We start from the raw sequence: 68,518 nt of genomic DNA, 5'->3' as shown, positions 1-68,518 counted from the left end.
TCTCCTTCTTGTCCCTTGCTAGGAAACCAGGCCTGCTCCCATTTTAGGGACCTGGGATGGCAAAACAAGGTACCTGGCTTTGTAGGTTTTGTGACCCAGTATGCAGGTGAAAAAGCTAAAATGAGAGGCAGCTGTCATTTTATAAAAATATTCCACACACACTAACACATGCACACACGCACGCACACACGCACGCACACGGGGGGGGCGAGAGAGAGAGAGGGAGACTCTATAGTTCAGTGATGGTGAACCTTTGAGAGACCGAGTGCCCAAACTGCAACCCGAAACCCACTTATTTATTGCAAAGTGCCAACACGGCAATAAAACCTGAAAACTGAGGTTTTAGTTTAGAAAAAACAACTCACAGCCAGTCCAAGCAAATATATATAAATATATATCCATGGCAGCACACTGACCAGCCATGCGAAAGCTCGGATGAGTCACAGATAATGAGCTGCGGCACATGCTGTCATCATCTGGCGCTGGTACTCCTTCCCGAGCATGTACGTGGCCCCTATATGTGCTGTTATCCGAAGCTCGGCAGCTGGGGCGATGCTGGGGTGACTTGGCTCATGTGCCGACAGAGAGGGCTCTGCATGGCCACTGTGGCACGTGTGCCATAGGTTCACCACCACGGCTCTAACCCTACCCTGGCGCACACCCCTAACCCTAATATAGGGGTAAAGTTCCACTGAAAGGGGGCGATTTTGAAAAAGGCTTCCTTGAGTAGCTTTTTCTGCACAGCTCATCATTTCTGCCCATTCTAAACACATTCCAACCATCAAAGTCATGCCAGGACACCTCGTTTTCCCAACCCTAACCCTACCCTGGTGCTCACCCCTAACCCTAATATGGGGTAAAGCTCCATTGAAAAGAGGGCGATTTTGAAAAAGGCTTCCTTGAGTAGCTTTTTCTGCACAGCTCATCATTTCTGCCCATTCTAAACACATTCCAACCATCAAAGTCACTCCAGGACACCTCGTTTTCCGAACCCTAACCCTACCCTGGTGCACACCCCTAACCCTAATATAGGGGTAAAGTTCCACTGAAAGGGGGCGATTTTGAAAAAGGCTTCCTTGAGTAGATTTTTCTGCACAGCTCATCATTTCTGCCCATTCTAAACACATTCCAACCATCAAAGTCATGCCAGGACACCTCGTTTTCCCAACCCTAACCCTACCCTGGTGCTCACCCCTAACCCTAATATGGGGTAAAGCTCCATTGAAAAGAGGGCGATTTTGAAATAGGCTTCTTGGAGAAGCTGTTTCTGCCCAGCTCGGATGAGTCACAGCTAATGTGTCGTGGCTTGTGACATCATCGCCTGGCTCCACTACTCCTTTCCAAGGATGCGCATGGCCCCTCTGTGCACTGTTATCCAATGCTCAGCTGCTGGGGCTCTGCTGGGGTGGCTTGGCTCGCGGTCCGACAGAGAGGGCTCTGCGTCCCCACTGTGGCCCGTGGGCCATACATTCGCCACCACTGCTATAGCTTCTTCTGCAATCTTTGATTATGGAACACAACAACCAGAAGTGAAGCAAAGCTGCCATGCTAAATCTAGCAATTTGGGTTTCATCAAAATTGCGTCTTTCCGCTGCTCTTAAGCCATTTAATCTACATCAGCCTTCTATGCAAAAGCTTCTGCTGGAAAGAGCATCTGCCTCCAGAAGCTCCGAGAGTCTGCCGGCTTCCAGCGCCACTTGTATGCAGCATTTTGCTGTGAAACAGGAAAACAGCTCTAATACAACAGGGAAATCAATTGCCTTTAGGGGCCTATCGAAGAATCTAACAGAGAAGAACATCCCCTTTGTGGGCTCTCCACCTTCCTTTTCATGTTTCAAACTCTTTTACAAGGAGAGGCTGAAAAAGACAAGATGCTAAGCTTCCGAGGAAACGACAAAGAATATCCCAGGGGAGATCGAGTCAACTGCCAGGAGAAAGCGCAACTCAGACAAACTGGGACGTGTGGTTTCAACTGACTTAGTGAATGCGATGTCGATGCATCTTACCGGCCCTGCCAGAGACCCAGTTCACTGTGGGGAAAGTGGGATGGAGCATTTCAGGGGGGCACTCTGCACATGCATGCAGGAAGTGGCAATTCCACCCTGGGATCTCCTTGCCACTTCAGCACATGGACCATCTCATCTCCAGTGAGCTCAGGAAAACACATTTGACCAGCCTGAAGCCCAGAGAAAGGTTAGACTGGAGAGCGCAAGGGAAAGGGCCTTTTCAGTGGCGGCCCCATTCTTTACGCACCCCCCCACCCCACCCCCTTCAGGTCTGCAAGAGGGCTCCATTTCCCACATATCGTAGTGTGTGAGCTGTGGGTTTCATTGGTGCTGCCTTCTCACAGCCTATATATTGAATGTCTCCATGGAATCTTTTTTTCTTTTTGCATCATTTTATATAGTTTTTTAAAAAAATCTTGTGTGCTACCCTGAGATAGTTTTATCATAAAAGCAGCCAAAAATATTTTAAAACAATCAATAAAAACTTTGTTCTTTTGGCAATACTGACATGTCCCTCTAGGCCTGGTAGAAACCTCCCAGATGCCATCCAGACTCACAAGATGTGGGTCTCACAGGATTATCGGCATCTCCTTTGCTTTAAAAGGTGGCAAGAAATCAGAAAGGGGCATGAAGGCACTGAATACAAAAAGGCAGGCGATTGCTTGGCAATCACTCCCTTTCTCTCCCTCTCCCTCTCCCTCTCCCCTTTATGCATTGTTCACTCTCTAAATGACTGGGACTCAAGCAGAGCAACAAGCAACCAACTCGACTCCACTGATGAGCTGCAGTGCAAATTTGCACCATTCCCACCCCCAGGGGAGCCTTCTGCTCCCGTCCCTCACTTTAACACCGCCAGACTTTTTAAATGCTAAAATAATCCACATCCCCCTCCCTGGATAAACAACGAGGAGAGAACGGGAGTGAGAAGTGATGAGAAGAGCGGGGGGGGGGGGTAATGTGAGCAGCACAGAGAAGGAAGTGACAGAGACAGTGCTGAAGTTAGCCAAACAGCTGCACAGATGCTTTGCCATTATTATAGGAATTCAGATATCCCTGCTAAAGGGAGAATGGATTGACGTGTCTACTCGTTCCTCCAAGACAAAATTTGTGAAAGCGTCAGCATTTTGCAGCTCCAGCTCTTGAAAATATAAGAGCTTTGTTCCAACTCCCTTGCAAAACCATGTAGAAAATAGGGTATTGTCTTCCCTTGCCAAAGACACAGGATGAATCAAAACCTCGGCTTGGAAGTGACGGAAGTGCCAAATACTTGGGTGGATGAAAAGGGAGAAAATGTGGCATTCCTGATCCTGCTTCCTGAATTACTTGGGTGCACTAGCATGTGCTTCCAACAGACCCCAACCTCACGCGGGGGGGGGGGGGGCTTTCTTGGGAATTCATACCGCAGACACCTTTCAGGTTAAGGATGCAAGGACGGGAAGCGGAAGAAAGGAAAGGCTGCTTCTTCCAACTCTGGGTTTGACCAGAGACAGCTTGTTTCGGCAATCGTCGTTACCAAAGACAAGGAGGGTCGCTGTCTGGGATGAGCTCCTTGGACCAGCCTTATTCTGGATCTCCAGGTGGAGGAGGACAGCAACTGCCTTCTGAGGATCCAGACATGCAGCTTTCCTGCTGTACTCGCAAGAAGCATAGCAGGATTGGCCACGGAATCCACCTTCAAGAAGAAGGCCCAGGATCTGGGTGTGTGAACTCACCACAAGGGCACCGTCAGGATGTGGAAGGGCCCTCTCACCATCTCTCCATCTCCAGATTGAGACGGGGGATCTAACATCCAAGGGCTGCTCTTTCACTCATACTTTGGATCTCTGCAAACGGAGCTGAAAAATTACTCAACTTCTTTAAGTCCATCCAAGTGAAAATCCCGTTGTTGAAAGCTGCCAACAGCTGTTCATTTCCTCAGCTTATAAAATTATCAACCTTCAGGGCATTTCTATCAGTCTGCTACTGAGTTGACATTTCCAGACCAGGAATTAAATCCAGGTCTACAGGAGAACAGGTGGGAAGATTTTTTCCCCTTTTAGCAAAACACTTAATGCAGAAACAAGCTTGGACTCGTTCTACAAATATAGCGGCACGGCAGGGGAGAATCCGGAATGCATAAAGCAGACTGCTTCTGATTGCAGAAGGGAGACCTGATTCAGTTGAATTGATTTGTAATCCACCTTTCTACCGGGGAAAAAATGGCCCTCAGGCTAGCCTGCAAGTGTGAATAAAACTCGACACAAACAATAATAAAACAACGCATCAAAACAGAATAAAACGCAGTGCAGCTATTTAGGAACCTTCTTATCTACAGACGTACTCCAAACTCCTGCAAGCAGAGAACAAGCATATCAAGGGGGAAAGGTTCTAATCCATTCTCTTCCTGTTCTGCTATTTTTCTCCTCTCTCAGGGAAATAGTTGTAGGTTCCACACCACAGTGGCCTAGTAACTTATATATGCTTGTTTGCAGGGCTGCTTTAGAGGGAAGGGGAAGATGGGCAATTCAGACCAATTACTTGATCCCGCAAGCCAAGTTCTATTTATTATATTTATGTCTCACCTTTTCTTCCCCCTAGGAACCCAAGAGAGCTCATATAACCCTCTTCCTCTCCATTTACCCTCACAACAACCCTGGAAGGTAGGTTAGGCTTAGCTAAAAGCCACTCACTAAGCTTCATGGCAGAGTGAAGACTAGCACCCAGATTCCCCAAGTCCCAGTCCAGTCCTCTAACTACTACACCACACTGTCTCTCAGTGGTTGCATACTGAAGAACTTCTCTGAAACCACAACTTAGTTCCTGCCTGAGTAGATTTTTGTTGTTGTTTGTTGTCTCTTTCCCACATTGCCCAATGGATGGATCAAATTCAGTTTTTCAATTATCGCATGAGCCAGAGGCGCATCAATGGAGGGTAAGGCTTCATTAAAGTCATAATATTCTACCATTACTCCTGAGAAGTGATTGCTGCACATTTGCCTAATAAATGAAGGAGCATTAATTGCTTTAGTAACAAATCTGTATCAGCTGGCAGAAATGTCCTACCATGTTTCCTTGGGCAGGCTTCTTGGTAAAAAAGCGCTTGGGAGCAATAGCCGGAAGGCTTTCATCAAAGGAAGTTTGAACATCCAAAACAAACAACTGCCTTCCACTTGTGAAGCTTGGAGCTCTTAAAGTCCAGGTTTTAACTACTGCAGAGCAGCCTCTAGAAATATCATTCCAGATTCCAGCACCCGCCAGTGTATGTAAAATGCAAATCTAATGCCCTCGTTTGTGGTGCCCAGCACTGGTGGACTGTAACGGACAAAGAAAAATTATTCCACTGGCGTGACAAACACCCAGCAAAAGAGCTTTAGCAGTGCATCTCAGAATACCCTGCACTCAAGCAGCACCCAAGATGTTTTAATCCCAGAAACAGAAAATCCCAAAGGTACCCCAGATTAAAGAGACTGGTGGCAGAAACTTGTCTGATGTCACCCAATGTTATCATCTTCCAAAGCGGTAAATACGGGCTTCCTTCCACAGGGAAAGTATGAGTGATTCATAGCTCATGGTTAATTAGGGCTCTGTGCTGCATTTGAATGATGTGAATAACACCAGAAGAGGCTGTTTGGTCTTACACCTTCACAGGTTCTCTTCCTCAGCAGCTTAGTTTATTATTAACTTTGGCTTTGGTACCCAATCAGGCTTTGCAGCTTGGATGCTTCATTTCATGATCCATGTATATTCATTTCCATGGGCCCGCTTTTTATTGGTTGAAGCACATGATTTCTCCTGGTCAGGTCACTGGGGAAGTGGAAAGTACTCTGGATACAAAATGGGGGTATGCAGCAACTTCTGCCCACCTGATATGAAGTCCCCTATTAAAAGAAGCAAAAACAAAGCAAAACTCCCCAGACGTGGGGAACAAGTTGGCGTGCAGGAGGCATCCCAGGACCCCTGCTCACTCCCAAACCTTTAAACCTCACTCTTCTTTGGTGGGAGGGGAGCTGCTTCATTCCATAGCTTTTTTGAAGATGCAATCACTGCCTCTCTGACATATAATCGGTATTATCGAGTTGTCCCCAAAGGCCACGTATTAAATATTAGTTTAATACCTGTGATGATGTTTTCAGAGGAAACACCCCCCTCCTTCCTTCCTCCCTCCCCTGCAATGACTACCAGCGGAGGGGACTGGGTGGGGGGGAGAGACAGGGGGGACAGTCAGAAGCATCGATTCCTCATTGGGCCTGGCATCCATCCATGCAATAAAAGTGACAGAGAAGCAGCCAGAACTCCACGTCTAGGGCCAATCTGTCTGGGCCGGCGCGTTGTTAAGAGGTTATTATCTGCCTGGATCGATGGAGTCATTTTTGCAAATGAAACTTTAATACCAGTGCTAACCTGAATGTTAATACTGGCCCAGGAGGATGCCATTGCTTAGGAAAGCGTCTTGATCTGCACCGACCTTCCTTCCTGGGCTCTAAATGCACCATCCTGGGCTTGTTTAGATGGGGAAAAACTTGCCTCAGACATGCCCAGCTCTGTTACCTGGGCCAGGTGCAGGAGGAGGGATTCACACTGGATCCCCCATCCGGGCACAGGCCAGGCCCACGCCTGCCCCACTGGCCTTCCTCCCACGCCGCTGGCCGGTTTGCTCGAAGGGCTTTCCGCTGCAGAAACGGCGCTTTTGAAACCTCGCTTGCATGGTCAGATAATGGGCAAGTTTTAGACATGCCTGCAAAGGAACTAGCAAAGCAACAAGTGCTATTTCCCTTTCAGCACCTCCTCTGACCCTGCGAATACCTGAAAGTAATTTCAAGCTCCAGCTGAGAAAATGGTTAGGAAAACAGGGGAGCATAATTCCAAGGTGCGAACAGAAAAGCAGCTGGGGTGGGTGATAATTGAGGAAGGGGGAGGACTAGGAGAGTGGAGGGGCCTCTTTCTGGTCTTCCAGGGCGGTCAATGCTGCGTCACACCTCGGTCTTTCTCCTCCCTGAAGGCTGTTAAAAATTCAAAGATCCCTTTTACCTCAACCTTCCCCAAGCTGGTGCCCACCTATGGAGTACAACTCCCATATTCTCCAAGGTCCATGCTGTCTGGGGATGATGGGAGCTGCAGTCCAGCACTTTTGATGGAGCACCAAGTTGGAGAAGGTTGTCTTAGCTCTTAAACGTGAGAAGGTAAGCAGCTGACCAATTCCTTTGATCACATACTTTTCCCTTGAAGTGCCAAGGTCTCCACTTGTTTAATGCATTTCCCAAAGACAACCCCTCAAAGCCAATAACTCGGGGAAGTGGGGGGTGATGCGCCTGTTCCTGGATAAGAGCCGCCGGTGTGGTGTGCTGGCTCAAGCTTTGGACTGAGTAGCTGCGAGATCCGGGTCCGAGGCCCCACTCAGCCATGAAACCGAATGGGAGACCTTGGGCCAGTTGCTGACTCTCTGGACAACCTACCTTACAAGGCTGTTGTGAGGATACAAAAGTAGAGGAAACAGACCATACAAGCCACCTTGGCTTCCTTGCAAGAGGAAAAAAATGCAGGTTATATGCAGGTTCTGTAGTTACATGTTAAACCACACGTCAAGTTGCCTGTACTCATGGGCCACACTTGAGATCCAACTATTTGCAGCTGGGCTAAGTCGATTTACATACTTTTCTTTAAAAAAAAAGTCACCACCACATCAGTGGGAGGTAGTTCCACCTGGTCGGCCTCAGGGCCAAAGCCCCTTGGATTATTTATTTATTTCGCTTGCCTTTTCTTTCGCAGCTTGACAAGCAAAGGCAAACCATGTGCAGTCCTTAAAGCAGCGACTCTGCGCTGTTTACTTCCGCAGGCCTCACCTTCAGGCAGATTTGCATCGCACTGTTAAATGTTTAATTTGCAAAAGACAGACAATCGTGTTAGTTTGCTGCTACCTTCATTTCCCCAAAGACACTCTGCTCTTTAAAACTCTCTTTCCAATATCGAAGACCTTTGTTTTCTTCATGTAGAACAAGCTTCCTGTGTGTGACCCAGAGACTTAATCAGATTGGGAGAATTGTCATCCTCTGGGAATGGCTGGGAGGGAGGGAGAAGTCATTTCCAAGTTGGAGCAGCTGCCTGGCCTGCATGCACAGGAATCCTAAGTGGCTGCCCCGTTGGGGTGAGTAAGCATCCCACTGACATGCTTCGGGTTAGGAATTCCAGGGCCCTTTGCTTCTCAAGGTGCCTGGAACAGACAAAAGGCATGCAGGAGGTGGCATGGACAAGCAGAACAGCCGGAGAGCAGCTCCGAGGCCCTCCGTCCAACGAAGGGGGGTGGGATGGAGCAGGGGCCTGCCTGGAGTGGGTATGGGGTCCACAGAGGCAGTGTTTCCTCAGCGAGAGCCTGCCTCGCATGAACCCATAAAGGGACAGAAGAATCACAGGGCTCTGGCCAACGGGGCGGCTTCTACATTTTCCCCTCCTCTGCAATAAGATGGGCCTGAAGGATGTGCAGTGCTCTTCAAACAAGCGGACTCTTCTGGACGCTGTCCAGGGTCCTGCAAGATCCCCACCGGCCCACTGGCTTTCAGCAGCCCTTGTCTTGCCTGAACTTGCTCGCCCCCTTCTTCTGCCCTCAGACCGTCCACTACATTTGCACCTGCTGTGCTGCTCGTAGCAGGAAAGGCGTGAATTGCAGGTTATCTGCGGCCTCCTTCAGAGTTCACAGCAAACGCACGATTGAACGCAGGGATGTCTCTGCTCGGGCTCCCAGCCACTTCTGCCCAGGGAGGGACAAGCAGCGGCTCAGCGGCAGATTCAGCGGAGGTGCATGTCCTCTGCGAAGCATCCCCTGGGTCCCCTTCGGTGGTGCAGCTGGGTAATTTGTGACTCTGGACTTAATGTTCCGACAAGAGGCTCCTGGAAGGGAACCAGCTCTTTCACCTTCTCACTGCATCCAGCACACCATCAGTCCCAAACTGATGTTCAAAGGCAGAAGGACATTTTCAAAGGCCTTCAGGTGTTGTGGAATCAGCTGCTTCTGGCAAATGCCATGCATGTTTGAACAGGAACAAACCCTCAAGTTGCCCGTGGAATGGAATGCCGGAAGTTGTAGGACTTCTTCCTGTCCAAACACGCATGGGATTCTGCCTTTAATCTCTAGCCAAACCACAGTGCATGGCAGCTTTCCCCTGCCTTGCATCTTGGACAGGAAGCCCCATCATTCCCAGCCTGCAGTACCTCTGCGAATCATGGGAGTTGCGCTCCGACCAACCCCATAAGCCAAATGTCTTACATACACCTTAGCAGATCACCCTTGTTTTAACAAGGTGGCACTTTCATTGGCTTCTTGCTTCGAGACCAACTTCCCGGTGCGTGTGTCGGAGCAAGCTGCCCTTGCCACTTTCGGTACGGCGCTTCATCCTTCGGAAGGAAGGAGCTGCTCGCGACCTGCATCAGAATGGCTGCAGCTAGCCGACTAGCTCCTCTGGGAGGAACAGAGGGACTCGCCTCCTGCCACGCACTCTGACTCGGCAGAGGCACTTAGCTGTGCCAATTCGCTCCCCTCTTTGCCTTTGATGCTTTGGCTTATGAGGTCCATGAAAGATAATAAAACTGAGCCTAAGCAACGGCTGCTTCACTTCCCAAGCCTGGGCTTCGCTCCAAGCTATTGTTCTCTAGCTAAGACAGCCACACATTGAGTTTTACTGCCACAATTAATCAACTTCATTGTGCTCATTAAACTCCCTGCTTGTTCGTACAACAACCAGGAGAAGTTCATGACTATCACTCCCACTTTGCAAGGTGGAGCTGAAGCCCAAGCTCAGCCTGGCAGGGGCCGTGCAGTTCCTCTTGACGTGTCTCCCCTCCTCTTTCCCTGGAATGTCTGACTGGGGAGACAGTCAATGAGACACGGCCACATGGGGCATTCACCCGCCACCTGGCGGTAGCTGGGGGAAGACACGGTGCTATTCTGGTATCCCTCCCACAGCAAAATGCCTGTGTCAGTACATTATCCTAGTGCTGACACAACTGCCAGAAAGCCATTCCTACCTCCCTTCTTCCATCATCCCTGCCTTGGATGATCTAAGGGGCTCTTTCTTAAATTATGACAGCAAAATCACCACTTCCATCCGAAACAAAGCCATCTGCACTCTGCACCACCAGGAGAATGGATGCCATCCACTTACATCTGTCAGTAACATCCCTTGCATTATTCAGACCATCAGAATCTCTCCTTTCCCTGCTCAGAGTGTGCTTCATTCATTTTTAGTCTAAGCATTAAAGACGATTAATAAGACATCGAATAAATATTGCAACAGGGAAAGCAACTGAGCCTCAGTTTGTGTTATTGGTGTTTACATTCCTTCTTTCCCAAACGATTGTCAGGAGAGATGTCCTGGCACATTGCCTTTGGCCTTCTTAGCTGCGCTAGGCAAGCACATGAGTAATTGGTCTTACCCGAGCGGGTCATCTGGCTTTATCCAGCCAGGACTAGCTCCAAAAGTTCAGGATGTCGAGAGAAGGTGGTTCAGGTGTTTGTGGTGCGATGAAAGGGCCAAACTTTCCCTCACTGCTTTTCTTTCAATCCATCACTGTGATCTTCCCGTCACAATGCTATTTTCATTTTCCTTGTGAAAATACGTTTCTGAGTGAAGAGTGACAGGTGCTTGACGGAAATCGATCAAAACCCTGACAACCAAATGTTCTCGCCAAATGGCAGGAGCCACTAAGTTCCTGTAAAAAAAGGGGGAAGCAAGGGAAAAGAAGCTTTATTTGTGGAGGAAAGCTGGTGTTGTCGCCCATGCAGATTCAAAGCTGATGAGATCTGCTATTTCCACTGCACTGTGCATTAGCTGCCATTGGCCCTTATCAAAATACAGCGATCTCCATTTATGTTAATCATTTACTTGCCCATCCATTCAGCACAACCTCAAAGCAGCTCAGTGGTCATTGCAACATACAAGAGGACAACCCCCACCCCGAAAGGGCTGTGATCCATATCTCGGGGCTGGAGGGATGATCGAGGAAGAGGAGGGAAGGAGACCCAAAGGGAAGGAGGGAAGGGAGCTACACGTGCCCCATTCTTTGCAGCAAATCTATGTGGCACGGCCCCGAGGATGGTCTGAAGACACACGAAGCATCTGCCATGTTGAAGCTAAGCGGGGCTGGGGGTGGTCTGAGCTTGGAGGGGAGACCACCTGGGAACCACATGTAGCCCCCTTGAGTTCCACAGCATGGGAAAGGTGGGACATCAATATGAGAACTAAATAAATATACAACTAGACAGCTGCAATCATCCATGTGTGAGAAAATATGAAGTCCTACACTAGAGAAAATTTGTTTTCCTCTGTGTTTTATATAAATCTTGCTTATGTAATTTTGTTCCATAACAGAGAATGCTTTGGAAAGATCAATGGGAAAATGTATTGATCAGGCTGTTCAAGCTAAGCCCCCATGGCATCCCTCTTGCCGCTCCATCCAGTTGGTTGCCAAGTGTGGAGCCAGCCAAGGGCACGCTTCTAACCGAATCGCAATTAATGAGGTCTCAAATTACTTCAAGTGGCTAAAAACTGGGTGGGACCTCAGAAAATGTATGTTCGGCAACAGGGCTCATTTGAAATGTGTGCATCTAAGCAAGTTAGAAAATAGCTATTTGTTCTGCTGAATACTTTCCAATCGTAAATGCTGCATTTCTCTGCTTCAGCATATTCTCCGTGCAACTCAAACATTCCCTATACCCTACACTCCAACACCAAGATCCAAATGACCTGCAACCACATTCGCAAACTTGCTTAACAGGAGGAAAGAGCAAACCCAGTAAACTTAAGCTGCAAGAGGGTATGACTAGGGACACCTGTGGTTCATACTGCCGGGTGATGGACAAGGTCCAGTCCCTGCAGTGGGCCACCCCCAAGATCCCCCAAACTACTGCTGATGGCCATGAATCTCTTTGCTCTGCTTTCCATATTAAAATCGAAAGGAGAGGCAAGTAAGGAGCATAAGTGTCGACATGGCAGCAGTGCTCTGTGGGGGAAGCAGGTGGAGGCTTCCCCCTCCTGCCAGAACAGGCTCGAGCCGATCTCCCCGGGAAGCCAGAGCCCCTCAGGTCTCCTGATCTGAGTGACTTTGAGCTCCAGCACCTCTTCCAAGCAGGATTCTACCAGCAGGAGCAGGACAAGATGCACCAAGCCCAAGCAGGGTCCCTTCTAGGAGAACGGGAACTGCAGTACCCCCAGATCCTCATGGGGGGACATGCACACAGTTGCTGCCAAATCGGATGCTGAATTTCGGGGAGGGGGGAGAACTGAGCCAAGTTGCTTGGAAATAAGGTGCACTCAGTGACTGGAGGCTCATTTCCACTTTCAAACAAGGTGCACACGCCCCAAACAACTAATCAGCAGTTGCAGTTGTACATTTGGCCAGAGATGCTAATGGAGCCTCAGAATGACCAGGGAGCTTTTGGCCTTCTCTGGCTGTCTGGCAGAAGCTGTGTAAGGCTGCAGGCATAGGCGGTACTTCACTCTGCTGGTCCCTTCCTCCTTCCGAGATCAGCCCTCCAGGGGGTTTGAGGGAGGGGTTGCTAGCCAGCCAGGGCTGTTTTCCAAATAAGCCCCCTGCATCAGAAGATGAGCTGTCTCACCAGGAACACAAATTTGCACGGCCATTTGCAGAAGAGGCATCCAAGGTTTACTGCTGGATGTGCTTTCCTTTTGTCTCTTAATGAAGTGTCCCCCAGAATCGGTGGATTACGGCTTCCAGATAGCTGGCTGTACTTGGTTCTTTGCTTTTCTAAAATTGGCACAACAGTTCAGAGCTAAAGAGGCTGATCAGTCTTGGAGACCTCTGCTCATTTTAACGTCCATTAAGTGTGTGACTGCAGTCTGCTGGCTTTCTGCCACAGCAGCCTCTGTACATTTAAAGGTTTGCTTTTCCCCTTGTTTTCTGTGTTTCGGCACCTCCGAGTCCTTGGCACCTGGCAGCTCTCGACTCTCAATGATGAAGTTCAACAATCCATAGCAAAGTAGAATTCCCTTTCTACGGAAGCATGGCAGAGCCTTGTAATGGGAGAGGCCAGTGCCAGAGGGTGGTTCTACTGGGTGAGACATGGAATTTCATTTATTTGTCTATTTCATTTCCTTTCTGCACTGCCACATAGTTGAAGCCCTGTGGCCCGTGCACAGCCCCGCTGATGCTGCAGCTGCCACTCGGCACTGTCGCAGCCCCCCAAAATTTGCCGTGCGTCACACAGCAGGCAGCAAAATGCTCACACCAGGGGAGGCCCTGCCCACATCCGGACCAGCTGTGAGGTCAAGACCTTCCCTGCACGTGGCAATTATGGCGTGTTTGTGAGTCTTTCCTCGTGGTAGTTTGCAAGGCTTTGCCAGTTTGTTGTCATCTTCCAGGACCCCCCCCCCCCCCCCCGTGTCTGTGTGTGTGTTTTTAGAGCAAGGATAATCAGCTACTTTTTAGCTACTTACTTCTGCAAAGAAAATGGAAGCAGCAGGCTCAGGGAATCAGCAGGTGGAAGAACCACCATGTAGAGAAGCCTGTGGTATGGGGAGCGGAAAAACCCTCGTTCTTCCTTTTCTAAGTGAGCCCAATAAGTGGGAGCATCTTCCGAGGTTGGAAGAACTACGGGGAGCTGAGCCGATCCATCCAATTTCATTGTGCAATGCTTCATTTCCAGCTTCTGAGCTGGGAAGTGGTTCTGACAAGCTCTTTCCTGCTACGGGCACCTGCTCAAGCCAATTTGTTACAAGTGTGCCATTAATCTGTCCCACAGCAGCCATACAGGAACTCCTGAACAGCTCAGGTGAGACGCCTGGCAATTTGATCAGGGGGGACCGCAATCCGTTCGTAGGATTCCCCATGATGGTTCTGGCTTCTCATGCAATCTGTTGAAAACTCATTTCTCTGCTTTGTGCCCTGGAGAACTGCATTGATCGCAGATTCCACTGCAGTGTCATCGTAAAGACATTCTGTGCTTCGTTTGCTGTTAGCTTGTTTGAAACTAGAACGATGCTACACAGACTCTCTGGTCTCTTGGCCTTGTGTGCAAGTTTTCCACAAACTACTTTGACGCTCAGTCTTCCTATTAACTGCTGATGTGGCACAACCAGCACTAGCTCCAGCTGTTTTGCAGTTACACCATCCCTCTCCCTATCTGTGCGATGCTTTCAGGAAGCGCCTTTCAGGGCAGTTCCTCCTGCATCTGTTTCTTCCCACCCCCGTCATGGAGCAGGTCGTCCTGCAGCAGAGGGGCAGCCATGGCCAGCAGAGGGAGTGGCCCAAATCTTCACCAGGACGTCTGAATCTCTGGAAGGCCACAGTGTGTCTTCGGACATCCATACAGGCCCTTTCCTTCTTCTGGGGACAGGAATTGCCCTGCCTTGCAGTTTCCAGCTCGTCTCCATCCAAATTGCTCCTGTCCTGTGTTCCAGTCATACGGAATGGAGACTCTTCTACCTCTGTGCAGACTTCCTTTAGATTGGATCTACTTGCCCAGCTCACACCTTCACCGTGCTCTTCCCCAGTGGCGGGCTGAGTGCCTTCCAACCAGGGGAAGTCATCTTCTGGCACTGGCACTTTCCTTTTTCTTTTGGATCGTTTCAGCATAGGGTTTTCAAGGTAAGAAATATTGCTTTGTGAGCCGCCCCGAGGCTTCGGCGAATAGGGTGGCATAGAAGTCCCCTAAATAAATAAGTAAGTAAATAAATAAATAAATAAACAAAATATTCAGAGTTGGTTCCCTATTGCTTTTTCTGCCCAGTATAACACCAATGCAACACCAAATGCTTTCTTTCTAGAAATAATTGTATCAATATGTTAATGAAACATTAAAATATCCCTCTAATGAGTCATGAAAGCAAACTTGCTGGTTCAATATGGTCGCCAGTATGTTCCCCGTGTTCACTCAGAACCATTGCTTATTTAGGAAGCCATTCTGTGTTCAAACAGGAAAGGATCCAGACTCCCAAACGTGGTTCTCCATGGCATGCGAGGAATTGCAAGCTTTTCTGCTTCTGCACAAGTCGATGGCACCTCTGGTCTCCTTTCTGTCCACTCCTCCACTGAAATTGGTTAGTTTTATTACTTCCAACTGCAGCCAAAGGTTCCATAAAATTGCTATTTTTGTTGGAGCACTTGGGGTTTTTCCAATCTTCCTGCCATCTCTCTGCTAGTCAGTTATCATACTTAAAAGCAATATATCATCAGTAGTTTTCCCACATCCCAGCAAAAAAGCAAAGGACCCAGAGGGATATTTTATGTCATAATTTTCCTGATTAACTTTACAGCATTCATCCAAAGCAGTTTACCTTCAGAATGCAGCCAAAAGCAATATATACAATTAGGATTTAAGCGACGCATTGTCAATAATACCCAAATCTGAGTTAAGAAATGTGATTCAGCAATCAAGCATATTATTCCTGTGTTACCTGTAAAAGACAGCAGGAAGCTTTTTCCACATCTGACAGTACAAAGTGGGCCATACAATAAAGCCCTTAAAATATAAAATAACATCCATTTTCCTCTAGTGCCCCAGAACCTGGCTTCCATGTCTGCTTAGGCAACAATAGTAGAGATTTTTTTTAAAAAAAATGTTTTTAAAAAAGGATTTAGGACATTTATTTCTCTCAAAGATCCTTACGTTTGGTAATTATGACAAGTTACCTCAAATTTGGGGAGTTTGCCCCCAGATACTACCTTGTCTGCCTACCTGTACATTGGCAAATATTTCCAGAAAATCAATTCATTGTTTCACAAATTTATGGAAGGTTTTATAAATTTATGGGAGGTTAGCTCTGCCAAGACAATTGCCCAAAATGATGCAGCTTACAACTAAAGAAGATGGATTTGGTTTTCTGGATCTTGCTTTATGTCCAGACCCACATGCCAAGTCTACAGCCCCTGTTGCAGCAGAGAGCACTTTGTGGGTTTTCGGATGAGGGAGCCCATTGCTCCTGTTGGAAGCCCCTTTTCCACATGACAGATGCTTCCTGGTGGCAGGGCCTTGTTCCTGTAGCAGGCTTCCCCCCACAAAATGAACCCCACACTCTGCTGCCTGAGGCGAAGTACAAAATGACACCCTACTCATTTTTCTGTACAAAACCTGGCAGCCAAATCTTTCTTTGACATTGGAGCTTCCAGGGAAGGGAGGGAGGCAGGCAGGCAGGCAGGCAGGCAGGCAGGTGGACAGAAGTCCCGGCTTCTCCCACCACTGCCTTCCCTTTGGCTACAGGATCCTGACTCCTTGGTCCTCCAGGCTAAGAGAACAGGTGGGGAATTTGGTAATGCAAAGACATCACAAAGCTTCAGCCTCCCCAGGAGCACATTTCAGGAAGATCAGACCGCCATGACAACCCAGACCACATCACTGAGCATTATCCAGCGTTAGTACAGTCATGGGGATGGGGGCTGATGGCTGTTTAAATATCCCCCCTGGTAGGAAATAAACAAAATAGTAAATACATTGACAAATAAAGCTGGCACGATACTCTGCTAGACCACATTCCAAAGCCTTAGAAGCCGAAGGATGGAATTACTTGGCGTGACAGCATGCCGTGATTTCGCTATTAACTACTTAATCGATCGATTTCTATACTGCCCAACAGCCAAACCTCTCTGTTTTGTGAGACAGAGGGAAAGTTGCAAACCTGTAAGTCTAAATGAGTCTGAGGTGTTGCCTCTTTGCAAAACAATAGTATTCATTAAATAGGCATTTCCTTTTGTAGACAATGAAAGTGTGCAAGGACAGCATTTAATTCCCGCCTTTAATGGCCTCTGAAGCCCTTCAAAGAGCAGGAGAGCCTTCTTCTGCCCCCGCCCAGGCACCCAGCATTGCCCCGGAAGGCCATTTCATGGGTTGGTGATCAATTCCATGCCCACAAAAGGCTTAGGAATAGAGCAACAAGAAAGGATTCTTGGGAAGAAAGCATTTGCAAAAGCAAAAGAGTCTATTTTCCAAAGTGAAAGAGCCTTGCACTTTAATCTAGAGGGTTTGGCGACCTTCATAAGAAATGCAGTACATTTTCTCTTGCAATGGTACCAATGGCTGCCCAGACCCATAATGCTCCCAGGTCCTCTTAACAGCTGCAGACTTCAGCTGCTCCCACAGTTCCGTGAGCCTCCTGATGCCTTGTTATCGCAAGGCCCCACTTTTAATTTTCCCATCCCATGATTTTCCCAATATCATCAAACGTCCATTTACTTCAATGCAGATCATAAAAAATAATTCTATATCTGCCAGTAATTACCCAGAACCACCCAACTGCAAATCCAATTGCCCCAAAGGCAAGTCCAGAATCAGTTTCAACTGATTTGTGTTTGCTTAGCCATGTTGCTTATCCAGTCCCCAGACCTCCTCAGTTCAACAGCACTATAAATGGAAATACTGAAGGAGGAGGTTTAATATTTTTAAATATCCCATGCATGCATTCAAATTCTGAAAATACTGCCTTGCTCACAAGTGCGACCAAGCACATCCATGATACAACAGGTATTCAGGTTCAGGTCGAGGGATCCATTTCCAGTGGATTGGGCCCCTGCGGCCCTGCACTCACTTTGGCTTTCAAGCCACCGAGACTCAGAAAGACTGGGCAGGACGCCATCCTGCGTCCCTGTTTCCACATCCATTTTTGCAGGGGAGCCATCAAACTTGTGCGAAAATCATCCTCACAAGGGAATTCTCTGGGGATGAAACAACAGCAGCTGAGAGACTATGAGCTCCTCACCTTCCGCAAAGGTCACTGACCCTTTTAATAAGATCGACTCAAAACAACACCTCCGCCATGGCCCCTGCTGCTCCCCATGATCTGCTCAAATGCTTTGCCGCTGCGTTAGGAACTGCTCAACCTGCCATGGAGAAGCGACCCGGCTGAGCTGCATAGTTTCATCCTCCGGGTGCCCTTCAGGATAAACATGAAAGGATGCATGGTATCCTACAACTCATAGCGATGACTGGACTAGGACTCCGAGAGGAGCCATTTCCTGAGCGTTTCCATCCCATAATCAAGCGGAGAAGATCTAAGGAGCCAGGAAGGAGCTGGCAAAGTCCAGCCCTGCGGCCTGGCGCAGCCAGTGGCAAATCCACCTCCATTGAGGACCTCAACAGGCCCTTAAGGCTGGGAATGACATTTTTATTTATTATTTTATTTTTCGATTTATATCCTGCCTTTTCTCTACAAAGGGCTCAAGGCAGCTTACACCATTCTCCTCCTCCACCTTATCCCCATTTTGCCAGTAAATTCGTTCTCTCGGCCAAGGCAAGCCCCTGGGAGCTCTGCTCCTCTTCCTCGCCTTTCTCCAACTGTCTCATTCGCTCGTGAGAAATAGGCTATTGCAGGAGGAATGGGGGAGACGGGGGGGGGCAGTAGTGCAAGGAGGGCAGGGACAGAAACTATTCTGGGATCTGAGGGCAGGTGTCCTTGTTCAGGCAGGGCGACAGCGCATCCCTCGGGGGGTTGCTTTTCGCTGCAGGGGCTGATTCAAGCTCGGCTCGCTTCTAACTTGGGCTGCTGCTTCAACCACGGAGAGCAGGTGCCAACTTGCTGGGCCAAAGCTTGGCCTGGGAAGGCTATTTCTTCCTTTATGCTGTGGTTGGCCTTGTTGTTTGCATTTATTGTGCTGTTGGAGAGAGGAGATCTGAGGAAAAACCATTGCATTGCAAGTACTTAAGCATGTACAAGCAAATGCAAATTGATTGAAAGAATGCTGTAGGGAATATTAGGCATAATATTCTCAATATTGTGTAACATAACTTTAAATAGAGAACACCCTTAAAAAAAACCCCCACTAGCTCCTTACCCTGGGCTTTATCTTATTTATTTATTTATATTCCCATTTATATGCCACCTACTATGGAAAGTCTAGAGGCGACGTACTCTTACGCCATATGGGAGGGAAATATTTATCAGCCAGGATTTAATCCTGCCCTAGGGGTGACTGCCACACCTGGAGTGGGAGCTGATGCCACTGGACTGGTCCTCCCCACATGGGGCACCCCCCCCCATGCCTTAGGCATCGTCCTCTGCGTCAAAGATTTCCAGGCCACCCAACCCTGGCAGAGGAATTTTACTGTTGGTTGTCAAGGTCAGCAGCAGAAAACAAGTGGGAGGAAACGGGCGCGTCGGTTTCGACCACTCCTTTACTGCAGGAGTGCAAATCGCCCCTCCATTTCTTTCCTAGGCCTGAAATTGGCAAATTTTCTCCTCCATTTACCTCAAAGCCATTCCATTTGCATCTATTTCCGCTGTACCTGCAACACCACCGTAACTCATTAGCTGCAAGTGCTCCGAAAGTGGGCAGTGGAGGGTTCATAAGTCTTCTCTTCCTGGAGTGGCTGAAGAGTCGGGGAAGTGTTGGAAAGGCGCAGGACACCGAGAGTTGCCAGTTGCACAATGAGGACTGGGGTGATGCCATGGCTAAGGGGGAGGCACCCCCTCTCTGGAACTCTTCCTGTGGCTGCTTTCCCCACTTTTGCTGCAACATCACCTCCACTGGCCACCCGCACCCTGTAAGAGCAGGGGGGCCACTCCCACTCCAGGAAAGACAGAGGGCCAGACCTGTGCCAAACCTCCTTCTTCCAACTTTCTGAAAGCTTTCCTCCCCAGAGAAAGAAACTTCCAGCATTTTTCGGCTTTATTCTCAGAGTATTTCATAGCTTACTTGGAATTTATTTTCACGGAGTTTTTGAGCTTACCTAATCACAAAGAGATGGCTGACAGCTCTCTCTCTCTCTCTCTCTCTCTCTCCCCGTCTCTCCTTCTGTGATTTATATTCCATATTCTTCCATGGCAATCCAACCCTGGAGCCCATCTTCATTTCTGGATCTGAAACAGTCCTGTGGAAGCAATTACTTTGTGATGTTTTTCCAGGACCCTGAAAGGAGTGGAGGCAGGTGAGCAGAGGTGGGGGAGGTGATTAAACCATGCAAAATTGGACCCCTGCGCATGTTTTTAGCCTCCTCATAAGAAAGACACACACAAGAAACACAAAGCCAATTTTCATGAAGATTTCTCATGATTGTTCTATTCACAGGGTGCATCTTTTTACCACAAGACCAGTGTGGCGGTTCGAGGTTTGGACTGGAACCCTGGAGACCTGGGTCCTAGTCTTTGCAGAGCCATCCAGTTCACCTTTGCCAAGTCATCAACTCTGCCTAGCCTACCTTGCAAGGTTTCTGTGAGGAGAACTGGAAGGAAAGACTATTTACAGCACCTTGAGATCCTTTCAGGAGGAAAAATGGCAGGGGTGGCGGGGGGGGGGTCGGAGAGAGAGAGATGCAAACGATAGATAGATAGATAGATAGATAGATAGATAGATAGATAGATAGTCTTTTTTTTCCTGCCATTGATGCACAAATGTTCTGGCCCTCTTCAGCCTAACACCCAAATTCACACGCAATGTTCAGCCTGCCCAAGGCCACTTTCTCACTGCATGACATTAATGTGATTCTAACTTCAGAGATCGTCGCCTGATAGTAATGCGCTAACTGGCCCTAGGCTCGGGAATGCCCGGCGCAGGAGGCGAGTGGGCCGGATTAAGGGGATGCTCAGGTGTCATGTCACTTTCAGGGAACCCTGCACGCATGCACAGAGCGCAGCCTTCCAGGGCGTGAGGGTGTGTGAGCACAGGCAGGAGCGCAGCTCGTGTTCCTCTGCAGCCTTCTGCTTGAACCCGTCCTTTTGCGCGTGCATGGGGGAACTTCAGTGCCGGCTCCTGGGGACGCCCCATGCTTTCCTCCGCAAGCACTGCAGAAATGCGGCCGAACGAAGCAGCTTTGCGCTTCTGCAGCTGACTATGAATAGCAGTTTTCTGCCAGATTAGACAGTGACAGGAAGAACAAGCACTTTGTCGTTCTGAATGAGCAGCCCAGAAAGGAGGCATCAGCTGAGGAAGCTGAACTCGCCCGGCGCGCACACAGAAATGCCCTTGGGGAAGCGCAGCCGGTGGGCTGTGCTCTCTCAACGTCCTGCAACGCAATGGAAGATGATGCAAGTTGGAAGCCAATTTTGCAAAATCCACCAGATGCCGTCCTTTGAAGAGATGCCCTCCAGAGAGAGTAGATTGCTAGAATTCAATGTGGCTCCTATTCTGCGTTACTCCAAAAGCTTGGAAGGAATAATGAGCGCAGGAAAATTACAGCGTGAGGGCCAGGAGACCCTAACATGGACACAGGCTGAACTTTTGAAAGACTGCGGACCAGTGTTCTGCAACAGCTTCCCTGGGTCCTTTCGAACCTGGGTCGCACTGAATTACAGTAACATCAACGAAGGGTCCCATTTCTTTTGCATATTTTGTTGGGAATACACCCCAGGCCTCCAGTAAGCTCCAGCCAGGTCTTCTTCTGCCTAAACACTTTCAAAAGGTTCTGTCATAAAGAACATTTTGAGTCGAACCCAAGAGCAAGAACAGTTAGGACCAGGAAAAGACAAACACTTTCCCTCACTTTCATTCTCTCATTTTTCCTGAAGTCCAGCTTATCTCAAACTTTTGAAATTTGCATAAAAATCCATAACCATTTTCTGTCCATTGCATACATTTTGCAAGCAGTTTTCCTTACACTGCATTTTGGAAAACTATTTTCAGTAGCTGTGTGCCCATATCCCTCTAGTGCACATTTTTATATGTGGTGGTGGCGGTGGTGGTTGTATCAGAGAATTCTCTTGTACAATTCAAAGAACCACAAATTAATTGAAGTAGCTGAGTTGCTACAAACACACACATGCTTTCCTTGCACATTTTTAAATGTAACAAAACCAAAAGCAAAACCAATAAAGAAAACATTTTAAAAGTTATGTTGGGTAAAGATTGACTGTACTGGTTGAAGCGGCCTTGCATTTACTGGTTTTAATTTACACTGTTGTAGTTATCCCTCAGCTGTGCAGTTTTGTTTTACTGCTTTTTCCTTGCTTATCGTTGTGTGTTGTTAATTGATTGTTTTTATTGTTTTAGTGTGTTTCTATTCCGTTGTAATTTGTGTTTTTATTCCATTGTAATCTTCTTAGAGATCCCTTGGGCCAAGATAGCAGAATATAAGTTTAATAATAAATGAATAATCCATGTTGTAGGCTGGTATATCTGATCCGCCTTAGCAAGTGATTGTGAAAGCAGCTGGCCAGGATAGGCTCTGCCACAGGCAGGAAGCGTTAAGCGTCTGGCCTGGCCGGGACTGGTACCCGTCCTGGAAGCCACCCTGGCCTGCAGCAGAATGGGACCTGCCCTTCGCCCCCAGCAATGGGGGATCTGAGCTTGACCCCGGCTTTGGCCTGACACGTTGGAGAGCCACATGTGCCAGCAAGAATACTAGCCAAAATTGCAAGGGTCACTTCAAATGCTGGTCCAGGGCTCCGCCAGGTACTGGCTGAGGCCCAATGAGATACCCACAACATTAGTTCTCCCATGGACTGGAATTCCTTGCGTTGGCATTCAACTTCCAAGCCAGTCCGCCGAATAGCCAGCTTAGAAGATCCTGAGATGCCAGGGACACTGTGCCAAGATTACTAACGAGTGTCTAAGTTGCTATCAAGTCTGGAGCCCAATTCGCACTGAAGCTGGTTGGGTTTTTCCTTCCATTGTGAGCAGAGCTTCAGAGCTACTGAACTGTTTCTTCTGCGGCCCAGCTCACTGCAGGAAAATCCGGAGCAGCTCAAAGCGAGCAGGAAAGAAATCACAGTGGAGAAGCCGCTTCAGTGGACGTCTGACAGCACAGCAGGCCGGAGAGGTTCTTCCTGATGCACCAGACAGACTTAATTCAGTCTTAGTTTTCATATTTGTCTTTAAGGCTTGCAGCTGTTTTATTCTTCCAGTTCTTTGCCAGAAACAAACACACACTTCATTTATTGATGGCTTCATCAATTGTGTTAAATTTCAGCAATTTGCTCCTAGAGCAGAGCTGAATTCCTACTGTTAAGAAACAGAAGCACAACAATTTGTGTGGACGGATTACGGTCTCTGTGGTGCAGTAAGTTGACGCTCCATGAAACGAGTCCTCATATTGAAAAGAGCAATACTTGACCGCATCTGGGAATACAACAGAATGCCTCCATAAACTCAGTCAAACAATTTCCAGTTTCTAGAAGCTCAGCCATGTTTGTCGGTTGCAGCAAAGCAACCCCAGGGCTTTTCTACGGGGGGCTTTTAACCCGACGCTTTACCAAGCTTTCTGTTTCCCGATTCTGTGTAGGACTGAGAAAAGCTCTTCAACACATTCATTTTCGAGGCTTGTTTCCCTTCCGCCGCAGCACAGAGGAGCTGTGCCCATGCATGTGGGTTTCATGCTGCCCTTCACTGGTAATAACAGACATCCCTCGCTCCAAAGGCAGTCACGAGGTGGATTCAGCTAAGCCACCGTGTGCTGCTTCTCCTGGCTTCACTGGCGCATTCCTTGTTGGTAGTGGGACAGATTGTTCACCCCCCTCCATTCCCTTAATGCAGTAGAGGCTATTTAGTCCATTTCACTAAAGGCACGCGGCGTCACCTTTGCCTCTCTAGCGCGGTGCTTATCCTACAGGTCTAAAACCTTCTGTGAGCATGATCCTGAAGCACCGGGGCGACCTCACCTCCACGTCTATGAGCCCCGTGGGCCTGCCCCTTCTAAGCGACAAGCCCCTTGCTTGTCATGGGTTCTGGCATACAAGATATTACCTTTGGCAGCAGCGCATTTCCTCCTGGACAGCTCCCAACCCTCCCTTGTCTAACGCAGCGGCTGCAACTCAGCTGGCGCATCTGGAACGTTCACTGGGCAAAACAGGACTCGGGAGTCCAGACGCTCTGACATTCCTGGACTCCTGAGGCCGTCCAAGGAAGGACCGTCGAGGGTGGAATGCGAGCTGCTTGCCCAGTGCTCTCCCCAATTCCACCCTGCCAGGAGGCCCTTCCGCTGCTCCACACGCCCTCTGGAAAGCCTCGCCTGCCACCTGCCTTCTGGTGCTTCCGTCGCAGGTGGGTGAGAGAGGGGCGTCCTGGGCTGGGCCAGTCCAGCCAGGCGCCGCTCCCCTCCCTCTTGGAAGGACACTGTGCCTCCTCTCCCTCCCAGCCTGCTTTTCCAAATTCTCCCTGAGGGAGTAATGCAGCCCTCTGGCCCTCTGGGAGCCCTGAGTGTGGGACGAGTACTCCCCGCTCAGACGACGACCCAGCGGAGTATATTCAAGGCACGCCACTTGCAGGGATACAACTCTTGCGAAATCAGCAAAACTCAGGCCTGCAAAACCCAGGCTTTGCCCTTCCGTTCATTTAACACTAGTCTCTCTTAAGTCTGCAAAGGTGGATCATTTTGCTAGCGCACATATTATTCTCAGAAAGCTCGTCTAGGTTTTATTGGTCCATCCCTTGGATTAGAGGAGACAGAGACTGCTTGCTCTCACCAAGTGCATCATTCCAGTCTTAGTCATTTTTTACGTGAAAAAACTGTTTCACATCAGAGCTTTGGGAAGTGCTAAAATCAGGGCCTTTGCAACCCTACTGGGCCCAATTTTCCAGCTTCTAGCTCAGCTCCAGGTCAGGTTGGAGAGATGACACAGACTGCCTGGTTTGCATGCAGGCGCGCCCTGAACCGACCTCTCCGGATCTGAGCATACTCATCAGATAAAATCAGTGGCTTGCATTGCTGGTAGCCATTTTTCTGCACTTTCCTCTCCAAAGAATTGGTAACTAGAGCTCAGAAAAAAATCAAGCCTCTGTTCATTCCAGCAGGTGCATGAAGTAATTCCTTTGGGGAAACTAGTAACTAGCTTCATCTGGAGCCAGAAGCAACCAGGAAAGAGAAGGGAGAAATAAAATTTGTCTAGCACTTCTTCATCACTTCAGTTTAAAACCCCCAAAAGCAAGGACTCTTCACCTTACTATTTGTGATGACACAGAGGTCCCTTATCTCACTTTTGCAGAACACAACAGTAAACAGGCTGGCCAAGATTACCTCTTTATGTTGACTCTGGATACCGTCTGATTAACCTTACAAGGAAGCACAACCATCGCATTAGCTTTGCCTCTGAGACTGGGCCCATAAACATTTGGGAAAGAAATTGGTATTTTGCAACAGAGGTCCATGGAAGATGTAGCAAGGTTGCTTCTCCAGATGGACTGACAGGGCCCACAAAAGATCTTCAGGCTGAAAGTGATCCACACGAATTGGACCAGGAAGGTTGCCTGGGTGCTCACGGGGGGATGCAGGATCCCACAGGTGCTGGTCCTTTGAACTGTGCTTGCTTGGAGAGGAGCTGGCCAGGTGTGGGCTGCTTCACAGAGGATCGGGAAAGGAAGAGCACAAGGGACGTGTCCTCCAAGGACGATTCCTAGGCGTGGAAGGAGGTGGCCATGGTGAGGTGTTTCTCCTTAGGGACCTTCTGCAGGCCAAGGCGCTCACTTCTGGGCACCCTCCATGGTCCCCGTGCTCCGGGAGCTTCCCTCCTCACCCGCCTCCTCCTCACGGCTTCCCCTTGCTTGCTGGACAGGGAGGGAGACCAGGAGTCGGGGCCACGGCGCCCTGCCTTCCTTCAGCGCCACCTTGCTGGGGCCGGGGAGGGAGGCAGGCAGGCAGGGGGCGGGGGGACAAGCCTGGAGACCGCTGTTAATGGGCCCTTCACAGTGAGAATGAGCAGTACTCGGGGTGTGTGCCCCCCCACCCCCCCTGCTGCATGTGGAGTTCTGCTGCCTGCACTCCCCCCAAAGTCAGGGTGCCACCGCTGAAAAGGCCCTTCTCCAAGTGGCCACCCTCCCGATTTCCTTCAAGGAGGGTCCCGGAGAAGGGCCTCTGCCTCAGGTCTCAAGGGGCACACAGGGAAGGGGCGCTCCTTCAGGTACCCAGGACCCAGGCCATTTTGGGCCTTATCAGTCATTACCAGCACCTTAAAATGGGCCCGGACTTAATTAGCAGCCATATAGGACTGGCGTGATATGGGAGTATCTGCCAGCCCCCGTTAATAACCTGGCATCCGCCACCACAGCCCAGCCCAGCCCAGCCCAGCCCAGCCCCCAGGGAGGCACGCAGGCAAAGCGCTCGCCAGGAGGTCTGGGAACTGTGGCAGGTTCGGCCGCAGCGTCGCCCCCGGCCGGACCCCGGTTGCTCCGCAGGCGCCAGCTGCAGCTCCCAGCCTCCCTCTGCCGGCCAGTTGAGCAAGAGCAAAGGAGAAATGCCTCCTCGGAGCGGGGAGCAGGTTTTGGGGATGCACCTCACCCACAGCTGAGACGTGCTTTCGTGCAGGATCGTGCATCCATCAGGGTCCCATCTTGCAAGGTGCCCCCGGCCGCTCACGACTGGGCCGCGTGGAGCCGTCCCAAGCAAGGGAACGCCTTCGATGGCGTTCGAGCACAGGCCCTTCATACCCACACGGATTGCAGAGCGTAACAGTTTGGGCTGCCCCTGCCAGGGGCTGTTTGCTTCTAGAGCATTTTGCCTTTCCCGCCAATGTATTGCTTAGTCCCAGCACTACGGTTTGTGCTTCAAAACGGCCTGCATCTCTCGTACTCCCAGAGTCTCACTCCCGGAAAAAATGGACTTGTCGTGGCACGGAGGAGGGGGAATGTTGCCTGTGGGTTCCTCTCTCTTCCATGGAAACACTGAAGTTGCTCGGCCCCTTTCAGAGAGCGGGGAGCAGAAGCCGCAGCAGGTCCACCAGCTCCCCCCGGGAAAGGGGTCCGGTCAGGCCTCGGGGGCCCCTTAGCCGTGCTCTTTCACGTGGCTGCTTCTTGTGTCAAAAGGTGGGGCTTCCAGGCCAAAAGAGCCTTGCCTTGGGGGGAGGAATACGGTCCTTTTGCTGACATTTGGCATGACCTTTGGGGGGGAAAGTGGAATGGGGGATAATTACCCCCCATTCAACGGCTTCAGGATCCCCTCTTCGCGCTTTCTGAGTCGAGCTAGAGAGAGAGACGCACACACATTTGCGCTGCTCGTTTCAACATTTCATCAACCGCAAATGTCACTTGACCTTCCTGATCAAACAAGCCCCAGAAAAGCTGCACCGCGATGTGCGGGGCCCACTTTTGGGTCGAGAGGGAGGGAGGCGGTGTTGCTAAGCAACCACATCCCTGCCCCTCTCTCCAGGTAGCCCACCAGCAGGCCAGGCACAGAGGCAGGGGGGCACACACATCCCACCTGGGCAGGACCTCTACCACCGAGACAAGGGCTGCATTCATGGCCGGGGGCCGGGATGGGTGCTCAGGGGGCTGTGCAGGAGCCAGGAACAAAGCCGAGCCAGAAACCTATTTAACGATGGGGCGCCCACCTTTGTGAGTCTGCTGGAACGAGGCCGTGGAGCACCGGCTGTCCTCCAGCGGGTTGGCAGTCCCTGCGATGGTAAGGCCCTGCTGATTTTCCCTCTCGCTTTTGCACAAGCTGGATGCCTGGGCGGACTCAGGAGTGCCCCGTGCGGTGGGGCACCTTGCCTGTGGCCACCCACAGGGGGCAGGCCCAGAAGAACGGAGAACCTGGAGACAAAGCTTACCCGCTTACCCCAACAGCTCCATCTCCCTCTTCCCCAACCTGACGGCCTCCAGATATGTTGACCTATTTTTAATGTTGCTTTTTTTTCTCCAGAGTGAGCCACAGAAGAAAATGCAAAATGAAAAACTCTAATCAAAAATAGGCAAATCAGCCCACTGAGCAGAGCATGAAAATATGCATCGATAGAGATTATGCAGAGTTTTGGCCAAGTTGAGCATTTTGGGGGGTGCGCACTCGAGCTAATAAATGTGGACAGGGTTGCACAAATTCCACAGGTGCAAACAGCAGAGAGCAGAGCAAACGTGGCTCCCCAAACTGCCATGCCGCGGCTTGCTCAGTGGGCAGCAAGCGTCTGCAGAGGAAATGGCGCGCATGGCCTAGAACTGGAGATGGTTTGGGGGGGCAGTGAAGGGGGCAGAGCAGGAGCAGAGTCGCACTGGATGCACTGGGCTGGAGCTTGGAGACACGGATTGGGACTGCTGATCACAGACACGTGTGTGTGGAAGGACAGACAGGCAGTCCCCAAGTGCAGACAACTCTGAGCAAAGCAGGATCTCGCTGGAAAAACTTTTGCTGTAATCTATTTTCGGGCTGCAAGGATGCTGCTTCCCCCATGTTCGTGACTGTGAATCCATGCCAAATGCACTTTGACCCTTAGGTTCAAAGAGCCAAGCCTGGCCCCACGGAGTCAAGGGGGGAAAGGAGAGCACTGGAGCCCCCAGGGCATGGTGAGCTGCTTGATCCGGGCATGGCCTGGGTCTGCAAATGCTGGGTGGGGGGAAGAAATGGACCCTTCGCCTTTTGGGACCTGTGGCACATTTCTCTGGTTCTCTTTTCCTGGTTCTGGCTTTCCTCCTTTGGCAGATGCTTCCTGAATAAAGCCCAGCATGCAAGGAGCTGTATAGGAACACAGGGTCCATCTGGCATTTGCTCAGCAGCTCTCAGCAGGTCCCGTCCTGGGGCTGAACCCGGTCCTCCTTGCAGAACCCTGCAGGAGCTTGACCATGGAGACGCTGCAGCGCTTCCCCTGTACGTCAGCCCCTGTAATCCTGTTGCTTTTTCCTCTGGCCTCGACCACCATCAGAAACGGCTCTTGCGCCCAGTGCCTACGCCTTCCAGAGACGCCTGGCCCTGCTGGCGATCTTCGGCTTGCTGGCTGGAGCAGCTGCTGGTGCTTGGCTCCTGGGTGAGTACAGACTGCCTGGGTGGAGAGCCAAGACTTTCCGGCAGCAGCTCCTGCTGCCTCCCTTGCTTTTTGCAGGCCGACTCCATCCACCTTCCTGCTGTCTTCTCTCCCCCAGTGAAACTGTTGCTGAAGCCCTTCCACCTTCAAGAACCAGGAATCCCCCTGCACACAGAAGCTGCTGCGGCAAAGTGCACCAGCACTATGAGAGGAGAGGAGAAGAGCCCCGGACCGCCCTTGGGAAGTGCCAGTGGCGAGAGAGGTAGTGTCTGCCCCTCCACACCACGTCCCCCTCAGATGACCTCCCCTCTCTCCACGGGAGCTCTCTGAACAGCTCACAAAGCAAACCACACAGTGTGGCAATGTAGGGGAACACCCTTGGAACATCTTGAGTTGGAAATAGAATAAAGCCAGAGCAAAACCAGGGTAAAAGCCAGCCAGTGTGCCAAGATCTAAAAGCATGCCATTTTGAAAGCTCGGTTGGTCCCTGGTCTGGAAAGGCCAGAGACTGCCGCATCCAAGCTTATGTGAACCAAGGATGACTAATGTGCCGAGAAGCTGCTTATCAGAGCAAATGAGCTTTTCTGAGGTTCACGAAGATGCTTCCCAGCCTTTTGACAGTTCGCCCTGCGCCCTTGCTCAAACTCAAACAGAGGGAGGGGGAGAGGCAAGCATTTTGCAAGCCTCTGCCAGAATTCATTTCTTCGGTCTTTCTCAGAAACTGCCCCCTGAAATTGCCCAAGATTCTACAGAGTTCTGTTCAACTCCTTCAACAGGATTTTTTAAAAGGAATTTTTAAATTTACTTTAAGGAATTGTACCACCCCTCCTCCTTATAGGAGGAATAAGGATAATAGGAGGAAGTATTACTGCATCTCTATCTATAATCATAGCGAAGATGCAGGAATAAAAAGAAAGCAGTCAAACTCACTAAAATTGTGCAAGGTTAATGCAAAAATGTGTTCTTGCCTGAAACAAGAAATTATTCACAGAATCATAGAAGAGTGGAGTTGGGTGGGGCCAGAGGGTCCAGCCACGTGCCCATTGCAGACCTCCTAGTTAAACCATCACTCCATCTTACAGTTATTGGATGCCTCGTAAATTAAATGTCTCTCTGCATTGATAGCAGGTAAGAGTGGATGTGGCAAAGTTGGTGCGCGGCTGCAGAAAAAATTCACTCTCTTGATGCTGACGACTGTCCCCGGCATCATGCAGGCCCGGGCTTGGAAAGGCCCCGGGACATGAGCAAGCTGCTTCTCCAATCCTTTCAGTGTTTTTCAGAGTAAACAGAAGCAACTTCTTGTTAGAGGTTCAGGTGGAAGGTCGCTCCAGCTGGCTTCTGTTGTGCCATGAGAACTGGGACGTCTCCCTGGGGACAAAGTTCTGCAGGCAGATGGGTCACAGCGGGTAAGTGGCGCAACAGCCATTCTTCGCCAATGAAGAGTCCTTGCGCTGACCGGGGATCCTGCTCCCTGGGAATTTGCCAAGCTCATCCTGATGCTCCACCTCTTCTGGGTCACTGGAATATCAGCTTCAGGGTACCTTTGTAGTTCTGCCCTGGTGGGCTGTCGTGACACCCGGTGCTTTCTCCTGCCTTCACGAAAGGTTAGCAACACGGCCCTTCCTGTAAATGGGAGTGTGTTGCAAAATAGAAAAGGGGGAGGGGGGTCCTAAGGAGACAGAGAAAAGGAGGGAAAATTGTTCGTGACCCCCTCTGCCAAACCCCACCACCAAATTCCTGTTTGCTCTCCCTGATCGTCCACAGCCTGGGAGCCTGGCAGCTTGTATCCAGGGGCCCTGGGGCAGCTTCCCCCGCTGCTCAGCTGGGAGCCAGGGCCAGAAAAGCAGCGAGCTCAAGCACAGTCGCCTTCCCTTGTCATTCCTGCAGACTCGCCCATCACAAAGGGGTGAACCTCACGGACGTGAAGGTGAGCAGCTCCCAAGAGTTTCTTCAGATTGTGCCCAACTGGAAGAAGAGCGCCAAAGATGGGTGGCAGATCAGGTGGGTACCCATGCGGGCAGGCTCCCGTTGCATCCACTCCGCCAGACGCAAGACCAGGCATCCTGCACTGGGCACCCCTACAGGTATTTTCTTACAGAAAGTCCGTCTTTCTTTAAGGCTTTCTCCCCTGCTCAGGTATTCTCTAGGTATTTGGCACCTCGGCTCCGGCCAGTCAAGTTGGATAGTTTTACCTTATTCTTTGAGAAATTTTCAGTGAAAAGTAGCATGCAAATATCCAAGCTCTAAGGAGACAGAGAAAAGGAGGGAAAATTGTTCGTGACCCCCTCTGCCAAACCCCACCACCAAATTCCTGTTTGCTCTCCCTGATCGTCCACAGCCTGGGAGCCTGGCAGCTTGTATCCAGGGGCCCTGGGGCAGCTTCCCCCGCTGCTCAGCTGGGAGCCAGGGCCAGAAAAGCAGCGAGCTCAAGCACAGTCGCCTTCCCTTGTCATTCCTGCAGACTCGCCCATCACAAAGGGGTGAACCTCACGGACGTGAAGGTGAGCAGCTCCCAAGAGTTTCTTCAGATTGTGCCCAACTGGAAGAAGAGCGCCAAAGATGGGTGGCAGATCAGGTGGGTACCCATGCGGGCAGGCTCCCGTTGCATCCACTCCGCCAGACGCAAGACCAGGCATCCTGCACTGGGCACCCCTACAGGTATTTTCTTACAGAAAGTCCGTCTTTCTTTAAGGCTTTCTCCCCTGCTCAGGTATTCTCTAGGTATTTGGCACCTCGGCTCCGGCCAGTCAAGTTGGATAGTTTTACCTTATTCTTTGAGAAATTTTCAGTGAAAAGTAGCATGCAAATATCCAAGCTCTACCTCAGTTCATGTGAAGCAAAGCTCTGTTAGGTTAGTGCACACAGGAGGAGTGTTCTCAGTTCTGGGGCCCCAGTCCAAATTGTTGGGGTGTGTCCCAGAGGACGCCACCCTCTTTCTCCAAAGCACCGATATTTTGGCTTTCCTGGCTTTTCCCTATTTCACGCCGAGTGGCTGGATTGCCCCTTCCTAAGCTTAGTTAATGGCCGTGAGAGATTTAGGCTGAAATGTTTTGGGTTCCCCGAGGGCTTTTCCAAATGGAATCTGGCCCACGGGCGGAAAAAGATTCGGCACTCGCTTCCAGAGGCGGCCCTGGCCATGGGAAGGCCGTGGGAATTGTGGTATGTGCTGCAAGAGGATTCTGTGGAAAGAGGCTTTCTCCAGGTCTCTGGAAGGAAATCTGGCGGGCTTCACCGCTTAGACTAAGCTGCCGATTCATTCCCTGCAGGAGCAGATGCCCTTCGGGTCGAATTGTGGCTCTGAAGTGTTCTGGTAGGTGCTCGGGGCAGCTTGGATTCTCCAGGAATTGCCTTTCTGCTAACTTGACTTGTCCTCAAGAAGTGAATTCCTCCCCTCCGTCTTGCCTGACATTGCCAGCTTTCCCCATTTCAAAGAGAATGGAAGGCAAGCTTTGCATACAAAACGAAACTCGTGCTTCCTTGCCGATATTCAGCTTCTCGTCCTACTTCCGCTGTGGCTGAGCTTGGGCAGAGCTTTCCAGGCAAGGCATCCGACTGGGACGGAAAGCGGCAGCAGGCACGGAGGGAAGGAAACCGGGTGCGGGAAGGGGGTCGATGTCCCAAGCACAGGGCGGGCACCGGGTGAAGGCACGATGCCGCCGGCCAGCAAGGGCTGCTCTGCTCTCGGGGCCCTTGAGAACTGAGGCTCCCTTTATCCCCCTGACAGAGCATGGCACCCACTCCATGGCATCCCGGAGACGCTGGCCCTGGCAGGTCAGCCTTCGTCTTGACGCCACCCGGGTCTGCGGAGGCGCCGTGGTGTCAGCCAGATGGATAGTCACAGCTGCTCACTGCGTTGACCGGTGAGGAAATCTGCAGGAAGGCGGGTGTCGGCCAAGCTCTCATCCGGGGCCCTCACTTACCTTGCTGGACAACCAGCCGGCATTGCCTGGCATGCGTCGATCCCAGCCCAGAATAAAAGCGTTAACTGGGGGTTCGAGGATGGGGGAGAGGACCGCAAGTCAGAATCTACCGGAAGGTCTCAAGATGGTTCGCAGGTCGAGGGCTTCTGATCTCCCAGAGTTTAGAGGAGAGTTCAGAAAAGCGCTACCGGCCACGGTCAGCTTAGCCCCCCAGCTCCCCACCTGTAAATCAAGAGCATTGCTGCTTTCGAGCAGCCGGGCTGCCCACTGCTGTGCTTGAACCCGCGCCAGATGGAGACGTGGACCTGCATGCAGTGCACACAGGGGGCAAAACATCTGGAAAGCACCGGGCTGGCGAGGCTGGCGGAGTGGCGGATACCTCCCCCTCAGGAACGCCTGGCCTCTCCACCCTCCCGGGCCGGCCCCAATTTGATTTACTAGCGGAGCAGCCTGGCAAGGCGGAATGGAGCAGCCGGGAAGGCTGAGCGTTTTCTCCCACTGCAGGCCCCTCCTGCTTTCCAGCTGGTCGGCCCTGGTCGGGCTGGATGCCCACTCCGGTGGGGAAGTGGAGATGGTGGTGCCCCATCCCGGTTACGACAGCAGGCGCCACGACGACGACATTGCTCTGCTGAAGCTGAAGGAGCCGCTGCGTTTCTCCGGTGAGTTCGCTCCGACGTTGAGGCCGTTCTGGCTGGAGGCTGCCATGGGGGTCAGCCTGAGGGAGGGTAGGAGGGAGGTCAGGTGGGTGACTGACAGAGCGGGAGGGAAGGCTGCGAATCCAAGGGCCTGTGCTGGAGAAAAGGCGGGGCTGGACCAGAGGAGCAGCCTGCGCTGCAACCTTCTGTTGCAGTTCCTCCACTAAGCAGGAAGGCCTTCCAAGCTAGTCCGGTGGCTCGCCCCGCAAGGCGACTGCACACAGGGGCTCCTCCTCCTGGCCGCCGTGTTGCCCAGTCTGTCATACTGGCAGCACAGGAAAGGCATATGTCTGAGAATCTCTGGGAAGGACAAGTTGCTTCCAGTGCAGCTTTAGGAACATGGGAAGAGGCCGCCTTCTGCAGAACCCGGCCCTCGATCCACGCGTGGTGAGGTGCGCTGGCCGGGCCCCACCAGCGCTCCCGCCAGGAATTTTTCCAGGCCTCCCTGGAAGTGCCAGGCGGAGCCCAGTGCCTTGGGCACGCAGAGCAGGGGCCCCGCCGTGAGCTACAGATTCGCTGCCAGCGGCCAAGGGTGGGAGGCACGTGGGACTCGGGGCGTTCGGCCCACCCGCGTGGGGCCCAGCAGTACCCAGGGTCACCAGACCACGTCTCTTCCCCTCTGATGCCATCCAACCCAGAGACTGTCCGGGCTGCTTGCTTGCCTCAGCGCCCTTTCGACCACCTCGACAACGGCTCCTGCTGGATCTTGGCGCAAGACAACTCATGGCTGGAAAACGGTAAACATCCACCAGGAGGCTGGCCAGCCCTGTCCTTCACCCGTGAGGAGGAGCTGCCGCCCGGTGAGCGAGGAATTCCACACCAAAACCGTTGCCCGGATGCACATTCAGCCAGGGAGATGTGAAAAGGCCACTGTTCTTTACCATTTTGAAAGTACGGCTCAGCTTTTCCCCAGAAAATACCTTTATCCAAGCCTGAAACCATGGCGGCCCAGGTTTGGTTTGGTTTGGTTTGGTAGACCTCTCCCCACCCCCAGACGTGGCTTTGCTGATCGTTTCTTCAGAATACCAAAGCCAGAGCAGAATCCCTGCTTACAAACACCAATCTTTCTGAACGCAAGCCTTTTGGGTTCTCAATGTATTATCATACCATGCATGAGAGCCAGTGTGGCGTAGTGGTTAAGAGCACGGGACTGGGACTCGGACGACCTGGGTTCGAGTCCCTGCTGAGCCACGGAGCCAACTGGGCCAGTCACAGACGCTCAGCCCAGCCTACCTCACAGGGTTGTTGTTGTGGGGATAAGATGGAGGCAGCGAATGATGTAAGCCGCCTTGAGCCCTTTGTAGGAAAAAGGCAGGACATAAATTGAAAAATAAATAAATAAATAAATAAATAAAATTTGCGTCACATTTATCTCCCCTCGCAAGGAATCCAAGGGGGCTCGTACCATGCCCCTCTTCGCCACGTTATCTTTTGCCCTGCAAGGGAGGTGGGGCTGACCCAGTGAGCCTGCTGCCCAGGGGGGATTTGAACCCAGGCCTCGGAGTCCCGAGCCAGCACTCTCACTGCTGGGCCACACTCTCCCCAGTCCTCCCCATAAAGGGACACGTTGCAGAGAAAGCCCGGGAGACCCTCGCTCCCCGGCAGTCGGGCCCTTGTGGGGCGGGGAAGGACGGCTCTGCTTGTCTCGCAGCCACGGTGCCCGCAGCCGAGATGCCGAGGGAAGCGTGGGTGGCAGCGGTGAACCCCCGGGATGGCAGCAGCTCGTGTGGCAAGCTCTCCCCACGGATGCTGTGCGTCCACTGCTGCGTGGACGGAAACATCACCGCCTGCAAGGTAACGGCTGGGAACAGGGGGTCTTGTGTTTTCAGGGGGGCCGATACGTGGCTGGGCCCCACCCTCAGTCTGTTTCTGAAATCCAGGGCTCTCCTCCGCCCTGGGCATACGCAGCTTTTTGCAAATAGGGGTGTCCTAAGGGGGAGGGTCCTCAGTGGACTTCAGAACTGATGTGAATCTGCATGTGCACATCTGAGCTTCGTTTTTGTCCGGGGGCTTGAGGCTCTCCCATCTTTTCAGTACCTAGCACTGCCCTGTGCCAGCTGCAGTGACATTAATTCATGGTATTACGAAATTTTAACAACAGGCATCATCTCTGGTCAGAGGTGAGGGGCCCCCCAAAATGCCAGAAGGCAGGGGCGCTTTGAGCAGCAGGCCAAAATAGCACCAGCACGTCTTTCTTTAGATCTGCACAAGTAGAAGTGCCAACCGCTTCTCGAAATAAAACGCATGCCAGAAATCCAGCTGGCCAAGCTCCCGAAGGCCCCCTTGTGGCAACAGTTTGTGCGTCAGTTCAATGCCTGAGGACTAGCGCCTTGCCGAACTGTCCCTCTTGCCTAGCACTCCGGCAGCAGCATTTCACAAGGAGATGGTGTCTGGCTCTCTCCAGTCCTCTGATGGGGAACTCTTCCCCCCTCCTGGATGCCGTGTTTGTACAGCAACTTTGCAGGAGGAAGGCAGGGCAAGAGGGGAGTTCCTCTGACCGAACAAGGCCGGGGTGCTGACCCTAACCCTGCAACTGTCTCGTCTCGACAGGGCGAGAGTGGGGGCCCCCTGGTCTGCGAGTCTGAACACGTGCCGCGCTTGATGGGCATTGGGGGCCGGGGTGCTGGGTGCGGGAAGCCTGAGGCCCCCTGCATCTACACCAAGGTGGTGGCCTTCCTGGACTGGATCCACCACGTGATTAAGGTGAGCAAAGAGCAGCCGGAGGCCGGCTGGCACCACCCCGGGCCGCTTGAGCCAGGGGCGCAGCCGTGCCACAGGCATCCTGGAGACGGAGCGGCCGCGAGAAAGGGGAGCCGTCCTCCCCCAGCAGCCGCAGGGAGGCTGCGCCAAGAGCCCCAAGCTCGCCGTGTGCCGAGGAGTCCTCTGCACCGTGTCCACGTGGAACACCGGCCTGAAGAAACATCAAAGGGGAGAGCGCGACCCTTCTGTTCCCAGATGCGGGTCGAACCAGCAGGCCTTGCAACAGAAGTATTTTCTCGGACCTCTCTCAAGGGGCCAGACTACGGCAGCGCGAAGCCCCTTTCACGGCAGATCGAGAGGGGGAGCAGGATCCTCTCCTCTCCGGCCCTCCAGGCCAAGAAGGGGCCAGAGGGCCACTGGGGGCAGCCCCCAAGGCCTCCCAGGCTCAACCGTCCCACTGAGGGCTGTCCAGCTGCACAGCTCAATTAGCACGCCTCCTTCCCCACACTCGGCAAAGACACTCCACCCAAGGGGAGCAAACACAGCCAGGCCTCCCCAAGGGTCCGTCCGAATCCCTAAGCCCGATCAGCCCTCGCAGCCCCCCGGCTGCTTTGTGGGGACTGCCTCCTCGCTTCCCGACGTGCCAGCTCTGCCAGGAGGCGGAACGGGGCCTCAGGCAGCGGCCGGGCGCTGGGGAAATGAAGCCGAGGGCTCCCCACACCCTTCCAACAAACCACTGCCCTCGGATGCAGCGGGAGACGCAGACCCTGTGCCACCGCTGAAGTGAAATCCAGCTCCCTGCAGGTGGCGGCATCTTTCCCTTGGGCACCAACAGTGTACCCGCTGCTTCGAGGGCACTGGGCAGGCCTGCTTGTCCTCACAAGCTGGAAATCCTAGCGTTTCCTTTCTCTACAGAGCAGTTATGAGTTGCTTCCAACACTTTGTCACGGACTCTGCCCTGTTGCCTTGCAGAACTACTGATCACCAAAGCGCATCCCTGGAAGCAGAGCATGTCTCACGCACCAAGGGCCCACTCCCGAGAAGCACCTACGGCTGCGACCGGCGAGTCTTCTCCTGAGCACTGCAGGAATGCCCTTCTTCAAGGCTGCTTCAGCAGACCAACTCCAGAACCCATGGAGATGAGCCCATCTTTGCCCACGTCTTGGCCACAACCCCACCTCCCTGTGAAATACACAAGCTTTCTGGCAAATCCAGAGAAGGGGAATGGCCTTGCAAAATCTAAGTCATCGGGCTGGTGGCGTCACCAGCAACTTTTAGCTGGAGGGGGAAGCAACACATTGGCCGTTGGTGGAATTGGCAGTTCAATGGCAAGTGAAGTTTTATGACAGTTAATATAAAGGGTTGAATGGGGGGGGGGCACATCCTCCCTGGCAGGGCAGAATTCTTTGCATTATCATGGGGAGAGCAATAGAAATATTAAACAGCGACCACCAAAAGATGCATTTCTTGCGGGGAATCATTAGCAAAAAATAGAAAACGTCACTGCCAATGCATAAAGCGTCTATACTTATTCATGGCTCAACCCACCTTAGCATAGTTGTGAGCAGAGCCAACTGGGGCCGGGGGTCAGACTAGATGGCCCGGGAGGCCCCTTCTGACTCATTCTGTTTCTATGTTTTTATGTTTCTGTATGGTTGGCACTTCTAATCATTCCATCTTAAAAAGAATACAATAGAACAGGAAGATGAACAGAGGAGGAAAGAGAATGCCAAAGTACACACCTCTCACGCAGAAAACTTACACGGCTCAGAACTTTTTAGAGAAAAGGTGGCACAGGACAAGGAAAAACACTCTGTTTTCTGACATCAAGTAGCAGGCGCTTATTTACCCCAACTCTGTGCAGTAGAAACACTGGCTTTAAACATGAGGCGTTCTTAGCTCCCGACTTGTGAACAAGCCAAATTCCCCGCACCCAGAAACACAGGACTCTGCCTTGCAGCCGGTCAGACTCTGGGTCCGTCCAGTCTTGTCGGCACTGACCGGCAGCAGTGGCTTGCCAGGTTTCGAGCGGATTTCCTTCCTGCCCCACCTGGACATGCTCCTGGGGACTGAACCTGCCCCTTCCTGCCTGCAAAGTAGGGTGCTACTGGCAAGCCACGGCCCTCTTGCCCCTAGCCAATCACCAGGCCCTGACTCCAGCCCTAGCCAAGCCCCGCCCTGCCCCACGCAACAAAATAAGGGACACGGTGTCACTGGGTAGAGCTTTGTATGCATATTTCCTTACTTCCACAGCAGAACTCCAAAAAGACAACTGTTTCTGGAAGGAACAGAAGAGCTCATCGCAACAGAATTCAAAATAGGTTCTAAGAGGTGCCCCGTCCAGCAGCTTCCCCACCCACCTTTCTCTTCATGCTTTTCACCAGTGACGTCTCTACTAAGCAGGGCTGTGGTTGATTTTGGGCCTCTGGGAGGGGAGGAGTGAGAAAATGAGGAAGGTGCAAGGTGGGGTGGACTGTGCTGCCAGAGCACAATGCATCTGCCAGTTGTCAAAAGATCAGAGTCGTCTGTACGGCCGACTTCTAGGTCAGTACATAAAGAACGGGAGAGAGGAGCGCGCGTGCCTGGCCCACCTGAGAGGAGAGCCGGTTCCGGGGCAGCCAGTCTCGATCCATTATGCAGACGCTAAGCGAAGCAGAAAGCTAGAACTGAGAAAAGCCTTGCAAGAGATATTCCAAGGGCAGCTTTTGCACTTGGAAACCGAGCAGCAGAACTAAACTGCTCACCCCAACCAACAGCTTGCGCATCCCAGAGTATCCGTGCGCTCAGCCTGGCTTCTGCCCTGGGAGCTGGACGTGACTGGCACAAAAGCTTGCCTGGTTTCCAGGACCCTGGAAAAGCGCAGGCTTTCCTGCAGATGCACAGATATTCCAAGATACCGGGGTGCACTCAACGCTGAAGGCTGCACTGGTAGTGTGATCCCTATCTCCGTTTCCACATGTTGTTTCTGTGCGTGGCGGACACAGAGAGGGGCTGGACACCTGACTCTGCCCATCCTCTCTCCGAGTCCTGCTCCTGAAGTCCCCAAAGGGGAGCAGCAGGCAAATCTGTAATGCTTTGGCACTTCGAGGGCCGTGGAGCAGTTTTTCAAGTCTAGTGTGCTTCAGAGGCCGTTTGCAAGAGAGACGAGGTAAGACGCGCAAAGTGAGCCTCCCGTGAGAAGCTGCATAGATGCTGTTCCGCAAGGATCCCCAGACCAGCCTGTCGGCGGAATGCCTGCGTCCCGGGAGGAGGCTGCGCCGTGGCTCATTGCTCCTCCGGGCTCCCACAGGCCTCGCCAAGCACCCAGCACGGGAAAGGACAGGACTGGAAAGATCGGTACGCAGGCCCTGGGCGTTCAAGGGCCACTCGCGAGGTTTCCGTCTGGGGCCCGAGTGCACTGGGGCCACATCCTGTTGGGAAGCTAGCTTTGCGGGGTGAGGATCACACCGTTCCTGTGCTGGCCTGGGCACGGGGTCAGGTGATGCTCTTCCCAACAGGTAGGCCAGGTCTTTGGGAAACACCTGCACACAGATGCCAAAAAGTACTTTAGACGCGGAGAAGGTCAAGTTGGACAAGCGATGGCCACAGCGACGCGGTTGCAGCACATCCAGGAAGAGTTCGGACGAGATGCTGGCGCAGCTACTTGATTTTTCCCAGGGCGGCTGCCCTCCGCTCGGTGTTCTGGAACAAGGCTCGGATCAGGTTTCTTACCTCACTTGGGGAGAACTGAGCTGCAAGAGGACCTTTGCCGTCTGCCCACCTGGGAAGGGAAGGAGGAAAAGGGCAGGAGCTGTTACCGAAGCAGCTGTGAGCAGGGGAAGGGTTGAGAGGGAGCTCATGGCCCAGGGGGCTTCCTGTTCCCGTCGCCCAGGGCCTCCCGCTGGTTCATGCACCGGAGCTTAAAACCCCGCACTGCCTCTTCGCCGCTGCCCCTTGTTGACCTCTGCCCGTTCCCTGAACTTCTGCTTCCTCCCACCTCCTCTTTTTGTTTTTAAAGCCAAGTGGCAAAACAACCCAGCAATTTGGTCTATGTAGAATAAATGAGAGTGAGCAAAGGGCTTGCACTATTATGGGGAACAAAACTTGGGTTTCCGGGGTAAAAACATCCTACTGGAAGCAGGCATAAATGACGCGTGAGCAGAAGTATCCCAGCGCTGCTCTTCAGCTGCCTGCTCAGTTCTTCCTCCTCATCCTCCCTGCTCCCACTTCCCACCCAGACGAGCGGGGGCGGGGGGGCGTGCAGCACCCACCGGTCCACGATGTCTTGCAGGCTGGCCTGCAGCACCAGCATGAGCTCCCTGAACATCATCCACTTCGGCACGTAGACGGGGACCTCCTCCCGGAAGCGCTTGTTCTGCTCTTCCTCCAGCAGGGGCGCGAACACGGAGGGGCCCTCGTCCACCACCGTCTGGCACAGCGCGTGCAGCCGGTCCGCGTTCTCCGCAGAGATGTCCTGCAGCGTGAAAGAGAGGGGGAGCCAGTGGGACAGAAGGGCCAGGTGAGGCCGCTGCACGGGTCCCCCACGCAGTGTGGTGCGTCCTCCCTGGCCAGAAGGACTGGACGCCACCTCTGCTTGCCCACCCCAACCCCTCCTATGGAAATCCCCGAGGCTCTCTCTTCGACCCACCAAGGAATTTGCACCCGACTCTTCTGAGCAGCACGCTTAGGACCCCTGCAAGGGACAAGCGGAACCCGAGCAGTCGACGTCCGCGTGGCCCTCAGCGCCTCGGGACGACAGCAGCCCCGGAACCCGCGGCCCAGCCTTCAGCGTGCCCCCAGTGCGCATCTTACACTGGGAGAAGGCACTTGCCCAGGGCAGCCCGAAGCTCCTCTTGCAGGGATGGCGCTCAATGCACCTGCGCAGGACCGGCTTCCCAGCGCAAGGAGACAAAGCCCATCGGGAGACTCGGTCGAGAAGCCGAGCGGGCACGGCCTAACCTCTGATGCCCGTGAAGGGTTTTTCTCTTAAGTGACCACATGTTCAAGAGCAGAGCTCCCTGATCCCCCTAATGTGAACTTCTACCATGGGCAGGAGTCCGCCTGGGCTCAGATCACTTTCCGGGAACCACGGCAACACCGATCCACTCGAGCAGGTCTAAATTTGGACAAGATCTGTGGAGAGCGGGCTGCTCTCACAAGGAGGAACGGCTGGACGTGCAGAACACCTGCCACCCGCGTGACCCTCACCTCCAGGGCGATGATTCGGTGGGCGATCTCACCGACGGCTGTGCTGAGCAGCGTCCCCATGGCCTTGCAATAGACGTTCACCGGGAGCACGTCCTGCCAGACCTTGCCAAGCCGCCTCAGCTGGTGCAGGACCTAGGAGGGAGAGGGCAGTGACTTCTGGTCTCGGGACACACGCACCAGGACAGTGGCTTCCAGGCTGGCAGACAAAGGGGCACATGGCTTGGGGGCGGGGCGAAGGTAGAAATCGGCGCATGATGCAGAACCGGAGGGGCTGTGGCTGCCGCTCGCGCTGGGCAGTGGTGCAGGGACAGCCGCAAGCCCTGCTTCACGCACTGCGCGATGGCGTTGTGGGGCTGCTGCCGCCACCCGGTGCGGTTCCCTCAAGGGCGGGGGGGCTGTGCAACAGGGCCGTGGGCGCTGCGTGGAGGGGAGAGCCAGCCCATGGCTCGCGGCCGCCCCGACGGCCAGAGCGGCACGGCGTCACCTACTGTGCTGGAGCGGGGTGGCGCCTCCCAAGCTGCAGCCTGGGGGCTCCTCGCCCACAGGCCCCACCCGGCCCCACCAACCTGCCGGACGGCTTTGCTGGCTGCGGAGGAGTTGTCCTCGTCGTCCATGTTGGAGAGGTTCCTGGCACCCGAGAGTCTCTCCAGCAGCTCCCCCTTCTGGACGCGCATCTGGGCCAGGAAGCACTCTGTCGCTGGGGAAGGGCAAGGAGGGTCACGCTAGGGCAACGTCATCCCGGGGGCCGCCTCGGGCCTCGGGCTCGGAGGCTGCCGCCGAAGCCGCCCGGCTGGAGGCACGGACGCAGCCCGGGGGCGTGCCGCAGGCTCACCAAGCCTCCTGAAGGCAGGCACCAGGTCGACGAAGGTGGCCGTCTCGCCCCCCGGCCGGCCCCGGAAGCGGTGGCCCAGGGTCAGGAGGTGGTGCGCGACATACATGCAGTTGTTGTGGTGCACGGCGGCCAGCTGGGGAAGCGTCCGCAGGTTCTCCCTGTGGAGGGCGAGAGAAGCGGGGCAGCCGCGGTGCTGAGGCTTCGGAGGCGGCCAGACCACACGCGGCTCGGCACGCCCCTCCAGCTGCGGCCACCGAAAGGAGACCCGGCCCCCGGGTTCACGGAGCAGCATGCCTGCGCCACCTTTCCCGAGAGCCCTCGGCGCAGGAGCAGCAGCAGGCAGCCCGGCCCCCACGGGAAGCGCCATCTCCGGACGGTGACGGTACCAAGGCAGCACGGGCCCCTGTGGCGGGGGGGGGGGCACATTCTCCGCCCAGCCTTGCATGCGCAGTCAAGCTGCGGCCAGCCAAAGGCTCCCAGGGGCGGCTCAGGAGCCGGTCCTGCCTCCCCAGAGGGGAAGGGGCAGGGGAGGTCGCAGAGTGAAGGCAGCCCAGGACCGCCTTCCCCGACCTGGTGCCCTCCAGGTGTGTTGCGCTAGCCTCCCACCACTCCCACCATGCGCAGGCGATGGCCGTCCGACACACCTGGAGAGCACCCGGCCCGGGAAGGCTGGTCCGGGAAGACGCGTGCCTTTAAAGCTCCACGGGGAACTCACACAACAAAACTGAGAAACTATAAAAGCAATAGCACAGCAGGATAAAAACAAGGCCGAACAGAACAAGAGTAAAGCAAAAGCCAGCCGGACCCGAAGCGACACCAACGCCGTGAGACTGAACGACCGACAAGTCCGGGAAGGCGGACAGGCCGTCGGCTGATGGGCACCGGGTGAGCCTCCCTGGGGATACAGCAGAGCCGCACCGGCCCCCTCCGCAGCCCTAGCTGTCCATCAGCCAAGCCCCCGCTCACTTGTGGTATGTCGGCACCACGTCGCAGAAGAGCTGGAACATGTTGCGCACTGCGTAGAAGAGCTGGATGCAGCTGCAAGGGGGAGAGGAGAGGCAGAAACGGAGTTTCAGGTCCTGGCCAGCTAGAAGCAGCACAGCTGCGGCAGAATTACAACACCACGCTTGCCCGGGCCATGCCCTTGTGAAGTCTCGAGGGACCGGCCACAGGCAGGGTCCCTCAAAGCTACCTGCCCCTTTGTGCAGGAGAGCCTGGTTCATAAACCTGGAGTGGGCACTGAGCAATGGACTGAGGCCCAGGTTTTCTGCTCAAAAGCAAAAAGCGCTCTTCGAACTCCAGGTGAAGGAGGGCGGCACTTTGCTGTGCAGACCTGCTAAAAGAAGTTTCCCAGCTGCAGTTTCTCAGCTCAAAGAAGTCTCTGGGAATAAAGGGAAAACCTGTGATAGCGGCGTGCCTGGCAGGTGCAAGCGAGGCTGCTCCTGGGACAGATGGCACAGCCCCAGATCAACAGGGATGGAGAGGAAACTGGAGTACGTGACGCAAATGAAATACGTCTGAATATCTGCCTCCTGCTTTCTAGTCCGAAGGTGTTCAAAATGGTTTCGTTAACCCAAGAAACATCACAAATAACATCACGAATGAGCAGCTGCGCCCACTGCTGGGATGGAGGGGCCAGAAGTGAGGCTCAAATGGTGGCAGATTCTGGACCCGCCCTGAAAGCGTATCTGCTCACACAAGCCTTCCCTAACCTCTAAACAATTGTCAGTTTCTGGTAACGCTCTTAAAATATTTATTATCTTGCCTGGCGTTTACACTGCTCCTTTGCGTATTTAACAGAACCAACTTCAGGAGTTCAGCGTACCAAGTGGCACAAAATTATAAATAAATAAATCAGCATCAACTCCAAAAAAGAGTGAGAACTCTATTATTGAATGTCACTTTTTTGGGAGGGGGTGAGGTGGGAGCAGAGTTCTGGCCAAACGTGAGACTTCTTTGCAAACCATTCCTGGGCACACAAGCCCCCAGTAACCCCCTTTCCCTTTCTGCTTCTACTGCCCTTTCTAAAGTAGTTCCCAGGATCTCAAGGGTCCTCGCTGGGTATTCAGCAACTTGCAAGCGTTTCAGGGGGACTGCAAGGCAAGGGACCCCTGGCACCAACTGACCAGAAATGACTCAACGAAGACATTCGAACGTCCATAAACTCCGGTGACTGTGCCTACACTCTTCTCCTAAGCAGTCACAGCTGAAAAATAAATGCTTCGACCAATTTCACTCCCTTAGAAGTGCAGCCCAGAGAATTTGACGCAGCTCACCACTGATCCGTGCTGTCTGAGGCCTCCTGCAGCGTCTGATACGCCAATGCCATCAATTTCTGGACGGAGTCGCTGATGCGGCAGGCGGGAAACGAAAAGGTATGTCGGCTTAGTTTTGTTTCATTCTCCAGATTCATCACCTGTTTGGGAAGAGCCTTGGGTGCTTCTAGCGCCTTTACCTGGTCACCTGCTCCAGGGTCAGGCAGTTTAGGCAGAATTACAGAGGAGTCTGGGCTAACCTAGAAAATGCACAGCAGAAAAGGGAGAAGACAGCTCAACTGGAGCTGGGGCACAGACACACTTGAATCCCAGAGAAGCACCTCTGTGAGTCTTTCATCTCTGCCACAAAAGGTAGTATGGCAGTTAAAAGACGACAAATGCCACATTACAGGTGTCAGCCATTGACGGGATCGCCAGTTTGAAGTCCACGGGGATCCTCAAGCAACTCTGCAGAGAGTACTGGCATTCGCATACTCTGCACTGCTACTGGGCCAAGCGAATGGTCTGGGGATTCCCCGCACTGCACCTCATTCACATCCTGCCCTTCCGACAACCCGCTGAGGGTCTTCACAGCCGACTTGCACGAGAGGCAGGCTGTGCTGACAGAGCAAGCGACTTTGAATCGCCCAAGTCAGCTGCGTGCTACGTTCGCCTCAGGCCTCCTTCTCCACCACGATGCCAGGGTACTGGAGCTGAAACTGCATGGCCCTCGCTGCTTTGGGGGAGGACCAGAAGAGGAAGCAAAGGCAAGGGGCTCTGAACTTCTGGAAGGGCCAAATACACGCGCAACTTAAAAATGAGATTGTCATGGACCAGGGAAGCCACCCTCGTGGACCCAGGCTAGGTTTCTAATGGAGTCAGCCAAGCCTCAGGCTTATTAAGCTGTTGCAGGCAACCTGCGTGATGGGCTTTGTTCGCGCCTCTGCATTTCCAAGTCTTAGAACAGCCCTTTTAATGACACCCAGCGCATGGCTGCATTTGCACACACTGGAATAAACGCAAGTAGGATACAGGTGTTTCACTTTTGTTTTCAAGTGTACCCGTTATTTATCTCAGCGATTTGCATATCACTTAATAGCATAAGGTTGATGCAAAGGAGATGACACAATGGATCTGAGAAAACCCCAGGTAAGTAAATGGCCGGAAGCTTCCTTGGTCGGGTACCTTGACCGTGTTGTGTATTTCCGATGTCATCAGCATTCTTGCTGCCACTATTACATCCTGGCATTTTTTGTTCGCAAAATGGCAGTTCACGTTGCGGGCGTACGTCAACAAGTCGGTGGACTCCTCCTTCAAGAACTGCATGTCCTTCAAGGCCTTTTCGAATTCTTCGGTCGCTTTAATCACCTGCGGAAGGGGGCAGGGAGGCAAGTGAGAGTCAAGCCCGTGCATCCCTCGAGCCGCTGTTCTAGGAATCCGTACTGCGTGAGAGAGTTATTAATCGCTCTGCTCTGCAGTGCATCCACGCCCATCCGCCCCTGCAGCAGCGTCCTAACACAAGTCCAGCATCGTGCAGCCAAGAGAGAGCAGGTCTGCTCTCTACTAAGAGAGGTACACTCAGGAAAACTGCAGCCTGTGAGCACAATCCCTCCGTTCATTTTAATCGACTAGGTAAACTTTTACATCAGCACTTTAAGAAGGAAAAAGAGGGAAAGGGAAGAAGATCTGACTAAGGTCCCGGCAGTCTCTCCCTGTCCCGCCCTTCCTACCCCACCCCGGCCCTCAAGTACGCGGCACCCACCTCGATGTACTGCCCCAGTTTGCTGCTGCTGTTTGGGATCGAGTGCACCAGGCAGTCGTGAATGAGGCAGTCCGACAGCTCCTTCCAGATCAGGTCCCCCAACACCTCTGCCAAGGCAGGCACTGAGTTGCTCCCCTCCTCAATGCAGGGCTCCAGGGAAACACCTGGGGAACGCAAGAAGGGCCCTGAATGCCGCCATTCTGTCCACTCAGCGGCCAACCAGCTGCATGTGGTCGGCCCGCGAGCCAGAGGCCCCGGCTGCGAAAGCGTCCCCTGGCTTGGCTTTTCCCGCAGTGGGCATGCCGCCATACTGCCAGCAGCCCTAGCCCTCACGACTGGCAGCCAGGGACGGCCTTCTCTGCCAGGACTTCCCGTTACCAGAATGCAGAAACACCCAGCGGCTCCCCGATGCGCTAGAGAAAGCACTCGCGTGCTTGACGTGCTGAGAAACCGCCCCCCGTTCATCGCCCATGTCACCTTCCCTCCAGGGAAACCGCTGAGGAGTTCCTCACCCAGGTGGTATTTGTGCAGGGCCTCAAACACCAGCTTGACCTTTGCGAACACCTCCACAGGCGGTGCATGGCCACGATCCGAGCCCGCTGTCTCCAACCGCAGAATGACCACATTGGGCTGCTCTTCCAGCAAGGGCCGCAGGGAGGCGTGGCAGACCAGCGGCCTGAGTATGTGCTTCAGCAGTGACTGGCCTGGGAACGGGAATGGGAGGCTGTCAAAAGGACTTGAAGGTCCAAGCACAAGAGGCCAGTAAGAGGCATTTCCCCTGGGCTGCTGCTGCGACATTCCCCAAATTGTCCACTCAGCTCACAGGGGAAGATCCTGCCAGAACCGTGGGTGTGCGGCTACCTCTGGGGTGGGAAGAGCAGTCCCTTTTGGAGCGAGCGACAGGAACTCTAAAATGTGGCCACCAAGGCAGACAAGAAATGGTGCCAAACTCCATCCCTTTTCAGTCCAGTTACGCATTTGTCTACACATACCAGAATAACCCTTTGTACCACCCTATTCTATGCATGAAAAATTAGGACACACTGCCTTCTATCAGAGCAATGCTGCACTTGCTTTGATTCCCCCATTGCGGGAGCTGACGAAGACAACACTGCTTTGAGCATGGTGTGGAAGGGCCTCTGATTCTCATCACGCAAAAGGACCCTGAGGTCCAGATACCAGAGGTTTTGACCTCTGGATCTAGGGAATGATGGTCCAGCCCAAAAGGGCAAACGCCCTCCGCCATCAGGTTTGAAACGAAGGACAGGGATCTGCTGCTGCGACTCAGAAGGACTTACTGAAGTGCTTGAACCTCAAGCGCAGCTCGCCCAGGATAGCAAAGGCCTGAAGCACAGACGCCACCGCCACGCCGGCCACCAGCTCCGCTTCAGGCAGCACTGTGCGCAGGTGCAGTTCTGTCCCCACGGCTGCCTCCAGGCTCCCAGTTTCTACACAAAAAGGTGCAGGACAAATTACGGCAAACACCCTTCATCAAGAGCTGCAACACTGCCACATGGAGAAGCCCAGCTGGTGCCTGGCCTCTTGCCCAGGCCGTTCCACAAAGGAGGTGGCCAGGCTCAGTTCAACAGGAGTCCAACTGAATGGAACCCCACTGTCTATTGCAGGGAGGGACCCCAAAATCAAAGCTAGCAGTGCTGAAGTGTAGATCTTACAAAAACGAGTGAAGAGCGGCATGCGAACAGTATCGGAAGGCTTCGGACCATTATTCCTGCTTGCAGGCCAGGCCACCACAATGCGACAACTTGTCCATATAACTCAGTACTGGGTACTTCCTCCCTCCCTCCCTCCCCTGGCATCCTCCAGAGGTTTGGCCTACAAGTCCTGCCACAGGGGCTGGGGCCCAGCAGGGCTGCACTCCTAAGCATCTAAAAGGGACCAGGCTGAGGATGGCTGGCCTGCCCTCGCTGGCTGTGGCTCCCAGGCTCTCCAGCAGAAAAAGGTCGTGCTCGCCATTTTTAACACTGGAGGAGTCCAGGGCTGGACCCACGGCCTTCTGCACGCAGGACAGTGTGCTCCACCACCGAGTTACGGGCTCTCCCAACCGCCAGCCTGTGCTGAAGCTTCCCCACCATGACCCTCCCACAGAAGGGCACGCCACGAACAAGCTGCTCAACCTTGGGCTTGAGGAAGCTTCCAGACGGCCATCTGCTGCCACTCCTGCCCCAAGAGGTACAGGACATTCTGGGTCTGCAGGGTGACCTCCCTGCTGAGAGCCTTCAGAATCTTCAGCTCAAAGCCTCGCCGCGATTCCATCGTCTTCAGAGCCCTCCGGGCCTGGCAGAGAGCAAAGGGAGAGTTCCGTGCGGGAACATGAGGCCTGCTGGAAGCCGAGCCATCCATCCTGAGGCAGGCATCAGCGCCCAGGAGGAACAGTGGCCACCTGTGTGCGCCCCCCAGTCCCCGAGGAATCTAGAAATACCTGGTTCAGGTGGCAGGCTGCTGGGACATATTTCTTCTGTGGCAACAGGGCATTAACCTGCTTCAGAGCTGCATCGAACTAAAAGACATGGAAGAGGAAACCCTGGTGGTTGACAACGAGCTCTGAACGCGGACAAAGGGAAAGAGGCATGATGAGAAGGCCGCTGGTCGCTCTCTCACCTCCTGCAGCTGTTTCAGCACACACAGGACCAGAGTGTCTCTCTCCAGCTGTTGTTTCAGCTCAGCAAACTCTGCAATGGCCACGTTAAGGTCCTGCTGGACCTAGAAAGGGGCCACAAAAGCCGGAAATATGGATAGTCATGAGACACAAATAGAATTTAGCGGGCTTCATACACATCATATTGCTTTTTCTATTCTGTTTGCCAGAAAAGACATTTTCCCCGGGCTCTAATTATTCTCTAAGCGTCTAAATGTTTCTGGGTTTTATTGTTGATTGCATTTGCAAAGAGCTACCTTAACTTGAAGTCAGGATGTTGGGTGGATGGAGACACTTTCTAATTTTATAACTATTTAAAAATGCAAACAATGAAATGAGAGTCTTCAAGATGAAGTCATCTAATAGTTCTGTGTATTAGGTTATTTAGTACTACTAATAAATAGTACTAGCAAATACATACTGGGGTAAAAAAATCCCCAGTCCAAGCACAGGCAGATGGGACCTGAAGTAGAAGTGACTGAGCAAGAAAGAGATATTGGGATGGTGGTGGCCAAGCTGGATTAAAATGCTGGCCCAGTGCACAGCCGCTGTGAAAAAGGCAAACTCTCTCTCCCATAACACGTGAACCCGGGGTCATCCCATGAAGTTGACTGGTGGGAGAGTGTAGGGCAGATAAAAAGAAGCACTTCTGGAATTCACTGCTACAGGAAGCGGTGATGTCCACCAATTTGGATGGCTTTACAAAGGGACTGGACAGATTCACAGAAGAGGCAGCTATCGAGGGCTACTAGCCTTGCTGGGCATGTGCTTCCTCACTGACCAGAGGCCTGCCTACCCCAATTGCTGAGGAGCTTGGGCAGGGGGAGGTCTTGCACCTATCCTGCCCAAGGGACCCTGTGGGCAGCTGGTTTGCCACTGCAAATGGAGTGCTGCTCCGGGTGGGCCCTGGGTATGGGTTAGGGTTAGGCAGGGCTTTGCTTGGGTCCTTGTGCTCTAAGATCCTTATTCAAACGAGCTGAACTCACACCAACAAAGGCCCATTAATTCAGTGCTGCTTTGTCACCTCATTCTCAATCCTGGACTTCAGCTGGTCAATGTTGCCAGACAACTCCTCTACTTGGGATTCCAGTTCCTTGGCATTCTGCATACTGGGCAGGAACTCAACATACCTCTGGCTAATCATGCTGCAGACCTCACCCTGGAAGGACATGAGGGAGCGTCACCACAAACCCACATCAAAGCAATAACATGGAAAGGAGCACACGGGCAAGCCCCCGAGTGGCTGGCTGAAAGCAAGCTTCCTCCGCTTGTCAGTCTCCTAGGAAAAGCGCATGCGATGAAGCGGACTTCATGAAGATGGAAGTTACATCCCGGTGAGTTGCAGACAGAACAAAGAACTCCAGTGGCCTTGAGGCTTGCTGGCTGGGGAATGCTAAGACGTGTAGTATAACATAGCCAAACACACCAGGTTCGTTAACTACAAGCATGGTCCAGCCAGTGGATTTATTGATCTGAGAGAGATCCACTACTGCTGACCTCCAGCTAGACGCCCCTTCCTGGTGCCCTCCCTGAAAGAGCACATTCTGCACACATCAAGAGTCACCACCATCACCCACTTCTCCGGCCCCAACTTCTCAGCTGTCTCCAATCCAAACTGAAATCAAAGCACAACTCCGCACATGAATAGAGGCACTGCCTTTCCCACTGCCTCTGCACCCAAAAGGGCACCCAATCTTTTCAGGCAGATTCCTGTTTAGGCAGGAAAAAGGCCTGGCTCGTAGTTAGAAACATACTCTCTATGCATGCACCGGTTGCGCCTTTTCGCACCTGAAGTTGCTATTACTTTGGTATTCTACTTTTCTCCAGCAAGGAATCGGGCGGGGGCGCTGCATAGTCCTGCTCTCCTTCCGTCTGTCCTCACAGCCACCCCACACCTCGCAGGCTCTCCAGGGCCTGAACGGGCAGCCACGTGGCCGAGAGCCGCTCTGCACGTGCTCAGGAACGCTCAGCTCGGAGAAGGCGCCAAGAGCCGCGAAAGAGCCCGGGGCAGGCCCCGCCCCCGAGCGGCCCCGCCCCCATACCTTCAGCTCCTCCACCCGGCAGGAGAGGCGGGAGATGCGGTGGCCCAGGCCTTCCCTCTCCAGGCGGCCCGAGCAAGCCAGCACGTCCTCCACCAGCGACAGGCCCTTCGCCGCCGGCGGGGGCAGCGGCACCGCCTCGGCCTCGGCCACCTCCATGAGCAACTCCTTCGTCAGCGGCCGCCCCGTCGCCTTTGCCGCGCGCAGTGCATCACGGGAGGGGCGCGCGCGTGCGCGTCGAGCCCGACTACTGGTCCCGGCGTGCGCTGCGGCCACGAGGCACTTCCGGTCTCTGTGTGCGTGCGGCTGCGCCGGCGGACAGAGAAAGGGGAACCGCCATAGAGATATTACGGGTAGAGCAGCCCCGCGGACACCGGCGTAGCCAATGGGGAAAGGCCGTTGAATTAACAGACGTAGGAATGTGCGGAGGGCTTCCGGGTTGCTTCCGCCGAATTCGTTTTCGCGCCTCCGGGGAGGGGAAAGACGGTTGAATTTCGAACCAGGCGCGGGGCGGGGCGTCACTGCAGATGCGCAGCTTTCCTCACCCGACCGCTCTCCAATGCGGCTCTGCTGGCTGGGGATTCTGGGAGTGGTAGTCCCAGCACATCTGGCGGGCGCCCCGTTGGGGAAGTCTGCCGCAAAGGGCGCCGGCTTGGGCTTCAGGGGGTTTTTGAGCTTTGACGGCCCCCTGACTCAGGCTGAGTTGGACGTCCGGGGTGGTGGCAGCCTACCTTGCAGGGCTGGTGCTCGGGAAGAGCAGCGTGCCCTGCCTCCCTTGCAGGGACCTAGAGACCCCCCCCCCATCATGTTTTCGTACATACATAGATAGGCACCTGCTGCGATAGGCACCTGCGGTCTTTCTGCACTGGGCTTGCTCTGTTCTCCATCGCCCTTCGAAACAGGAGCTCCGTGGAAGCTGCTTCTCCACGTGGCGCCCTTAACGTGGGCTTCCTACTTCCCCTGCCGGGAGACGATGCGGCTTTCTGGCTGCAAAGCGCTGAGGGGGCGACGCGAGGTGCGCCCCAGCCTCGCCCCGGGTCTCATGCGGGATTCCCGGGTTCCAACCTTGGACTTCAAGGAAACCGTGGGTGGCATGGCAGGCTCCCCTCACACTCCTCGAGAGGATAAGAGAGTGTTCCTATTTGCGGCATCGCGCTATAAATGGTTCAAAACTATATATCAAAACCCATTTTCATGCAAAGGAAGATCTGAGCTGAAAAGAGTATTGCTACTGGGCAGTTTCAGGGAGCGATGGCAAAATTCTGGAATTTTCCCTAATGTGAGAAGTCATGTGCTTTGGAAAAACTACAGCTCTTCAGCAGCCTAGTTTGAAAAAAGAGGCCGGGGCAGCTGGCGCCAGAAAGAACAAACAGTTTAAAAGGAGTGCCTTGAATTTCTCCTTTGCAAGGATTCAGGCTAATCCAGAGTGGCAAGACAACAGAAAACAACCCCGAATGCTCAGCAGACTGTGTGTCTCCGAATCTAGTTTTACCCTCGGCCATGACTAAATGGATCTCCTCTCCCTACCTGCACACCCTGTTCTGCTGAGATGAAGGAAGGGGCAGAAGGGGAAGGGGATGTTTTGGGCGGGAGGACTGTCTGGGCACTCTGCAAAGCTCTCGGCTTCACTAAGATCAGTGGCATTTGCTTCCTAGTAAATGGAATTAGGATTTTGGATTTAGTCTAGGGGGCCAACCTAAACTCCCATGGCAATGCACAGTCATCCAAGGTGTACTATCGGCACTGTTAGCTGAATATACTACCGTTCCTATTCCTTACAGGATGGGCTTGGCTGCTTTCACTGCCTGTTTCCTTCTCTGGAGTCAGTGCAGCTGCCCATTAGTTTCCATTTGGATCACATTGGTAATCCTAAAACTTGGATTTAAAAGGGTCTCATTGTTGGAAGCGAATGAGGTCACCAACTCTCCATTGCATTCCCTGCCTCAAATTTTTGAGACCACTTGGTTCCCGTAGTAATTTTCGTGTTTGGTGTTAAAGATTGCTAATTTTTTTTAAGCCTGCAAATGAAACGTGCAAACAGGTGAAGGATAGGGAAGAGCTTGCTTCGAATTCCAGGTTGGAGTCTTGGCTGACTGGAGCAATGCTGGGAGATTAAGAGCCTTTAATCGCTTTCTGTAGCCAGTCACAGGCTTAGGGGAAGATGATGCATTGTCTGAGTCTGGCCTGACCTACTAAAGAAATAAGGTAACTATTAATTACTTTTTCACTGGTCTTTCTCTCTTCCTGCACACTGAGGCTCAACTTGCATATGTTCTTCAAACAGTAAATAATTTCATAAAAAAGTGACTATTTTTAGAGATCTACTTTCTTAGAAATTGAATGTTTTGCACCATACCTTACTGTTTTTCATCCCAGCAGATCTTTTCTGGGGTTTTCACGGTTCTTTCCTCCTGTTTTCTAAACCTCTGCTGTGAATTCTCGACTTTGACACCACTTTTCTGCGTGTGCTTACTCACACTTCTGTATCAGAAGAGGTGGGCTGCTTAGCTGCCATCCAGGCCAAGAAATGTAATGATAATAAAACCATTACATTCAGGATAAGAGAGGGCTAAGCTCCGATTCTCTGGGGTTAGAGAGAGGCATCAGTTCAGCTGTAGACTCTGCATGCCAAAGGTCCCAGTCTGAGTCTCCAGCAGCATCTCCAGGTGTGGGAAAACTGCCTGCCTGCATTTGCTGCCAGGCGGTGTCAACCAGAACGGGCCAGGAAGACCAACGTCCCACTGGTGTAAGGCAACCTACAATGCTCCGGTGGAAAACAGCAGTGGCTTGACCTGAGCCTTAGAATCAGAGAATCATGGCGTTGGAAGGGACCAGAAGGCCACCAGCTCCAGCCTCCTGCTGTTGCCAGTCAAGTCACACCATCCCACTCGGGTGGCTGTCCAGACGCTTTTTGACCGTCTCCGGCAAGGGAGAGCCCACAGCCTCCCGCGGCCACTGGTTCCATGGTTGTGCTGCTCCGACAGTGAGGAAATTCTTCCTGGTGTCTAGTCTAAATCTGGTTTCTTTGCACTAACTGTGATTCCATACCCTGCACTTGGGAATGAGTGAGAAGAGTATGGAGTCATTGTGCCAAATTGCACACGAGTCTGTGCATGGTTAAACACAAAGAGGTCCAGCAACTTCCAGCATTTCCTAGCCTGCAGGGAATTTTGGGAAACACTGGAAAATGCCGCAGGGGTGGGGGTTGTGTCTGAGCTTGCCCAGGACCGCACTCTTAGCGTCCCCTCAGAGCTTAGAACAAGCAGCACAGGAAGGGGGAGGGCAACTTTCACAGGACAGAACCCTGCTGCAGAACTGGCCCTTTTCAGAGAGGCGTTTGCATGCGCAGGGGGTGTTTTAGTGGTGGGGAGCAAAGGCAAGAGGGGCAGGGACCAAAAACAGTGAAATGCCATTTCTGAATTTTGCTTCAAGCTCCTTTTGCCAGTCGGTAAGCCCGAGGAGAGCATCTCAGCCCTTTAGACTGGGGAAGGAGGCACAAAAGCCAGGAAATGCCGAAACAACCCATGCTTGGGGGGTGGGGAGCAGAATGGGGCCATTCAAAAGTCTGTGGTTGCCCATGGAACCCGGGGGGCTGCCTGCGGCCCTTGGGCACGAGATCCTGCACCACAAACAGCGCAGCAGCGATCTGAGCTGCACCCGGCCGAGCCCTAGGCGAGCTGCCTCGGGTGAAGTCACTGAGTGGCGGAGTAGCACGGGCACAGAGTGGGGCTGCTTCTCAAGCAGAAGGGGCAGAGCCGCCGATGCCTGGGCGTTCACCTGATGCCCGGAGGTCCCTGGCTGGCTTGTGGAGGCTCGGGCTCCCCTTAGAATTGAAGGGTGGCATGTCCCCGCCCCCCCCCCCCTTGGCTGCTTCTGCTGCAGATACTTCAGCCTCTCCCCAAATAACCAGGTTGTCTTTCCTTCTCCCCCCACATCCCGGTACCCAGGGGAAAACAACTCCGAGCGCCTTCAAAACTTTCAGGACATTCCTCTAGTTCATATCACCCAACATGCCTGACGGCACACGCAAGATTGCTCCACGGGGCTGTTCCGAAGGCTTTTATTTGCCCATCCACTGCCCACCCGTTCCCCAGGTCCTTTTTGCAAAAGCGTGTGGCTTCTTGTAAAAATGATTTCACTTGGCAGCAGCCACAGTGAAGGGACTGTGGGGTTCCCTTAGGCAAAGAGGAGGAGGACGGTCCACCGACACACACGGGGAGAGGAAGGGGGACGACATCCACCAAGAGTCTGTATGGCACTGTAAAAGGTGAGACACCTCTGTATTGGGGGTACCGCAGCGCCGGGCACCTACCATATGTGGCATAGTGAGGGAGGCAGCCCGAGAACTGGGCACGTACCCCCCTCCATTTTTCTCACGGTTTATCTCAAAGCAAAAAATGAAAAACGAAACCCGACGGTGTAAGCGCCCCAGCTTTGACAGCAACAGGCGTGCCGGCAAACATGGTTCCAGTGTGTTTTCTTCCCCCAAGAGTGTTGGGTTTGCGGTCTGGCTTAGGCTCATAGAAACGAGGAGCCCTAAGCAGACATGGGTTCAGGAATGCATTGCTCGAGGTTCCAGCCCCGAAGCTCGTATATAGTGCAATTCAGTGGTGAGCAATGTCTTAGCCGTCCGGGGGAGCGGAGATAGGGAGAGAAACCCGAAGCCCGGCCTCGCTCCAAAGTCCTGCTCGAGCCAGACAACCCCCAGAACGCCCCAGGTTCCATGCAGCTCCGCCAGGAAGCTCCACACGGCACGAGGAAGCGAGAAGATCGAATGTGGCACGTGCCTTTCCACCAGCCTCCAGGATCTCCTCCATAGTTCTTTTGGATTGAACAGAAGCCTCCGGCGACGGCCCAGGCAGCTCAGACATCACCCCCCTGATTCTGGTACTCGCTGCTTCTCTCCTCTGTGATGTTGGAGAATCCCAGCCTGGAGAGGCCTTCCTCGCTGGGCCCGTCGCCCTGCCGAGCGTCATTACTGAGGTCCGTCGAAAGGCAAGGGTGCACCAGATGGTCCCAATACAGGCTCAGCGTCGACTGGTCCTGGTTCTCCATCTCTCGCAGCTCGTACATCTCCCGGGCGCTGGTCAGCGGGGTCTGAACTTCAAACGTCTTCTCAAACCGGGTGTAATCTACACGGAAGGCTCCTTTCTCCAGGGTCATGCAGGGCTCAAAACGGTGCCCCCAAAGGATCTCGTCCTCCACGTAGGATGTCCGGGCTTGGCACGTCATTCCTGAAAGAAGAGGAGGCCAGTGGGCTGCAGAAAAGGCGGTGGGCACCATATGGGCCTCGGCCCACCCAGGATGCAACACTTCTGACATGAACCCGGGAGTGTCCAGTCTTACCGGCTCCCTTGCCAGCGCTTTGGAGCGATCTGCTGCTCTTTCCCTGGAATCATGACCTGCATTGCACCAAGTTAGAGGCTGGCTGCTACTGGCACGGTGACACATCCCAGCCGAGAGGGGTCTGTTCTTGCCAGGCTCTGAGGACGGATTCGGCCTCGTACCAGCTCATCCGCTCTGTTTCTCTGGGCAGAACCATCTGCCTGATCTAGCAGGGCCCCCCCCCGCCCAGTCCTTCGCATTGCCAAACAGCTGCACCACCCAGAAAGGGGCATTGTTTGGACCATGAGGAAGAACTCACAGAATTGCTTGAATGCAGCAGAAATTGGGAAGGTGCCCAAGTTCCAACGCTGCCTCTGAGTGACAGTATTTTAGGGTTCTGAGTGGGGATGGAGCAAAAGCAAAGCAATTTGGAGCTCAGATGCAGTGCTGGAAAAGGGGCGCCCCCCTCCCCAATCTGGACCAGAGCCCAAATTAGAAAAGGGGTGAAGGCACTCGGGCAAGCGCTTGGCGCCAGCTTCAGGATATGAACAGCACAGCGTGCCGTTTGAGAAGCTGGCTTGCGGTGAACACAGATAATACTGCTTGCTTTCCAGTAGCTTCTTTGAGTACTTTGTGTTAACTAAATAACAGGGACACAAATAGATTATCTGATCTACTGCCTCTTCTCCCATCAGTTTTGTGGATTTTTTTTAAGGCTGCAAAACCGAGGGCCACCAGATGGCACCAAAGGCAACCCTTTTGTGTGGCTGGTTCTGGCTGGTTTGGCGTCTCCTGTAATATGCTTGGATACTGAGTGTCCTGAACTTTCTTAAATTGCGCTCTCTTTCTCTTAGTATGCAATGTTGCCACCAGGAATTCAATTCCCATCTTATTTATTAACTTCTCCCACAGCGCCCAAGCGGTTAGGCTCCTTTGACGGGCTGTTTGGTCCTGAGTAAGATCAGAGTTTCGCAAGATCCTTTCTGTCCAAAGGCATCTCAGGATGGCTTTGAGAGTGGCAAGGCTGCCACTTGTGGCCCTCCAAATAGTCTGACCTGTTAGTCCCAGCCTTCATAGCCAATCAGGAGGGCTGAGGGAGGCGGTAGGCTAAAACCTCTGGTGGCCCATGGGCTACCCGCCCCAACCAACTAGTCCCCAGAGTGAGGCCTCGGCCTGCCTGAGTTCCCCCCGTGGCCTCCCCTCCCCACCCACCTGTGGCTTCCACAATGCCCTCGAGGATGATGATGATCTCGAACTGCTCCCTCTTCAGGGCTTCCGCAGACATCTCCCAGAAGGGGCTGAGCTCGTTGATGACGTGGCAAATGATCTGTGGCTCCACCAGGAAGAGGCGGTCCTCACCCGTGTCGTAGCCCAGGTTCAGCTCTGACTGCTCCAGCGGGATGAACTCCCCTTCCTTCGTCTGCCTGGACTTGATCAGCTTGGCCCGTATCTTGGCATCCACCATGTGGCTGTCCCGGAGGTCTCCGATGCGGAACATGAGGCAGAGCTTCTCGTCCCGGTGGGAGATCACACACTTCTTGCTGAATATCAAGGTCTGGGCACGCTTCTTGGGCCTGGAGATCTTGACAAACATGCATCCCACCATGAGGGCGTCAATCATGGAGCCGATGATGGACTGGGCCATAAGCAAGATCACCCCCTCGGAGCAGTGGGCCGTCACGATGCGGGAGCCGTAGCCAATGGTCCGCTGGCTCTCCACGGAGAACAGTAAGGCAGAGATGAAGTTGTCGATGTTCTCGATGCAGGCCTTCCACTCGGGGTCCCCGATGTGGCTGACGTCGTCTCGTATCCAGGCGTCCAGGTAGTACATGATGCCGAAGACCACCCACGTGATGACGTAGCACATGCTGAAGACGAAGAGGAACCAGCGGTACTTGAGATCCACGATGGTGGTGAAGATGTCGGAGAGGAACCGCTTCTTCTCCTGGATGTTCCCCAGGTTCACCTGGCACTTGCCCACCTTGGTCACGTAGCGCTGCCGCTGCCCCTTGTTCCCGCCACCGAACTGCCGGTCGTCGTCAATGAGCTTGCAGCGCCTGCTCGGCCCTTTGTCCGAGGAGGGCGCCGAGATCACGCTCCGGGTCGGCGTCTTGTTCCGCGCGGAGTTGATGATGCTGGGGGCGCTGAAAGCGTGCTGGGGATAGAGCCGGGCGTTGAAGTCCCGCAGCAGGGCGGGCGGAGGCGGGTCGGTCCTGGACGACCGGTGGTACCGGGGCAGCTCCTCCGTATTGATGGAGACGCTGGGCCGGTGCTTGGGAGGCACCCCCGCACTGTAGCTGGCCTGCTCCACCGTGCTGAGCCTCCTCTGGAGAAGGACCGATCTGTCGTTGGGGATATTCGAGCTGCAGGACACAGAAACATAGTTGCACGTCAGGGCACTTCTCTTTGTGGCCGCAGGGTCCGCTTGCTGGTGGCTCTCCACTAACGGGCCCATCGGAACCGCTATCATCTCAGGCTGCAAGAGAAAACGAACAGAGACACGCTCGAAACCCGGCGTTTTATCCCTCCTCCAAACAATCCCAGCTTCCGTGCGGGCTGCCTGCCTGCAGAAGCTCCCAGGAGAAGAGAGAAGATGCCCATCTTTCAAGCGAGAGGATGAAGGCCCAAAGCGGCCGGCAAGAGTGCGTTACGGAAACACACCCAGAGGCCCTGAGCAGGTCGATTGAGGTTGCCCGTTGGCCACCTAAGGACCACGCTCTGGTCACCAGAGAAACGTGAGCTGGCGCCCAGCTGCCTCATCACATTTTCCTGAATGTGAAGCCATTTGCCCAGTCTTCTCTATTTATTGTCAAAAAAAAGAAGCAGTCAAGTTAAGTGTGTATTTCTTAACTGTTTTGGTCATTACAAGACACAAAGAGCAGATTCACAATACTGACAACCCGTTGGTGATTTAAAGTGTGGGTGTCAAGGCTGGATGGCAGCAAGTGCATCAAGAAACTGCACTTAACCCCTGAACAACCCAGAATTAACCCATGGTTTGTTGTTGGGTTAACTCTTCATTGTTTAGACCTTAAACAACAGAGTTTCCAGGTCCAGACATCACATAACAACCCAGTAACATTCCTGGGTTGTTAACTGAAAGCTGAAGCAACAATTTCATGTGAGGTTTGTTTGCTCTAGCTAGATATCAGCAACGCTTGGGTTAACACAGGAGTTGTGTGAACCAGTTCAATGTGTCTGGACAGTTATTTCATGGTCAGTCTGCCTTTGAGGGGATCTTGCAGAAGTGCATGTCTTCTTCACCATCACCCTAGCAGTCGGAACCCAGGCCCTGCAAACTGCAGAGTCGTCCACTCCTCCTCTAGTCAGGTGCCATCGGTTTCTCTCCCGCCCTTCCTTCAAAGAGGCGAGGGCAGTCAACGGCCCAGATGAAACTCAATCACAGCATGGACCACCTCACAGCAACGACCTCTGATTTGCATAACGACCCAGGCCGGCAACACACAACCTGCAAGGGTGATCCCCCAGGGTGTGTTCTCATTTCAGGGTGGCCTATTTTCCAGGAAGAAGCTACCCACGGCTTGCTCTGGGTTGTGCAGGGTGGCTTGAGGTGATGTCTGAACCCAGCAAGATGGCTTCTTTGTGGATTGTCAGTTGCTAGGCAAGAGCGGTGAGAAGGCCTGTTTCTTATCGCAAAGGCTTGCGTGACCGCATCCGCCCTGCACCCAAGTCCCTAAACATAGCAAAGGAAGGACAGCGGAGAGCACTGCAAATACACTCATGATCCTTCTCTCTCCGGCCTTGTGCAGGTGCACAGGTGCAGAAACCTCCCACTGAAAGGTTCCCGGTTTCCCCCTGACCATGGCTCTGCCTTAAAGCCCACATTGGTTTCCTGAGCCAGCCTTGCTCTCCAGAGCAAACCCCTGGCAAAGAATGCTGACTGCACGCCCATCACGATTCATAAGGGCTGCAAAAATCCACCCTGTCTGGCACTCTGAGCGGGCCCTTCTCAGGTGCCAGCAACGCTTGGACATAAGGGGTAAGGAAACTGGGTGCGGGAGCCATCAGGAGGCCTCTGGGGGAGCAGGCTGGGCGCCCGGCTGCCCAGTGGCCTGGCACGATGTGCAACCACACCCAGAAGTCTGAGCGGATGGAGCGGGAAGGTGACCCCATCCTCGCTTGAAGAGGAGAGCCGTGCGGAGGCCGCCTGCGCCTACCTTCTGAGGAAAGGTCCCGTATCTGCCACTTTCCGTGGGAGGCCGAGGCAGGTAAGCCAGCAGGTGTTTGGCAGTGGGTGTCTTCGTGGGGGGGATGGAGTTTCTGCGGCTCCGGGACTCCTCGTACTGCAGCCGCCAGTTGCCGGCGCTCTTGCGGCCGGAGGGCCTGACCTCCAGTTGAGGTTCCATGTTGCTGCTGGCGTCAGGCCGAGGCAGCCTTGGGCCTCCTCCAGGGAGCAGTTCTGCAGGCAAGAAAGCAGCAGAGCCAGGCTTAGTTTGCCAGTGAGCCAGAGGAGTGGCATGTGGGGCTGGGACCCAGGTTCAAGTCCCCGTTCAGCCGGCCACACAGATGACACAACGGGCGGCTCGCTGTAGGCACGTGTGGGCAGAAACCTCAGCACGCTGGTGCTTTTCAGTGCTTTCGCTCATTAACACGCGTGGTTCTAGTGGCGGGGAGAGAGAAGGATCTAGCAGAACTCAGAACAAAGTAGCATTTTTATGGTGTGGTTGGTATACATTACGGAGGGCCAGGAGATGGCTTTTAGGTGGCCGAGATTTCATTTTGCTTCATCTTTTTCACTGGAATCGGGGCCAGCAAGCGGAGCACTCCACTTGGGTCCCAGTTCCGAGAGGAGCCCTTTTCTTACCGTAACCCATCAGCCACACACAGGGAACAGCTGCATATTGCAATTATAAATCTACATCCAAATTAATATAGATCAGAGATTCTAACAGTCTCTTTTAGAAAACAAGAAAAAGAAGATCACCTTTTATGGCCCAGGAATATCCAGGAAAACTAGAATTCCGAAAGAACGTATTACTTCCCCGCTGTTGCTTTAGGACGTGGCTTTCCCCCTCCTTACAGAGCAAGTGGGACACAGATTTTTTTGTGCAGTCTCATTAAAACGCCAACCCTGCGGGGTGTACTGATGCCATAAGTGAACGCAGGGGCATGTTTGCCTCTCCCACCACATGCACGTTTTCACCTCTGTTCAAGAGTCACCTGTTATTACGACACCTGTGTTTTCAGTACGTGCCACGTCCCGATGTTCTGAGACGGCCATCCACCACGGCCCTGTGAGGCAGTCATTGCCCGTTCCACACTGCACGTGAAGCTGACTTGCCTGTCATCCCTCTGCTGTTTCCCCTACTTAAGTAGCACCCCGATCTTTTCTGTGTTGGTGTGTCACCTTTCAAGTTGCCCAATTTCCTCCTGTCTCATTCAGCCATCCTGAGGCAGGGTGGGGAACATACACCCAATGTTGAACACGCATCAGCCCTGATGAGTGTTCTAGACTAACAAGATCTGGAGGCCACGGTTTCTCCACTCATGATCTCTCAGAACATGGACTAGCACCAGCACAGATCGGAGACACGAGCTGCACAGAGCTGAGACGGACCGAATGATGGTGAACCTCAAACTCCCCACTGCAAGCCAGAGCATTGCATGCCAGATGAATGCCTATCATCCGCCCACACAACCTAATGCAACAGCGACAACATGGACTTCCCTGAAAATTGGAAAAGGCAGAAGCAGCTTCAGGAGAGCTGTCCATCTGGCTCGAGGAAACCTTCCATTCTCCAGGTATGGAGATACCAGAGACTCCAAGCAAGAACCCCCCCTCGCCTCAAGCCACCCAGTCTTCCCCAGAGTAAATCTTACTGGGATTAGCCTCACTCCACTCATCAACCTGTTGCTAGAATTTTGTGGCAGGCCCTAATACCTACTCCTCCAGGGGGTGCAAAGATTGGCTACTGCAGGAGACAATACCTCCTGGGGACACCCGTTCCACAGCTGCGTTACTGGAATGACAGGACATCGTTCCCAGATCTCTTCATGCCTTGTGCTCACAAAACTCACAGCGAGTCTCCCAGAGAACTTGACATGGGTTCAAAGCCGAGTTCTTTAGAGTATTACATACTCTATATTATATAGAGAAGATGCAGAGAGGGGGAGATTCCTAATTCCAGCATTTGTGATGAGCTTATGGGAAAGAGCTGAGGTGGCTCCCAAGGCAAGGAAGGAGCTACTCCACAGAAAATCTCTCAGAGAAATGTGTGAGCTTTCCCTTTTTACTCTCCTTTGCTCAGAACGTACCTGATTTGGGCTGAAGACGTCCTAAGCACCAGATCCAATTAAAGTCTGGCAAAGGTCATCTCAAAAGGTGAGTTGAGCTGCGCTGTTTGTAGGCTGGTCCCAGAGACCTTTTGCTGCAGGGGCAACAGCCGCTGACATTAAAGTTGAAGTGCATTAGCTATATGAACCACAATATTACATAATGTCCAGTTTCAACTGGGCTACCTAGATGCCTGGATTCCTAATCCTGGATTATTAGATTTGTATCCTATTGATTTTGCAGAGGAAGACAGGGATGTGTTTATTACTTCTTTATTCGGACGAGAGACATGGCGAGAAACATTTGGGTTCCGGTATGCCCGCTTTCTCTTGTATTCATTCACTTGTTCGGCGATGGCTGGTCCTCCATCGATTTAAAAGCCAAGATGGTTTGGGGCTTTTTGGTTAGAAAAACAGAGTTGTGTTCTCCGATGGCATCCTACTGCGGTTTAAAATGAAAGTGTGCTGCAGCAGTGTGTCAGTCTTGAGGGATGCATTAGTGTTCCCACACACGCATTTGCATGGGGAATTGTGCACCTCTTGCAGCCGCAAGGCAGGGGTGGAGGCCAAGGGCCCATGCGCCCCTCCCTGGAACGGCAAGGTGCCCACATGCCGAGCCTCCACAATGCACCGCCCTCCACAGGTCATCCAGGCTGGACCTGGGGGTGGCCCCCCCAACTGAGTTGCCCCCCCCAGAAGTGTTGCAGAGCCACTTCCACTGTGCATGGCCAGCCCCCCACATCTGGAGCGCATCTGGCTGCAAAGGCTGTCGACGACGGAGGGCCTGTTTTTCTGCCCTCACAGGCCGGGTGACAAGAACTCAAAGCTTCCTGAATGACAACCAAAACTCCCCCCAGGGCTCTCAGCACCAGATGGGGCATTCTCACAACCCTGCTTTGCTCCCTTCTCTGCATGTGTCACTGGCAACAGCGTCTCCCAGAGGATATTGGATGAGCGCAGAAATATTCGGTCGGGCAAGAGACGGCCACCCCCAGCAGGAATAATCCCAGAGTAATGCCCATGCCGTCCTGGGGAAAGAAAGGGAAGGGCTGCGCAGTGAGAGGGGATTTTCCGGCCGGCCCTGCTGAGCAAGGCTTCTGCTCCCAGCTGGGATGAGTCAGGGCGAGAGGGACAGGAGGCTGAAGTGTCTGCAGGCTGGTGGAGAACTGCCCCCTTCTGCCCATCCTTTGCCGCCCCTGCGCTCGGCCGGCCAGCTTTGCCTCGGCAAGGCAGTCCCAGTGAAGAATCGCCCGTCTCCATCACCCGAGGGGTTCTTGCAGCCTGCCCGGCCACAGGGCCATGCTGGCTTGCGGCGTGGGGGTGGCAGTGTAGCGGCAGATGGATAAGCCACGACATGGCCCAAGAGTCCTGCCGGGCTGCGAGGCAGCGGCAGCACCAGCCCTTCCCTCCGGCTGGGCGGACGACAGGCGGGTAGGCGAAGCTGGGAGCTTTCCGCCCCGTGGCCTTTCTTGACCCCGGCATTTCACAGCAATTAGTCAGGGAGCCGGTTTCAAGCAGTACTCATGCCAACGCAGACTCTTCTTCCACGTATTTGCACAATTTCTTCAGCTCACACCGATCATGTTCTGCTGCTCAGGATCTTCCTAAAAGCAGCTCGAGCTTTGCGTTGCAGAATCCCTGGGCGCAATTCCTTGTGGCCTGTGAAGGGAGGAGACCGGTGCACCCCTGGTTGCTCTCGCCCGGTGCTGCCAGCGTTGATGGGCTCACGGCAGCGGCCGGGCAGACCGGGCTCAAACCTGCAGCCTTCGACGTGCAAGCAGATGCCCTGCCAGGGAGTCGCCGCTATTCCGCCGTGGTGCAAGGCAGGGTCCCACACGGGGTCGCCCCTGCCCTTGCCCTTGCCCCTCTTCCTCATCATTGCCCAGCAGGCCGAGCACGGGTTCAAGCCCGGGCAGAGGCACCTGCTGGTCTCCCTCGTGCTCACAGTCACCGCTGCCTCAGGTGGAGCAAAAGCCAGGGGAAGAGATGGGCTGCAACGGGAGAGGAGAAGCAGCTGCATGCGGCTCTTGGCGGTGGCCCCCCAGTGAGAAGCGGGCCCTTGGCGGGTGCCCAACCACGCCTGCCTGCAATGCCAGCCCTGCCCCTCTGCTTCGAGCAACAAGCGGGAACCAGGCAGCCTGCTCTGTGCCCCGGTGGTTTGCTGCTACGTCTGGTGCTCCAAGTGGGGTGGGATGATACCCCACTTGCTGGGGAGGGCACCTCTTTGCAACATGCATGACAGCCCCCGGGTGGCCACACGGAACGGGCACACCAGGGGTCCGCACACCCCTCGGCCCCGGCAGAGCTGGAAGAAGGCCGGCCGTTGCCGGGGCAGCTTCTTTCTCCTCCGGAAGTCCCAGTCCCGCTCGATCCTTGCTGGGGTGGTTAGGATTTGCTCTCCCGGCCTCCTCCTCCTGTGCCTTTCCCAGCTGCGCAAAAGGAAGAAGGAAATCTGGCCCACGTGAGCCCGGAAGGAAACGTGCTCTGCCGACTGCGATAGTCAACCAACGGGCCTCGAATCGGAGCTTGCAGCGAGTACGGTCACCTTTATGGTGTGTATACTGGATGTTTTGTGTTGCTTTAAACTGCCCAGAGAGCGATGGCTGTTGGGTGGCACAGAAATATGACGACAACGATGAGGACAATGGAGGTACAAGCGGCAGAATGCAGGAAACATCCAGGGTGCAGGCGCTGCTTTCAAAGCTCTCGGGACTCGACCAGCCAAAGGAACGCCGCCTCCTGGGGCATCCGCTCAGGTTACCTGTGCAGGCCCTCTTCAGGTGCCTTGCTGAAGAAAGCCAGGCAGGAGTCTGCTAGGGAGGACTTTCCCAGTGGCGGTTCATTTTGTGGACTGTCCTCCCTGGAGGGGCTCCTTTATCTTTCTGACACCAGCAGAGGGTCTTTGTTTCTCTTCGGCGCTTTAGAGATGGAGCTTCGTATGGCGGTTCCATGTGTAAAAACCTGTTTGCATCGCTTTCACTATTTGCATTCTGTTCAATGATTACAACAGATTGTGCTGTGATGTAACCTTCCAACAGTGGCCAGAGAGCATTTTTTCCCGGAACAATTGCAAATATAAATAAGGATTACTGTCTTCCCGATAATGAACTCCCTGCTTACCAGAAGACCCAGTCTGATGGGCATCAGCTTAGTGGGTCTTCCACACCAAGCTTTTATGCCAGAAGACTGTGGCTAGGAAATGAGCCAGCCTGCCCCGGCTGCTCCCACTGAGGTTCTCTGTGGAGGCCTGACCTTCCGATCAGCCTGCCGCTGAGGGAGGCTAGGCCGGTAAGCACAAGGGAAGGAGTCCTGCCCCTCAGCCTCAGCTCCTGCTGGGGTTCACTGCAGCCCTTTGCGGGTCGCCAGGAAATAGCTGAAGAACCATCCATTTGCAGTGCCTTCCCTTCAGGTCTCGGCCATTGTTTTTTGCTGCTGGGTTTTACTGTGAGGAGCTCTGAATGGAGAACAAGACGGGCACTGGAGGAGATGGGCAGCCACAACATGCCTTGGGCCACTCTGGCCAATCCTATACCACTGGGTCCCTGGGACCAGCCCACTAGCACCTGGCATCTCGGAGCAAGGACGGGTTGGCCCTGAGCAGGTGCTAAGTGACAGCTGTGTGTGTGCCTGGCGGGGGCTTTTCAGACAGGTACATGGAAAACCTAACCACCTTCTAAGTCTGGAGACTTACAGGAGAAAATGGAGGTCCACGTTTGACTCGTGTCTCTTTGAGGTGCAGCCTGCGGCATTGGAAGGCAGGGCAAACCCAGTCCCTGAGCCCCAGCAGGGGTTCCCCCGGCAAAAGTACCCCCTCCGCAGTGGGGTGGCATGCATGCAGCCGCAGCTTACCTGGTGAAGAGGCAGTCCTGGCAGCTCACGAGAAAATCCCCCTTGATCCCGGAAGACATTGATGTCTCTCCCTCAGCAGCCCAGGCCTCCTGCCTTGGAATTCCCAGTGCGCCCTGGCAAGGTGCATGAGCACAGCCCCTCCGAGAGTTCCAGCCCCGGTGAGCACTGACCCTTGACCGTCCACCTTATGGACAGATTGCCTCAGGATTGTGTTTCAAATCCAAGCGGAGGAGGAAGAAGGGAAGCCCGGCAAGTCTGCACCAATCGGCTTTGGGGTATTTTCTTGCTTCCCCCGGCAGCTCGGCAGTTGGCGTAATCCTCCTTGGCACAGCTGTTCTGAAATGCCAGCTTCCTGGAAACCTTCTGTGGTGGAAAGTCCAGGAGGCAACCCCGGGTGAACGGCATCAGCTGTGGTTACATCCTCTCCAGAGATGGCTTCCTATGCAAAGATGGAGGAAGCCATTAGATCTTGGGGGCGACAGGATGCAACTTCAGGCTGCTTGTGGCAAAGAGTGAGGACAGCCCAGAAAGACTCTCCCAGAGAGACGCTTTGGACTGGGACCGCAACACTCTTTGCAAGAGCTTTGCATGTGGTGTCCATGTGGACGGGACTTGAGGCCAAGGCCGTGGCCTAAGAGCACTTGGTGAATGAACAGCAGAGGTGAAGCCCCAAACTGGGCCATCTCAGCACCGGATTCATGTTGTGAGCACAATAATCCTGCCGCTAGACCAGGCTGGATCAGGTGTGGCTGCCTGCTTGCTGGCAGAGTTGCAAACCACTTCTGTGGATCCCATCAACACTGGCTTGCTTCCACTGACCACTTCCCTGCACAACTGCCGTTCATGGGGTGCCCCAAGAAGAAAGGCTGCAGAGCAAAACATTTTGACTGTGAATTCTGCAGCACGCTTACCTGGAAGTCGGTGCCAAGGGAAACAGTCTGGCATGCTTCCAAATAGGCATGCGTAGCTTTCTGTTCCGTAAGAGCAACCTCTCACACCTACACAAGGGAGCTAACACGAGGGTCCCCAGCATGTGCCCTGGGTCCAAAGGCCAGTCCATCCCAACTCCAGTCTAAAACTCCAGAGGCACAAGAAGAGGAAACATTCTCCTCAACACCCAGCGCCTGGCGCAGGGACACTGGTCACCTGGCTACAACCTTTTCCATTATGGTGGGATATACATTATGTCTAATCCCAGTATAGTGATGATTCCTATGTTCGTATTTATGTATTAGCATATGCCTGTTTTATGCAAATCTCCTTGTGCAAGATCTCTTTCCAGCTTAACATGCATAGAGGCCGCCCACGGAGCCTCCGTTGCTGCTGCTATTGCTGTTTGCAGGGAAAGGGAACATTTCCGGTTTCAAACTATTCTGCATGCAGGACCAGCCCTGAAGATACTCGGCTGCATCGCCAGATCAGCAGGCGGGGGATCCACCTTGGTTAGCAAGAGGTTCCTGATGGGCCCTCTCCCATGGGAGGAATCTTTTTGTGTGCACGAAATACCGTGAATCCGCATGATGCCTGTTATCCTGCACCAGGGCAGAATTCCGACTGCCACCACACCAGTCCGCACATCGCACAGCAGTTCCCACGTGTTTGGTTCGGGAATTGCCAGGAATGAACAAATGACCAGCATGCCTCCTCCAAGGCACTCGTTTCTGCTTTCAATTAAACTGGAAACACCTCATGGCTGGATTCTTTTCATGATATGCAAACCTGGAAACTCTGGGTTATGAATTAAACAGCCTAGATTTAACAAAGCAACAAACCACAGGCAATTGTTAGGTTAATCCTGGGTGGTTTAACCCATAAACCTAGCATGTCCGTATTCACACACTATATTCACATTCATGGCTTTCTTACTGGAAATAAAATGGATGAGCACACAGAAAGCAGTGCCTTGTTACTTTAGTGATCCCAAGCAGTTCCTGGATTAAACAACTCAAGAATATTCTAGTGAAGTCAGTAGACCTAGGACCAAACCAGTTCACAACTAAACTAGGTCTCAAACACAGCTACTAAGGCAACTTTCAGAATCAAATATATATTTGGAAGATGTCAGAAAGTGTCCAGGTACAGGATACAAATATGCACAGACCTATTTTAAAAGATACAACTGGAAAATGTGTAAAAGATCAGAGTTTGGATCCATCAACTCTTAGATGATGGGTCTGCAGAATTGCTTGCCAAAAGACAAATGCACAGCTATTTGTCTTGCCCTCCTTAATGGATTGTGTCTGCGTTTGTGTGTGTGTAGAAAAAAAGATTGAAAAACACAGGAGGGCCGCAAGTTGAAGATGACTATACTTGGAAAGAAGCACCTAAAAGTCTGTGAATGAGTGAGTGATTGCATGACAGAAGCATTACCTGGGAGAAGCCATCTTCAGGATCAGATTACAAAACAGGAGAAGAGGGCAAGAGTATTGTG

At 53.3% G+C, this 68,518-nt stretch overlaps 3 protein-coding genes across 6 annotated transcripts; 1 reads left to right on the top strand and 2 right to left on the bottom strand.

Moving 5' to 3' along the window:
- The first annotated feature begins 26,245 nt into the window (after positions 1-26,245).
- TMPRSS5 (transmembrane serine protease 5) lies at positions 26,246-34,117 on the top strand. Its single transcript, XM_044456322.1, has 9 exons — positions 26,246-26,291; positions 28,475-28,576; positions 28,692-28,835; positions 29,763-29,979; positions 30,461-30,574; positions 31,840-31,883; positions 32,298-32,433; positions 32,998-33,152; positions 33,827-34,117. The coding sequence occupies exons 1-9, from the start codon at positions 26,246-26,248 to the stop codon at positions 34,048-34,050; spliced, it is 1,182 nt and encodes a 393-aa protein (XP_044312257.1). The 3' UTR covers positions 34,051-34,117.
- Positions 34,118-38,098: 3,981 nt separating this feature from the next.
- Positions 38,099-50,800, bottom strand: ZW10 (zw10 kinetochore protein). 3 transcript variants are annotated; one of them, XM_044456369.1, is made up of 16 exons: positions 50,623-50,800; positions 49,605-49,739; positions 48,544-48,645; positions 48,365-48,442; positions 48,060-48,219; positions 47,223-47,372; positions 46,437-46,628; positions 45,925-46,088; positions 45,348-45,530; positions 44,184-44,422; positions 42,874-42,945; positions 41,908-42,065; positions 41,642-41,772; positions 41,076-41,207; positions 40,139-40,341; positions 38,099-39,648 (listed from the first exon to the last, which is right to left on the bottom strand). In XM_044456369.1, exons 1-16 carry the CDS (start codon positions 50,776-50,778, stop codon positions 39,528-39,530), a joined length of 2,376 nt encoding a protein of 791 aa, XP_044312304.1. In that variant the 5' UTR covers positions 50,779-50,800; the 3' UTR covers positions 38,099-39,527. The 3 variants fall into 3 exon arrangements, with proteins under 3 accessions (XP_044312304.1, XP_044312305.1, XP_044312306.1); XM_044456370.1 differs by having other exon boundaries at positions 44,184-44,323; XM_044456371.1 differs by lacking the exon at positions 38,099-39,648 and having other exon boundaries at positions 40,240-40,341; positions 44,184-44,255; positions 44,363-44,422.
- Positions 50,801-54,663: 3,863 nt separating this feature from the next.
- On the bottom strand, positions 54,664-66,158 carry LOC123036822 (G protein-activated inward rectifier potassium channel 4-like). 2 transcript variants are annotated; one of them, XM_044456286.1, is made up of 4 exons: positions 66,088-66,158; positions 60,123-60,364; positions 57,157-58,420; positions 54,664-55,853 (listed from the first exon to the last, which is right to left on the bottom strand). In XM_044456286.1, the coding sequence occupies exons 2-4, from the start codon at positions 60,309-60,311 to the stop codon at positions 55,483-55,485; spliced, it is 1,824 nt and encodes a 607-aa protein (XP_044312221.1). In that variant the 5' UTR covers positions 60,312-60,364; positions 66,088-66,158; the 3' UTR covers positions 54,664-55,482. The 2 variants fall into 2 exon arrangements, with proteins under 2 accessions (XP_044312221.1, XP_044312222.1); XM_044456287.1 differs by lacking the exon at positions 66,088-66,158 and having other exon boundaries at positions 57,157-58,307; positions 60,123-60,855.
- Between the last annotated feature and the right edge of the window lie 2,360 nt (positions 66,159-68,518).

This window comes from Varanus komodoensis, unplaced genomic scaffold (genome assembly GCF_004798865.1).
Source record: "Varanus komodoensis strain SLA01 unplaced genomic scaffold, ASM479886v1 scaffold83, whole genome shotgun sequence".
NCBI classification, from domain to species: Eukaryota; Metazoa; Chordata; class Lepidosauria; order Squamata; family Varanidae; genus Varanus; species Varanus komodoensis.
Note: the sequence above shows the minus strand (reverse complement) of the source record. Positions and strands in the feature narration are given on the sequence as shown.

What these genes read in the sequence shown, in the direction of transcription:
- TMPRSS5 (XM_044456322.1), top strand. Translation starts at nt 26,246, where the DNA reads ATGGCGTTCGAGCACAGGCCCTTCATACCCACACGGATTGCAGAGC. An exon ending in AAAGATGGGTGGCAGATCAG is followed by an intron (nt 30,575 to 31,839) that starts GTGGGTACCCAT and finishes CATTCCCTGCAG; the next exon opens with GAGCAGATGCCCTTCGGGTC. An exon ending in TGTGGCTCTGAAGTGTTCTG is followed by an intron (nt 31,884 to 32,297) that starts GTAGGTGCTCGG and finishes TCCCCCTGACAG; the next exon opens with AGCATGGCACCCACTCCATG.
- ZW10 (XM_044456369.1), bottom strand. Translation starts at nt 50,778, where the DNA reads ATGGAGGTGGCCGAGGCCGAGGCGGTGCCGCTGCCCCCGCCGGCGGCG. An exon ending in GAAGCTTCCTCAAGCCCAAG is followed by an intron (nt 47,373 to 48,059) that starts GTTGAGCAGCTT and finishes CTTTTTGTGTAG; the next exon opens with AAACTGGGAGCCTGGAGGCA. An exon ending in CCAGCAAAGCCGTCCGGCAG is followed by an intron (nt 41,208 to 41,641) that starts GTTGGTGGGGCC and finishes TCTCCCTCCTAG; the next exon opens with GTCCTGCACCAGCTGAGGCG.
- LOC123036822 (XM_044456286.1), bottom strand. Translation starts at nt 60,311, where the DNA reads ATGGAACCTCAACTGGAGGTCAGGCCCTCCGGCCGCAAGAGCGCCGGC. An exon ending in ACGGGACCTTTCCTCAGAAG is followed by an intron (nt 58,421 to 60,122) that starts GTAGGCGCAGGC and finishes TTTCTCTTGCAG; the next exon opens with CCTGAGATGATAGCGGTTCC. An exon ending in GGGCATTGTGGAAGCCACAG is followed by an intron (nt 55,854 to 57,156) that starts GTGGGTGGGGAG and finishes CTCTTCTTTCAG; the next exon opens with GAATGACGTGCCAAGCCCGG.